Here is a 72,089-nt window from a genome sequence, read left to right as displayed (position 1 = left end):
GCCTCGCAACGGCAAATTGTTGCGAGCGCAAAACAGAATATCGTCGACTGCAATTTTCAAAATTGTACGCCGTTTTTGTATCTACTTTTGTAGGAAAATCAAAAGGGTATGTGGTGTAATAATACAAGTCCTTCTATTATCATGCTTCTTATCATGTCTTCTATAATCATGCTTGGAGGTTGAAAATCAGGTGTATTGACAAAATTACGTTGTGAAGAAGATAATGGAATTTAAACTCAATTCTTTTTTGGCACGTATTTTTGCACGATTTCCCGAAAAAAATGTTTTTTTTTACATTTTGAAATGTTTGGGGTATTCATAGCTAAACTAGTTACGTTTCGCTGGGTTGCAAAAAACATTTCTCGTGCTGAAACTTTGAAAATGTTACAGAACACATTTGGTTACTCAAATATGTCGAGAACACGGGTGTATGAATGGTATAAGGCTTTCACAGACGGTTGAGAAGAGATGAACGATTTGCCACGTCAAGGACGGCCATCCTGACGTTTTAGCCGGACATCGAAAAAATAAAAGGAATTGTGCTAGCAAATCGTCATTTAAGTCTGAGAGTGCTAACCCGTGGAATAAATATTTGGACGTTAAAATTCTGATCCCACGTTCATCCAACGCAAAATTACTGACGCGAGACATGGGTGTGACTTTTTCCTATTCCACAGAATCGTTTCGACAACATAGAGAACATCAAAACGAATTCGTTGCGTGAAACTGAAGGTTATTCCTAAATACAGCTATGAAAAGTGTTTCGATAACTAGAAAGGGCCTAACTTGAAAGTGATAATACAAATTTATAAGATAAATAAAGCGTTTTCTTTAAAAACACAAATTCCTGGTATATATTTGACAGAATGTATATGTAAAGTGGAGCCTGTTATGTGTTAGTCACTTTTAAGGTTTTGTTTTGTAGAAGAAAAAAGCATTTATATAATTGTACTGTTGGGAAAACGATGTTAGAAAACAATAAAAGCGTTCAAATTCAAGCAAGACACACGTGTGATGTTTTGAGAAAAGCTTGTATTTCAGTGATTTAGGTATGTATCGTAGTACTTGTCTGAAGTTATTCTACAATGCAAAGTTACGTTTTTTAATTCAAAACCAACCAATTCAAAAAATGATTGATTTACATTTTACATAGACGTTACATTTCTTGTTAATACGGATATTTCTATTAGTTTCAACATTCAGACAGACACAGAGAATCAATTTAATAACACTTCACTTTCTGTTACTTATCCTGGGTTACTTATACCTCGACGTATATATAGTGTTAGTTTACGCTCGTGGTCTTCTCGTCGGGTATTATAATGAGGAAAAGGCGTTTGTATCGGAGGATTTACCACACGCTGTCGTTGGTATCAAATAAGGCCTAATTATACTGTGTAGCTATTTTAATTGGGATGTGATATCGATATAAATTTGGGAAGAACATCGCATAGTAGATTATCCTTAGAAGATTATCAATAGCAACAACATCAGACCGCAGCATGAATTCCTCAGGAATTTCGTATGATGTGGGCCAATAACGAGTCCAAGATGCGTTCACACACTGAAAACATTAGAAGTAGAATGAAAATGATGGAAAAATTACAATCATATCTATGTGAGCTAGTGCGATGAAAAATTGAATAAAAAAGATGAAAATTTATCTGTGAATGATTTTTTTCAAACTAAAATTAGAGCTACACGTTTTAAAGCTGTATGTGAATACCGGTCAAAAAGAGGTAGCAAAGATTTTCTATTTATAAAATTTTCTTCGCTTGGTGACGCGTGCTACAAACTGTGACTCAATACCAGCGCAATAATTTTAGTTTGTGGGTGTACCAGGGCAAATTTTGTAGCACACACTTGAATGTGTAGCAACGCTTGAAGTTTTCACGACGCGCGCAACGATTGCACTTTTGAACGACGACGGTAAGCTATGCTTTCGGACAAAATTAGCTAAAAATAAAACCGTTCTTCCGTAAGCCACGTTGAACGACCGGAGAGTTGTTCTGCCGCTTGTAGGCTCGTGAATTAATGGATTTCTACGTCGACCAGCCGGAAATGCCGCTTGTGTCGCTGATGTTCTCTTTCGTTCCCTCGATGAGCTTGCCCGAGCGCTCCATACTTCTTTACATTCCATACGCATCAAAGTTCACTATTGAATGCAAGGAAGCATGGAACTTTCAAAGGCTCTCTACACTGCAGAAAATCACTTCATGTTTTGCGAATCTCACTGTTGGCTTAACTGTCCGGTCACACGAACTAATGGTTCTAGAGCTTGAATAAAATCCAAACTTTCACAAACTATTCTGTAGCACAATGTTAAATCTGCGCATATGCAACCTTTTGCGTACGGCAGTCGATGAGTAACTGGTTTAATTGTGAGCTGAAAAGCTGGCTCGGTACAAATCCGATCTTCCATATGGTGATTCAGTCAAAAGAGGACTTCGTACAGACAGTAGAGCAAGGATGAATAATTTATGTAAAGTTTGGAACATTAGGTAAATACTTTTGCCGGGTAATGTTATAATGTCTGTTGGACCTCGCACGCCTTCCAAAAAACAAAACAACATATTAATAGTCTAGAAATGCCATCGTATGTTGATCACATGTTCGGTCGCTATCCGGTGAGTAAATCCCTTTTTCTTTCTCCCATTCCCTGCGCATGTCTGTGAGGACGAATATATATTTTTTATTGCCTCCTCACCAAAAGAAACGGCAAAAAATATGCTAAGAGCCGTTGCAGAACAGACATACTATGCATTCTTCTTATTATGGAATTGTGTGTACGAATGGAAATTAAAACCCGCTGGAGTGTACGCACATGTTCGAAATTCCGTGAAATGATGCATTTTAGAGAAGAAAAAAGAAGAAATACTCATATAGCGATCGTGCATTGGTTGTCATCCTTCCGATTATTGATATTTTTTCTGTATCTACACAAATTTCATCCATTTCGTTGAACACTTTTACACTAAGTATTACGTAACAAATCACTTGGTCGAAGCACACGGAAGTTGTTGCCGCCGGATCGATTCCGCTGATCACACTATTGGTACAAATGTTTGGAGAAACTGTTTAGAAAACTAAATACGTTTGAACTGCGTTCGTGGACTCGGTTCCAAGTTTGGTTACCAGCTACCCCAGTCCGGAATGGTTTATGCGATACTGACGTCCGCTTCAATTTAGTAGTTAACTTTTAAAACTGTTCGCTGCTGGCTGCTGTGGAAAAGGTGATGTGCACCGCTCGAAAACCAAATATAAAATGCACTGGATGCATAAGATTCTACCAGGAATGATCTGTCCTAGAAGGGGTCTCTAAAATTGGCTACACACACCGTACCGTGTAGTAATAACGCGCACATACGAACGCGGAAGATCGCGCGCGGTTCGCTTTGTAAGTAGAACTGCGCGCGCAAGATTCAAGGATCGTACCACTACACTTATATCGGAATAGTGGTGGCCTCCTCGGGTATTATTTCTCCGTAGGCGAAAGTATAAAATTAAATCAAGTGTTCTGTAAAGAAGCAACGAGAAGAAAAACAAGAACTGCGGGAACAGATCAACCACGGAGAAGTGTGCAGCGAGGAAAAATCTCTTCGGGATAACGCAATGCGCTCTTATTGATGGCTGACTAGTGGAGGTTCGTATCTCCCGCAGCTTGAAACCTCCTACGAATCAGCACCGCGCAGTTTCCAGGGGAGGTGAAAAATAGACCAGCGAAGTCGTCACGTGGAACGGGGCATACACCACATTGCCTTTTTTACGATTTATTACATAACCAACAATCAGACCTCTTTGGAGTCGTGTTGGATGAACTAATTCGGAAAATTGACACGATTTCGTGATATCATGAGCTACTGAATTTACGATATAAGTCAAATATCTTGTCATGATCAATGTTTATCCAATTTTTTCAAATGTAGCACATAATAAATATATTTTTATATAATAATCACGGTAACTACTATCATGTTTCGCGTGACGAAATTCCATTCGGAACCCAATAGTTCGAATTGAACACAACTAAACACACAATGTCATATTTTAACGCCGAGAATAATCACAGTTTCCGTTTTTCCTAGTTGTAAACTAATTTCGAATGATCAGACTTGTGCAGAAAATGAAATAGATTCTGGAAAATTTACAAGACCTATCTAACCCCCTTGAAACGTTCGATTCAGAATCAGATTTTCGTTAGTTTCTTTATGCTTGGGCGAATTTCAGTACTGAATGAGATCGAATATTTTTGGTTTTGTTAAATGCTTTTGCTGTCCTGGAACACTTTGATGTCGGATATATTATATATCTAACTAGCTGACCCGGCTAACTTCGTCCCGCCCAAAATTTGTTTTTTGACATCGTTTTTTGACCTGCGATCCTTTTTTTTTTTTTGGAAGATATAGGAGTACGTTTCATCACATTAAAATCCATTTCCAGTTTCGAACAAAGACCAATTTCGCTAGCGCAAACATCAAATGGACTAACAGCACTTGTCACTATGTAATTGAAGAACATATGTGAATTTAATTTTCCGAATTTTCCTTTTTTCCTTCAGAGTTTTTCGAAAATTTTCAATTGTCATGTTTGGAGGGGTGTCATACCATCATAGAAACATTTCTCATACCCAAAAACCCTCACATCCCAAATTGTGCTTGATTAGTTCTCGAGTTATGCAGAAGTTTGTGTTTCGTTTGTATGGCAGCCCCCTTCAGAAAGGGGAGATGAGTGTATTCACCATAGAAACGTTCCGTGCCCCGTAAAACCAGAAATTTATGTTTCATTTGTATGGCAGCCCCCCCACTAAGATAGGGGGGAGGGGTATCTAACCACCATAAAAACATTTATTGCACTCTAATACCTCAATATGCCTAATTTGGTTTCATTTGCTTGAATAATTCTCGAGTAATGCAGAAATTTGTGTTTCATTTGTATAGCAGCCCCCCTTAGGGAGGGGGGTGGATATTCTTACTACCATAGAAACATTTATGGCACCCTAATACCTCAACATGCTCAATTTGGATTCATTTGCTTGAATAATTCTCGAGTAATGCAGAAATGTGTGTTTCATTTGTATAGCAGAGCGCCCCCCCCCTAAGAGAGGGGGGGAGGGGTATATAACCACCATAAAAACATTTGTTGCACTCTAATACCTCAATATGCCCAATTTGGTTTCATTTGCTTGAATAATTCTCGAGTAATGCAGAAATTTGTGTTTCATTTGTATGGCAGCCCCCCTTAGAGAGGGGGGAGGGGTCTCAAACTATCACGAAAACCTTCCCCGGCCCCAAAAACCCCTACATACCAATTTTCATGTTGATCGGTTCAGTAGTTTCCGAGTCCATAAGAATCAGACAGACAGACAGACAGACAGACAGAAATCCATTTTTATATATATAGTTGACAATTATTCATTCGTTTATTCCAACTACGAGCATCTTCGAAGACCACGGAGGGTATTGGCGAAATATAGGAGAATAACGATATAACGTCACTCGATATAACGAACACATTTTCAATGTGTAAAAATTCACTTCAGAATCAATGCTTAGAGTTTCATTTACAATTAATTAAATAATCCTTTCAAACCTAACAGGTTCACAGAGATTATTTAGTGGCCTCGATATAGGTTCCTCAGTTCCAATTAGGGAAGAGATGAACCAGCCTACGGCTGAAAGTCTCTATAATAAAGAATAAAAAAAAAGTTCCAATTAGGGCATTAGAATATTCATAAAAATATTTTTCCTGTTTTCAATGTTTCAAAATATGAGTTAAGATATTCCGAAACAAGTCAATATTTAATACTCGATGTTCTGGATTGCACGCGCGTACGAGTCAGTGCTAGAGTTTCCATCTAATATTTAATATTTAAGTTTCTCTCGTGTTTCATCAGCTCTCATAATGGTTATCAGTTTACTGATATGGCTTGGTGAGTGTTTAGCAGTTGACTATTAAAAATAATTAAGCATAATGAAATTTTTCTTCAAAAAATTACAAAATAAAATGTCCGGAATTTGAATCGAACGTTTTCCCTACGATTCATATTTCGGACATTTGAAATTGGTGATACTACAATGTGAGTTTTTAAGCTTATCATGATGCAAAGTGTAGATTCATATAATGCACCAAAATATTTAGAAATCTTGGATAAATAATACACATGTTTTTCAACTACAGACCAGCAGATAGATATGAGGCACTCTGGATAGTTAGTGGACAATGTGCGATTAGATGAACTTCTAACAGAAGAAACATTGATTCCTCCCTATTGTGCCGTGTATTTTGGCAACTCATCAACTCACCGTAAAAGTAAGCTTCACGTTACTCCTGCAGTGGCCCCAAGCGAGTCCTGGGATATGTTGAATAAAGACGCAGAACCTGCGAAGAAGTTGATTGAAATGACGAAGCGACAAAAACTTGAGGAAAGGAAAAGGAAACTGAGTTCAAATGGATATCCTTGAATTATTTTATTACTTTGAACAATAAATAACTTGAAATCAAATATATAATTATCATTTAAGCAATATAACCCTTACGGTATTTTAAACCATGAAGCTACAACATAAAGAAACATCAATAAACGACAGGCATTTTGGGGGAAAATAGAGGAAGGGGGTAAATGATTGCAATTATCACAAAGAGGATTGTTGAAAATTATTTCAAGTTAAAAAAAACAATTGGTTAAAGTTTTATTACAAGTTTACAAGCCATCAATGGTTGTAGACAATTCCAAGACATTTGTGTGTGCATGGAAGATTGCAGTACATTTTTAGACAGAGCAATTCGTTGTTATTTTGCATGTTTGATGATTTTATTGCATTAGTAATTACTGGAATATAAATTGAGCTTAAAACGACAAGAAACGTTATGGATACAGAGTGTCCGAAATTTGAATTCACTCTGTCCGTAATATCATTTTTTCATAAGTAGTGTCCGAAATTTGATTTGAATTCGCTTCAATTGAAAAACATTTTTATTCGATAATATTTTATGCTTTCAATCAAAAAGGTACCACAATAGAAAGATTGAAAGCATATTGAACTAATTTGATGAAATTATCAACCAAATAATACCTGTGCATAAAGTTTAGATCTGTTTTCTGCATCAAATGCCTTAAGCGTCCGAAATATGATTCAGAACGGTATATTGTGTGTAGAAAAAAGCATGGAGAAAAATCGGGAGGGGGCATCCTCATCTCTATTAATCCCTAATAAATTCAGAACATATTCCAACAACAGAATTCGACGAGTTTGAGCAAGTGTGGGTGAAAGCACATATTGCGGGAGAGATACATATATTTGCATCTATTTACTTCCCCCCCCCCTGAATAACTCGACAATTTATCAAGCAAATGGAATCAAACTTGGCATATAGAGGTTTTAGGGATCGATAAACTTTTATTTGGTGGTTCGACACTCCTCCCCCTCTCTAAGGGGAGGCTGCCATACAAATGAAACACAAATTTCTGCATAACTCGAGAACTAACAAGCAAACGGAACAAAAATTGTATATGTGGTGGTTTCAGAGGGAGGGGGGAGGCTTGTTCGACACACCTATCTCCTCAAGGCAAGGGGGCTGCCATTCAAATGAAACACAAACTTCTGCATAACTCGAGAACTCATCAATCATATGGAGCCAAATTTGGGATGTGAAGGTTTTTGGGTACGAGAAATGTTTCTATGATGGTATGACACAACTGGAATGGAGAGTGTGTAAAAATAATACACATATTTCAACCAAACATGACAATTGAAATTTTTCGGAAAACTCTGCAGGAAATTGAGAAAATTCGGAAGATTCAGTTCGCATATGTTCTACAATTACATATTGACAAGCGTTGTTAGTCCATTTGATGTTTGCGCTAACGAAATTGATCTTCGTTCGAAAGTGGAAATGGATTTTTAATGTAATAAAACGCTCCTATATCGTCTTCTGTCTATATAAATAAAAATCGGGCGCCGAATGTGTTGATAAGAGCAAAACTTGAGAAAAGAATTGTCCGCTTTAGGGCTGTCTTAAATCTATCATACTTTCTGTATCAAACATTTATTCCATGTAACGGAGAAACATGTTATTTGCAAGTAGTTTAAAACATCATGAACCAGAATCGTGTCTGATAATTATCTGATATTATAATGACGAGTTTTGGTAGAAGTACTAGGAATTAGGTAAAAAGGTAATTTCAAAGGGACGATTAGAAGATCAATCAATGAACAGTTCTGCGATTGGACGTGCGCTTAGTAAGAAAACCCGGTTGTCTGAAGATATTGATAACAAAAAAAAATTGAGCGGGACGAAGTTTGTCGGGTCAGCTTGAATATGTATAGAATACAAAATAATAAAAAAATCGTCTCGTTAATATACAGGATTCGGTTATATACAGTGGAAAGAAATCGGAGACTATATATAATCGAGTCCGCCCTGTATATGGAACGTTCAAATTTGTTGTTCTAGCATCTGAGTATCTAAATTATTTTATTTATTTATGAGCTGACCCGGCAAACGTTGTTCTGACAAATAAATTATTTCTAGTGAATATTTTGGTGATTGAATTAACAAAAACTAATATATTGTAAGTATGTTTGAATGGTTTTACGTTTTTGATCCATGCGAAAAAACGAAAGTCTCAACTTCAGGTCCAAAATTTTTTCCAAGGTTTTTCCAAGGCATGCCAAGAAAATTTCCAACCCGGGAAGATCCTTGACTGATTGGGAGTTGAACCCAATAACCAAATATTTCAACTAAGAACATAAAAGAGATCTGCTGCAATCAGAAATGATCGATATATCCATCTGATGAAAGATAATTTACGACAATTCTGAATGAGCTATCCCGATTCCAGTTTCCACTTCAGACCCTACATGAAATTTCATTGAGTGTCAGTTTTCTGCCAGTGTTAATTATTAAAATAAAAAAAAAATTGAAATTAACCCCGTCTAGGAGTTGTCTACCCTTTTTTCTCAGAACCAGTCCACATTGGAAAGGGCGATTCTAGGTTTCCATTTCGAGTAAAATACGGGTAGAAGAGTCCTCCCGAGGTCGGTGGCCGACCCTGAGAAATTATTTAATAAAGAGGTGAGCTAAGCTGGGCGGTTTTGTGGTGTGAGCAACAGATTACTTTCACATTGTAAGTCGTTATCCGGTGGTGGCATTTAGCCCCAAACAACAAAGTAATTTCGAATGCGAATCAATCGCTGAGATCAAACAAAATATCTGTTTACGTCTAATCGAATATGTGAACAGTGGACGACTGATATTTTATCGAAGATATCAGGTCGAATAACTCAAATTTCACGGGAAAATGCGATACGTGCAAAATTACATTTGAATGGCTACCGTGAAAGAAATTTCTGTTTTATTTTTTTTCTCTACATTTCTCTACAGTTTCATGTATAACAGGGTGTCTTAAATAGCTTCATATGTTCTAATAAATCGACAATCAAGAAATATCGATTGGTTTTTATTTGAATTATTTGAATTTGCACCGGATCATTTTACCAACCCTGTTCATTTCATGTGTACCAAAACTAAAAGTCATTTTCTTCGATATTAATGTGTTATTTTATCGATATTCATAATCTCTGTGCTTTGAAGACATCTTGTTTGTAACACGTGAGCGATAGAATTATAAATTTGAAATTTCAAATTGAAATATCTCAAAATAATGTTTTTGGCGCTTGGTTCGTTTTAGCAGAAACCCGACCATATGATCTTGAAAACATCTATCGGGCTCTCAATGTTTGTCAGACTTATAATAACAATATATTGATATTGTCGCATATTTCAATCAAATGCAAAATAGTAGTAAACACGAGGGCGGCCTAATCCATTTTAATTTTTTTAAATAATTTAGTTTATTTCAAACATGTACGGCTCCTCTCCCCATTTCGTCACGTATAATGTGTCCACATCTGTGAGTAGTGAATCATGAATCAATCACCAAAGTTTATAATGTTAAATCAATGACGTATTATTATCTAATATCGTTACAAGGTGTAAAGCCTTGTTAAATCACAATTTAAGCTATTTCCTTTACCTACATTTGTAACACAATGTAATATGTTTTAAGTTGTTACTTTGCGCATAGCTCTACGTTATATTCAATTTATGTTATTTGTCCATACATCTTCTTTTATATCGACTAGAAATCCATTCAATTCAAAACATCTGATGTAATTGTCAGTTCGGAAAAAATTGGCAATCACGGTGCCCGCAAGAGCCGCTGTTGGACATATTTTATTTATAATATCTCGAGCCGTACCTCAGTATCAACTATGCGGGAACCACCAGCGATTGTAATAAAATCAGCGACGGTCTCCGGAAAGCAGAATGTGACCTCTTGGTCAATAATTTTACCAACAACTGGGGCAACCGTCGGAATGAAAACATCGTAAAGTGAAACACCCGATGAAAATATTTCGAAAGTCTTGGTTTTCGCTGTTTTCTTCAATGAAAAGATCAATATACTGTAGCGCAGAGAAGGTAAAAATAAATTTCCAGCACATCCACTGTGTAAAAGTAGTAAACGGCGAGCAGAACCGATCTCGTGCGCTTGGTTTGAATTACTCTGAGGCTAGAGAAATGTGTATGCATGCTTCTAAATCGATGTGTTCAAGCACGAACCCGTGATTCTGGTTATTTTTTTGTAAGGAAATCTTCCCGAAAACAAATAGAAAAACCAACCGACTAGTGCCTTCTGCGCCTGCGAGAATTCCTTCTGTCAGACGAATGAACATATCTCGTTCATATTAGTATTTGTTTCATTTTAGTAGTTTCAACTGGGCAGTGGAGAAACACAAAATCTATTTTTAACACCTTAATGATGGTGTTTCCATTTTACGAATTTCTCTCACTGCTATATGTTTACATATTATATCGTATTTTTTTATATTTTTGTATTGAATCTCTATTATTTATTTATTTTTTGTACTTCAACTGTGTTGAACAGTGTGTGTTATTTATAAATTTTTATGTTATTTTATTATTTATTCTTCCTTAACGTATTTGATCAGATACTACCAATTTTATCCTTTTTTATTTTATTTTTTTTCGAAATCTACAATAAATTTGCAGATGCTTCCTGAGCATCTCAGACTGTTGGTAGTGAAGCAATGATAATTTCTAAATTTGTCAACAAAAAAAAACACCCACAAATTTCTGCTATCCGTTTACGTATTACATGTAGAAGAGCAGTTTAAAATTGCTAAAATTTGTATGAAATATTTTTCTTGGCGATATTTAATTACTTGAAGTACGTTATTTTGACCCTAATTTAAACTATTTTCTATAAATTTTCAAATATTCTCACCAAAACTTACCTAAATAAATGTCGTTGACATTTAATCAAAGAGTATTCACATCGGTATTCTGGATTTGAAACACAGCCATATGGCTTCCTTTATATACACGGACTCACATATGTCTTCATTGCTCTTCATCGAACTGCAGAACTCAACATTAACATTGTTGATATTTTTGAATGGTTATCCGCCATTATCTGAATTTCTTCGTTGTTATTTTGGATATATGCCTACGCTTGCGATCGAGTCGGTGTTGAAATCTTCAGGAAAACGCTTTGTACGTTTTCCATCAGCCATGCGGTAAGAGTTTTAGATCACCGGGCCATTAATTATGGTTGTGTTTGCAATATCGAACAGTCACCAGAAGCTCATTTAAATCAATAAAATTTGAATGAAATAACCCAACTGGACTTGAGTCGAACGGATTACAGAATTCAATATTGCGATCGGTTCAGGTAGTTCTGACTCGATCGGATTTCAGAAAACGGGTGAGTAGTTGATCAACAGATGGATCTGTAGAACAAAGTATTTTTCCATCTCGTGAAACAAGCGATATAGCGCTTTTTTCCTAAGTAGCGTTAGAGTCACCAATTATCATTAGACACAATTTTTGTATGACATTTTTCACCCCTTGCAGGTAAAACTGATTTTCATTTACATAGAGTACTAATTTGATTTGGAAATATAATTTTGAATCTGCTCATGCGACATCTACATTAGAGCCCATAGCCACAAAAGTGATGATGATTGTTTATTCTACGCACTTTCGTTTCGTTTCGAGATTCGTTCGTGATTATTCATTTTATTTCTATTTAGATTCATTTCATCTATTGAATGTTTTCAGTATATGGTAGGAAAGTTAGAGTTATGTATATTTACGATGGTTTCAACACGTGTTTTGACCAAGTAAATCATAGTAAATCTTAGAAAATTTTAAGTTTGATAATGCACATATGTTATTAATACTGTGGCTAATGGCGTTGAAATCGATATCATATTAAGTTGGCTGATATCATTGATTTTGTAGGGGCCGATACAAGAAGGAGTTGCAGTATTTTGAGCGCAACACGTGCTACTCAACGTTTACCTAGTTGAGTAAAAATTAAAGTTGCAACACTTTTACCAATCTATTCTTCATAATATAGATACCACATTGTAAAATGATGATTTTCGAATCTTTTCGGCGTGGAAACAATACTTGAATCGGGTAAATATGAAGAAAAATTCAGATTTTGTAAAATAAATTTCAATGAATTTCATACAAAAAAACAAAACATCATAATTTTACTCGCTGCGCCATCTGTTTGTAAATCTAACGTGAAATTCGTTTAAATTTGTTTTTTTCTGGTATGAAATTCGCCTAAATTTGTTGGAAAACCCGAATTTTCCTTCAAATTTTCCGGGTTTAAGTATTCTTTCTATGATGAGAAGATTATAAAATCATCATTTTACATTGTTCCATTTATAAAATATGCAGAATCACTTGGTATAAGTCTTGTAATTTTTATTTATTTTACTAGGTAAACGATGGGTGGCATATCTTGCGCTTCAAATACTGCAGATCCTTCCCGTATCAGCCGAACGGAATCCCCTGCATAATCAGTAATATCAACCAGCTTAGATGATTTTCAGCTCGCGCAGTCCGAAGACATCGGTCGCAAATTTGTTCGCGTCTATTATAAAGTGGAGATTATACCGTTATCAGTTCGTGGCTGGTGAAGTTATTTCGCCCTAACGGGGTTCTCTTTATTGCGCGAGTGAGGAGAGCAGCAATCACTACCAGCGTGAGGAAGAAGTCCTCCACGGCGGACGCGGTGCGTGTGCCGTATCATCGCTGTGTGTGCTTTAGCATCGTCATCGATTCCATCATCGTGTTGTGGTGCGATATACCGTTGCATCTGTGCCGAGCGATTGCCACGCGGTTCGATTGAGACACCGCTTCATTTCATTCGCATTGGTGTGCGATTTAGGTATAATATATATTAGGTTTAGAAATACAAAAAAAATAAGAATAATATTATTTTATATCTGCCGTAATGGCAGAAGGTCATGTTGACATGGAGATTGAAACTACTGTTTCCTCCTCACTAGCTACAACGGGGGCTGGGAAGTCGCTTAAACGCGTTCCCCCTCAGAAGATGTCTCTTCAGAGAAAGAGGTAATCTACCTTAACAAGCCCTCAAGAAAATTGGCAAACTTTTCCTCTTCGCCCCCTCAATCTCCCGCTCCCGCTTCCGCTCTACTACCGAACTTGCCTCCCAGCCCTACTGATACCGCTCCCGTTCAACAATCGACCTCGTCCTCCCCCTCAGTTGTTTCCTCTCCTCGTGTCAAGGTCTATCCAGACGATGCACTTGGAGCTGGTCCATGGGTTGTTTTTTTCCGGCCTAAACCAAAAGGAAAGGCAATTAATGTCATTCAGGTTTCGAAAGATCTGGCAAGATTATATTCCTCCGTGGTCGAAATCTCTAAGGTTAGACCGAACAAACTGCGTGTTGTCGTGAGTGATCGGAAACACGCCTATAAACACGTCTACGTGCCCTCCCATGACGAAGAAATCTCGGGGGTGGTAACTGAAACTGGTCTGACGTGCGAAATGATAAAAGAAGGAGTTGGTAAATTTAAAAGACTCCCGTTGGTGGGTGTTAAAATTTTGGACAGCCGCCAACTAGGAAAAGTATCCCAAGAAGAGGGAAAAACTAAATTCACGCCGTCAGACTCGTTTCGAGTAACTTTTGCTGGTTCCGCTCTACCTGACTACGTCATGGTGGGCAAATTGAGATTGCCTGTGCGACTCTTCGTGCCAAAGCCCATGACTTGCCAAAAATGCAAGTCAGTTGGTCACACTTCAGATTATTGTGCCAACAAGGAGCGCTGTGCCACTTGCGGAGAGCAACATGAGGGGAAATCCTGCAGTGCGACTGAGCATAAATGTCCATATTGCGGGGGATCCCCACACGAGCTCTCAGTTTGTGAAACTTACAAGAGTCGCTGGGAGAAACAGAAGCGCTCTTTGAAGGAACGCTCGAAACGCACTTTTGCGGATATTTTAAAGGGCGCTTCTCCACTGGCCCAACAACAACAACCAATCAACACACAAAATGTCTTCGCCACGTTGCCCGTTGACGAAATAGAAGCGGACACAGCTAACGGGGGCACACCGTTCATTTTCCAAGGGAATCCCCGGCGCAAAAATGTGACCACTCCCAAAGTTCAAGGACAAGCCCCTCCGGTGATACCCCCTGTTAGCATGCCTAAAAAATCGAGTGCAGCGGACAAGCAAAATCAGGTTCCTCCTGGTTTCCGTGGGAATAATTCACCTTCGAATGGCCCAGCACTCGAGGAGACATCAAAAACCCCAACTGTCCCTGTTTTTCCGTCCAGTTCAACTTCCCAATCGGGATTTATAAAGTTGTCTGACCTTTTGGACCAAATCTTCAAGTGTTTTAATGTTTCCGACTCCATCAGAACCATTGTCATTTCAATGCTTCCAGTATTAAAGACAATTTTGTAACAATTGATGCAAACATGGCCCCTCCTTGCAATGATTATCTCTCTTGATGTCTAATTTAAATAGAGAGGTCGGAGATATCACTGTTTTACAGTGGAATTGTCGTAGTCTTATCCCTAAATTGGATACATTCAAATTTTTAATTCATAAGTTCAATTGTGATGTTTTTGCTCTGTCCGAAACTTGGCTTTCTTCGCGAGATGATCTCTCTTTCCACAATTTTAATATCATACGCTTGGACCGTGATGACAGATACGGAGGGGTGCTATTGGGTATCAATAAGTGCCACTCATTTTTTCGAATTGACCTTCCACCTATTGGAGGGATCGAAGCTGTTGCTTGTCATGCAAACATCAGAGGCAAAGACCTCTGTATTGTCAGCTTGTATTGGCCTCCGAGAGCTGCGGTTAGCCGCAATCAACTTGTTGACATGTGCTCACTCCTTCCTGAGCCACGATTGATCTTGGGAGACTTCAACTCTCACGGGGAACCTGGGGGGAACAGTACGACGACAATCGTTCATTGTTGATATATGACCTTTGTAACAGCTTCAATATGACCGTTTTGAACACTGGGGAAACAACACGTATACCTAAACCTCCTGCTAACCCAAGTGCTCTTGACCTCTCGCTTTGCTCGAATTCACTATCGTTAGATTGCAAGTGGAATGTAAGCCAGGACCCCAACGGCAGTGACCACTTGCCAATCAAAATTTCCATCACCATTGGTTCGAATTCTTCTGAATCTATAAACATGGCATATGACCTCACAAGACACATTGACTGGAAAAAATATTCGGACGCAATTGCTCTAGCCATCAATTCCAGAGATGGTTTGCCTCCATTGGAGGAGTATAACTTCCTTTCTCGTTTGATATATGACAGCGCGGTTCGCGCTGAAACGAAACCCATCCCAGGCTCCACTTTTCGTCAAAGGCCTCCCAATCCATGGTGGGATAGCCAATGTTCCAAGCTTTATCAGGATAAATCGAACGCATTTAAAGCTTTTCGGAAACGTGGAACCATTGAGAATTTTCAAACGTATTTGCACCTTGAAAATCAGTTCAAAAATTTGATCAAAGGGAAAAAACGTGCTTATTGGCGAAATTTCGTGGGAGGTTTGTCACGAGAAACGTCAATGAAAAAATTATGGAAAGTGGCTCGAAACATGAGAAATCGCTCTTCAACGAATGAAAGCGAAGAATATTCACATCGATGGATTTTTAATTTTGCACGGAAGGTTTGTCCCGATTCCGCTCCCGTGCAGAAAATTGTTCGAGATATACCACAAGATAGGTGCGATCTTGATTCTGAGTTTTCGATGGTAGAATTCTCTCTTGCTCTCCTTTCATGTAACAATTCTGCTCCAGGAACGGATAGAATTAAGTTCAACTTGTTAAAAAACCTCCCTGATGTGGCGAAACATCGCTTGTTGAATTTATTCAATCGGTTTCTGGAGCATAATATTGTTCCAGATGATTGGAGACAAGTGCGAATTATAGCTATTCAAAAACCCGGAAAGCCCGCGTCCGACTTCAATTCGTACCGCCCAATAGCAATGCTGTCTTGTATACGGAAATTGTTGGAGAAAATGATCTTGTTTCGCCTTGATCATTGGGTTGAAACGAATGGCTTACTCTCAGATACACAATATGGGTTCCGCAGGGGCAAGGGGACGAATGATTGTCTTGCGTTGCTTTCTTCAGAAATTCAAATGGCTTACGCCGAAAAAAAACAAATGGCTTCAGTATTCTTGGACATAAAGGGGGCCTTTGATTCTGTTTCAATAGAGGTTTTGTCAGACAAATTACACTCTCGGGGTCTGCCGCCTCTGTTGAATAATATGTTATATAACTTGCTTTGTGAGAAACAGTTGAATTTTTCTCACGGGGATTCGACAGTAAATCGGGTCTCCTACATGGGCCTCCCCCAGGGCTCATGTTTAAGCCCCCTTTTGTACAACTTCTATGTAAGCGACATCGACAATTGTCTTACACAAAATTGCAGCCTAAGACAACTTGCAGATGACGGAGTGGTGTCTGTCGTAGGATCAAACGAATCCGACCTGCAAGGACCCTTACAAGATACTTTGAACAATTTTTCAACCTGGGCCATTGGGCTAGGGATCGAATTCTCCACGGAGAAAACAGAGATGGTGGTTTTTTCTAGGAAGCATAGACCAGCAAAACCAAAGCTTCAACTTTTGGGTAAACCAATCACTCATGCTATGTCATTCAAGTATCTTGGGGTCTGGTTCGACTCCAAATGTACTTGGGGGGCCCATATTAGGTATCTGAGTAAAAAATGCCAACAAAGAATAAACTTTCTCCGTACAATTACCGGCACATGGTGGGGAGCCCATCCCGAAGATCTTATAATGTTGTATCGAACAACTATTCTCTCAGTGATGGAGTATGGCAGTTTCTGTTTTCAATCAGCTGCCAAAACACATCTCATTAAACTCGAGCGAATTCAGTATCTTTGTCTCCGTATTGCGTTGGGATGTATGCCCTCAACGCATACTATGAGTCTCGAGGTTTTGGCAGGCGTACTCCCACTAAAAGATCGCTTCAATTTATTATCTCTTCGGTTCCTCATCCGGTGTAAGGTTATGAACCCATTGGTGATCGGAAATTTTGAGCAGCTTATCGAGCTAAATTTTCATTCAGGATTCATGAGCTCATATCATGAATTCATCTCCATGCAGGTTGATCCTTCTTCGTATACTCCCAACCGTGTTTGTTTTCCTGACTACATCAATTCCTCTGTACATTTTGATCTGTTCATGAAGGAGAAAATCCATGGAATTCCAGATTATCATCGATCGGGGATCATTCCTACGATCTTCAATGCAAAGTATGGGCGTGTCAATTGTGATAATATGTACTTTACTGATGGGTCCTCTATGAATGAGTCCACAGAATTTGGAGTGTTCAACGAAATTTTTAGCACCTCCCACAGTCTTCAGAATCCTTGCTCTGTGTATATTGCTGAATTGGCAGCAATACATTGGGCGCTGGACAGCGTCGCCTCACGACCTGTTGAACACTATTACATTGTAACGGATAGTCTTAGCTCTGTCGAAGCTATCCGTTCAGTGAGGCCGGAAAAGCACTCGCCGTACTTCCTTGAGAGAATACGAGAAATTTTGAGTGCTTTATCCAGACGCTGTTATGTCATTACCTTTGTCTGGGTCCCTTCACATTGCTCAATTCCGGGTAACGAGAGGGCTGACTCATTGGCAAAGGTAGGTGCAATTGAAGGCGATATTTATCAGCGTCAAATCGCTTTCAATGAATTTTATTCTTTAGTCCGTAAAAATACCATCGCTAACTGGCAACGTAAATGGAACGAAGATGAATTGGGCCGGTGGTTTCACTCGATTATCCCTAAGGTTAGCCTCAAACCATGGTTCAAAAGTCTGGACTTAAGTCGGGACTTTATTCGCACCTTCTCTCGACTCATGTCCAATCACTGTTCGTTAGACGCGCTACTCTTTCGTTTTAATCTTGCCGATGGCAATATCTGTGCTTGTGGCCAAGGTTACCACGACATCGAACACGTTGTTTGGTCGTGCGAGGAGTATCTTGTTGCCAGATCGAATTTAGAAAACTCTCTTCGGGCTAGAGGAAGGCAGCCCAATGTGCCGGTGAGAGATGTGTTGGCTCGGTTAGACCTTGATTACATGTCCCAAATATATGTCTTCCTAAAAGCTATCGATCTTCGTGTGTGATTGTCCTTATATCCTTCTATTCTCCTTTTCCTTTTCCTTCGCGAGAAATCAAATCCCTTCTTACTAACAATAGAATAAGGTGAAATGTAAATACATGTTAGATATAAGATAGGCTTAAGAATTGAGTATGATGAATGTGAGTGCGAATGTGAGTGTGAACATTGTCAACATATCCTTATATCCCATCCTTTTCCTGAAACAAAATGTCACCCTTCTAAACTCGAGCAAGCCGCGAGTAATCGGTTCTCTACTTCATTAACATTAGAATTAATAAAAAATGTTTATATATACTTGTAACTATACAAATAGGAGTTTGGCTCCTTTAAACTTATGTAACTGAGCCTGTAAAAATAAACGATTTAATAAAAAAAAAAAAAAAATACCAGCTTAGATAGAAATTAATAAAAATAGTCACAACTGAATCGCGTTATCAAATTAAAATCCAACCAAAATGCATCAGCGTCCTCAATTTTTTGAATAATTAGCCATCTACTTGAATGCGCTCTATTGACGAATTTACGCAAAGCTGAATCAGCTCATGCGACATCTACATTAGAGCTCAGAACCACAAAAGTGAGGGTGTATGTTTATTTTACGCACTGAAAAGCAAGATTCGGTGGTGATTATTCATTTTATTTTAATTTAGATTCATTTCAGTCATTGAATGTCGCCAGTATATGGTAAGAAAGTTAGGGCTTTGTATATTTACGATGGTTTCAACACGCGATTTGACCAAAGTCATAGATAATCTTCGAAAATTTTAGGTTTGATAATGCATACCGGTTATTGATACTATGGATAACTGCGATGAAATCGATATCATATCAAATTGGCTGATATCATTGGTTATGTAGGGACCGATACGAGAAGGATTTGCAGTATTTTTAGCACAAAATACCCTATTCATCGTTTACTTAGTTGAAAAAAATTAAAGTTACAATACTTATAACAAGCCATTCCTTGTAATGTACATAGCACATTGTAAAATGATGATTTTCTAACCTTTTCAGCGTGGAAAGAATACATGAAACCGAGAAATTTGAAGATAAATTCAGATTTTTCTAGAAAATTTGAACGAATTTCATACCAAAAAAACCAAACATCCTCATTTTACTCGCTGCGCCATCTAGATAATCAGAATTTATCTTCAAATTTCCCAGTTTCAAGTATCCTTTCTACACTAGAAAGGTTAGAAAATCATCATTTTATAATGTGGTATGTATATTATGAAGAATTGGCGATCTAACGTACAAATCTACACCTAGGCGGCGCTGCGGTGAAAGTGATGATGGTTTTAAATTTTGCTATGTGAGCTTATGAAAGGTTTGTAATTCTTTCCATAAATTACAATGTTATAATCATAAAAGATTATTTGATTGCGATGAGTTTTTAAGAAATTTAATTCTGCGCAATTTTATATATAACATGTTATTTAATTACCTCTTTCAGTAGTAAAAATTGTATAAATGTTGACAATGGTTGAATCAAAAAAGGAAATTCGAAAGCACAATCAAAAACAAATTGAAAAATGCATGGTTCCTGCATGTGAGAACCCAGCAAACATTAAATCGTATAATTTTGCACGTGCCAAGTCTTACAAGAAATCCGAATAAATCATAATCGCATATAATATCAATCAAAGTATGTATCGTGTATATTTGAAATCGTATAAAATGTAAAAACTCGATTTTATATACCATTATCAAATTAAGTCGCAATTCGGTATAATAAACATCAATTTTATGATGCACATTGTCGTAAAATATATTTAATCCGCATCATATGCGTATGTTATGCTGATGCAGTTTGTGTGTCGTATAAGCGTATAATTTAAATCGATTTAGTACTGTAGTAAATCGTGTTGCATGCTGAAGAAAATCATGAAACAGTAAATCATATTAGATCCTAATAAAGAACATATTACATCATATTGAAATGTCAATGAAATTCTGATGCACTCGAAAGTTTTAACCGCTGTTGGATTAAATTTCAGATAGCCGCGCGAGATAGCTGGTGGATGATAATCCAGACGACCGAAGTTCGAACCCACATCGGAGCAGTTTTCACCAAACATCAATCTGTGCCATTTTAAACATTCATATTCCAATCGATTTAAATTATACGCTTATACGACACATAAACTGAATCAGCGTAATATACGCATATGATGCGGATGAAATATATTTTACGACAATAAAAAATCATAAAATTGATGTTTATTATACCGAATTGCGACTTAATTTGATAACGGTATATAAAATCGAGTTTTTACATTTTATGCAATTTCAAGTATACACGATAGATACTTTGATTGATATTATATGCGATTCTGATTTATTCGGATTTCTTGTAAGACTTGGCACGTGCAAAATTATACGATTCAATGTTTGCTGGGATAATCGCTATTATAGTCGGTCAAAGTTGCATATTTATCCAAACAAATTCGGTAAGCATTTGCCATGTATGTATATGGCCTCCACTTTTGCATGCATATGCCAGTTAGGCGCATTATATGCCAACCAAATTTTAGGGCATATGATGTTATATATACGCTTGTTATGAAATTTAATGTTTGCTGGGAACTACCTTGGAAATACCGGAAGTAAAATATACGTGATTTGTTTTTGAGTTTTAGGTTACCTTATCATCATTTTCTTAGTTCAAAAACTAAATCCAGATGTCTCACCGATCGTTTACGTTTTGCGTTAGATCGCCAATAGCTTAGTAGAAGTGTTAAAACTTTATTTTTTTCAACTAGATAAACGATTAGTAGCATGTGTTGTAGTAGCAACCATTGTTAATATTTATACAGTTTTCATTACATAAAGAGGTAAGAAAATAACATGTTATATATAAAATTGCGCAGAATTAAATTTCTGAAAATTCATAGAAAATAGTTTAAATTAGGGTCAGAACAACGTACTTCTAGTAGGAGAATAACGCCAAGAAAAAAAAATTTCATACAAATTTTAGCAATTTAAAATTGTCTTAGGGCCGGCTAATCCGATAGGGAAAGTTGGCCTCACACAAACTAATGTCGTATCCAGATGTCGACACCATTCCGCCGTCAACGCGAATAGTATATGTCAAATCCCACGAGAAGGATTATTAGGTGGAGCAGATGGCAGAATTTAGCTACTTTTCACCTTGTGACGTCAATATTTGTGTTTACATTCAATTGCCTTCCAAATTCATGTGAAAACGCGAGTTTCTTACCAATTAAAAACAGATCTTTCCGTGGAATTCCCACTGAATATGCGTATAATGTGACAGTGTGCAGCGGATATTTCTGAAATGATGTCGAAAAAGATGAACAAAATAGTTTTTTTTGTGTGTCATTTTCACGCTCTCACCTTCATAGAAACAAAGTTTCGTTATTTTCGCGATGATATGATGGTATTTTGAAGGCTCCTAGTACCGGTGTATGCGATTTGAGAAAACTAGTTTACAATTAAGCAACATTTTATTGAAAATTGTGCTATTTCCGAGGACTAGGAATACGACTGCTCTCTGGAGGTTTTGCTCCTTAAATGATGGAAGTAAGTCACAATACAATTATCATCTATTAAAAAACAATCAGTTACAAGATTTCATGAGCATTTGGCCCATGACATCATCAAATTGTGAGCTATCTAAAGATTGTTTTGTAGGTTGTAGGAAGCACGAACCCGCCCAATTCCAGCTTCACCTATCCGGCAAAACGATCCAACACTCTATGTTTTTCAAATACCTGGGTGTATATTTTGATTCTAAGTGTACCTGGGGGAGACACATTGCGTATTTGAAACAGAAATGCCAGCAAAGAATCAATTTTCTCCAAACAATTACCGGAACATGGAGGGGTGCCCATCCAGGAGACCTCATTCAGTTGTACAAAACAACGATATTATCAGTGTTAGAATATGGCAGTTTTTGCTTCCGATCAGCTGCCAGGATTCATATTCTAAAGCTGGAGAGAATACAATATTGTTGCTTGCGTATAGCCATGGGGTGTTTGCATTCGACACATACGATGAGTCTCGAAGTTTTGGCAGGAGTATCCCCGCTTACTCTTCGGTTCATAGAATTATCCTACAGATTTCTCATCCGTTGCAAGATCATGAATCCATTGGTGATTGATAACTTCGAAAATCTACTCCAACTGACTTCTCAGTCAAGTTTTATGTCTTTATACCATGAGTACTTTACCCACGACGTGCACCCTTCACCAGGCATCTCCAACCAAGTTTGCTTCCCATACTTCTGCAATTCCTCTGTCATTTTTGATCTGTCCATGCGACAAAAAATCCATGGAATCCCAGATCACCTACGCTCCGATTCTATTCCGCCGATATTTTCGTCAGAATATGGGAAAGTTAGATCTGATAAAATGTTCTTTACTGACGGTTCATTCATAAACGGGTCCACTGGCTTCGGCATCTTCAATGAAAATTCCAGTGCCTCTTTCAAACTCAAAGATCCTTGTTCCGTGTATGTCGCTGAACTGGGTGCGATATATTACTCATTAGGGATCATTGAAACATTGCCCATCGACCACTATTTTATTTTTTCAGACAGTCTCAGCTCAATAGAGGCAATACGCTCAATGAAAGTTGATAAAGGCTCATCTTATTTCCTATCAAGAATAAGACAGCTATTGAGTGTTTTGGTCGAAAAATTATTCAAGATTATCTTAGCATGGGTTCCCTCTCATTGCTCGATTCCGGGGAATGAGAAAGCGGACTCGCTGGCTAAGGTGGGCGCTTTAGAAGGCACACTTTTTGAAAGGCAAATTGCTTATAATGAATTTTTCCACATTCCTCGTCAGTATACGCTCGTAAGTTGGCAGCGCATGTGGAGTGGTGATGAGTTCGGTCGTTGGTTACACACGATTATCCCTAAGGTCTCGACGAGTGCATGGTTCAAAGGATTGAATGTAGGTCGTGATTTCATTCGCGTGATATCTCGGCTTATATCCAATCACTACAACCTAAACGCGCATCTCTATCGCATTGGGCTCGCAGCAAACAATCTTTGTGATTGTGGCGATGGTTACCACGACATCGAGCATGTTGTTTGGTCGTGTATCCGGTTCCATGCTGCTCGCTCTCAGCTCTCTAGAGCACTAAGAGCACAAGGCAGACAATCGGATATCCCCGTCCGGGATATCTTAGGTAGCCGGGATCCTGATCTTCTGCTTCATCTATACCTGTTCCTCAGAAACGCCGATGTCAACGTTTAATGATGTTTCCTTCGTTGTGTCCCTGTTTCATATCCCTCCTATCCGATCGATAAACTTTTACTTAGTCGCGGCAATACATACACACACTCTTCACAGATGCACGAGCCGAAGGTTGTGCAGTCCACTGATCATTCAACAAGAGCCAAAGGTTGTACCGCTCATGACAACTCTACACGAGCTGGTGATTGCGCCGGCTAGGGACCATTCTATCCTGGATTCATCGAGGCGAGAAAGACGCACCACGCTAGATATGGGGTACAGACTAGGAGGGCGTTGCTGATTAATGGTCAGCTGCATCCCAATAGGAAGTATCCCGTGTCGGGCACACGTACAGAGCATCGAAGACTGCATACCAATTATGAGAACACTTGTAATACTAACCTCGAGCCAACCGCGAATAATCGGTTACATATTACTAACATAGTTGTAAGCAAACATTGTCGAAATATTGAACTCCCGGCCCCGTTAGGCTGACGCCATATGAGCCTTAATAAAAATATATATTTTGGATAAAAAAAAGATTGTTATTGTTATTGTTATTGATTGCTCACATATACATTACATATTGAATGCAAATAATGACGATACCATACTTTGTTTACCAATCCAAATATACTTTGCCTACTGCTCCACCTCATATGTACCTCATTGTGTCAAATCCAGCCGGATGCTATGATTGATGCTAGGATCGTTAGCAAAATCTCAAGCAGAACTGTCAGTGGGATACTCAATTCATGTGGAAACAAAGGGAAAATGGCAGTGGGATACTCGATATGTTGGCTCCTGTCAGTTAAGAAGTTCTCTAAAGACGTCACCGGAATGGTCAAATCGTTCAAATCAAGGCACCTAGAAGTATATCCTAAGGTGAGGCCATTTCGTCACTAAGTTGGGTAGGGGAGCGGTATATGAAAACAGTACGGAAGAAAGCAGAAGGGGAATTATTTGCTTGAAGCGTGAAAGAGAGAGACTGATCAGGAGCGAGCTTCGGCACTAGCGTATTGTGTTTTGTTCACAAACAAAACACAGTAGACTTCCAAGATGGCTGAAGAGTGCTTTTAGCAAGTTGGCCCACCTAACGATATGCTTCTAGGCGCCTTGGTTCAAATCATGTTATACCAGGGACAGACATACAGCTGTACTTGCGTTGTACGTGTACAGCGTTGTACAGGTACCATCGTAGCATGACAGACATACTTTGGTTGTACATTGCACCGCATGTCAAATTGACAATCAGAAATTCGACCAATTTTCACCTCATGTTTCAATGAAAAAGTTTTTTATTTAGCGTCTGAACTATCAAACACAACAAACAAGTTTCCAATCTGAGTTATTAACTCAAGAGAAAGTTAATGAAAAGAATATTTATAAGAAGTGTTTTGATTCAGTTTGTTCATGCTACCCACCACTAACCGTTTGTGGCGCTGCGCACCGTACAGCTGTAGTCATGTACAACGGTGAAACAGGTCGGTACAGATACAGCGATTGTACCGAGTTGCTTGCATGATTCTAGCGCTGTACATGGTGACAGACATACATTTTTCGAAGTACAGCGCAAGTACAGCTGTATGTCTGTCATAAGTATTAGGTAGCTCGGAGCCATGATTGTTCCACCTTTGAACATTATGAGCACTTGAACATATCTACTCCGACAAACGCATTTCGTTCGATTCCGAGGTAATTGTTTTCTATTATTCAAACACAACTGAATAAGTCTGAATATAATAATCAGCAACAATGATTAGGATTTGTACCAATTTATCTTGGACTGGGACTAGATTTACAATTCGGGTTGATGTAATCAACATTCTCCGAAAAAAAATACCGGAAGCAACAAAGCAATCATTGTTCGACCTCGAATTCCATTTTTGTGCCACGTTGCAATGTGATCGTACTTTGAAAATTTTCATTTAGATAGTAAATGTTCTAGAAATCGTGAGCTCCAATACACCATCATGTCAAATGTAGATTTTAATCTGTTGAATGCGAAGCTGCTCAAGCGCTTGCACAATCTTTGTAATTATGATCCAGAAGAAAAATTCAGACTTCTCAAACGCTATATATCGCATTTTGTGAAATTGGTTCAATGCGGAAGACATTTCGAAACCTCGTTTAAAGAACATTTACAGCTAATTTTAGTAGATTTTACATATTAGAATTTTATTACGGACCTCTAAAATTTGTTTTATTTGTTTCAGTCCCACATAAATGACCGCACAAAACCGATAGATGTGGAAGCGCTTGGAGTGATAGTTAAGACCCTCTGTGTTATCTGTTGCATTACTGCCGCTCCTCACCAACTAGTCATCATCGCTGCGCAGGCACTACTCGAAATATTCGAACGAATTTCTTATAAAGAAACGTCCGATATATTGCAATTCTGTGGAAATCATTTGTAAGTATGAAACATATTTCGCATGGTTCCTATTTTGAATAATCGGCATTCCTTCACAGCCTAAAACTTATGTCGCATCTGAGCAAATTTGGCCACTTTAAAATTCAACAGCTTTTCATTGAATTGGTATTCGCGAGTTCACAAATTTTCGGCACACGAACAGAGCGACAAGAATATATTCAGAGAATAAGTAATATTTGCAGTATGTGCTTGGATCCACTACTTGATTGGAATTCATCCCGTATTTCTGCTGTAGGTTTTAATGATTTTATTATGGTAATGATTTTATTATTCATATCTGTTGCTTTTTCAGGAAAGTCGTACACTGCTTATGAATTTGCAGGACAAATCTAATGGGGCAAATGTTTTCTCGTTACCAATAGAGCGCATTCAAGTAGATGGATATTTATTCAAAAAAATTGATGACGCTGATGCATTTTGGTTGGATTTTAATTTTAAACCAGGAACAGTATCGTTCTGTTCATCCGTTGCTGTTTTGAAAGGTGATAATCAACATGAGCTACAAATAAATCTTGAGATTGCGCATCGCGACATAATCCGTATCGAACTAAAACAATGGTGAGTATTTTTTTTTCCATAATACATAGCATTTTTCAAACAAATTTTGTTTTTTTTTAATACAGCTATGTGTTGGAATACAAGAACATTGCAATTGAATCAGGCGTATTAGATATAAGGAAAGAAGGAAAAATTCTTTTCGAAATTCCATCGCACTTAAACTATGGTAAATTCAATCGTGACATCATTCCTCGAGTTCGAAAAAACATTACGATGGAGACGGAAAGATCCCAACAAAGTCTAGTTCGGCTGGAAGACTTGCTTAATGTTTCGATTTTAGAATCGGTAGCGTCAGGGTTTGCTCCTGGAAAAAACTCGAGCAAATTGGACCATTCTCTGAGATTACGAGAGAATCGTAACATAATTGAGCAACATCAAAATATGCGCTGTCGTTTGTTGAGTGATTCAAGCACCGAACGAAGCAATAAGGAAAATGAGAAGCCACATGATTTGATGCGAGATGTTCAGCCCTTGAACGTTTTTGAATCCTTAAACAATGAATCCCTTCAGCAGCAAATTGAAACAAAGCATGCCTCTAAACGAGATTATTCGGAACTGGAAAACATATCACATGAACCAAAATGCAATGAAAAAACATTGAAAAAAAGAAAATTATTTAAGGTCAAAGAAGAGGAGAAAGATGATTTGGATAGCAGCAAAGATTCCCAGATTAAACGGAGCAAATATGTGGAAAAGAAATTGGTAAACACGGTGAAACCTATGAACACATACGAAATGAAGCCTCTGGATGTGTTACAAGAGCCAACAACAGAGGTTGTAAATGAATCATCAACGTCAGAGATAATGTCATCAGAAGAGTTTGATCAGTCATTGCGAGCATACATAAAATATAATGGAATATTTGGCATAAAACAGCAAAAAGTATTAGATAAAAAACTTGAAAAGAACATTCGTAAAATTAACGATATGGTTGATCGTACTACAAAGAAGTTTTTCAAAAGAGAGCCAGAACCAGACAATCCCTATGAATTTAAAGACAAGAGCCGGAAAAGGACCAAGACTAGCTCCGCAAGAAAACGTAATGCAAGACCAAATCGAATGTCGGATGATGACGAATATCTGCCAAATAAGTCTGCCAAAGCTAAGGCAAAGTCCGCAAGTAAAGGGAATACCTCTAATCGCAAGAGAACCATTCAACAATCACAACCAAAGCCAGAAAATGTCCCACCGCGTGTTTCATTACATAGAGTTAAGAAACCCTTGCGTTTCATTGACATAACGTCAGACGGAAGTGATAGGGACGACAGAACCATACAGTCTTCTATCGATGATAAAAACGACATAACATTGAAAGAAACGTTTGAAGATTTGGACAAATCCTCAACCAATGTTCCAGGAAGCTCTGAACAACGAACTGGGTTCGAAAATTTACTACTTGGAAGAAAGCCAACGTCTTCTGCAGTAAAAAATTATGAAATCCAGTTCGAAGATCTTAAGCGACAAGAACAGGAAACGGCTAAAAAATTGTTTAATGAGAAAGAACGATCCGCTGATGTAACCAGACCAGCCTTTCTTTCGGAGATAAATTCTTCCAGTAGTATGATGCCAAGAAACGAGAAAAATCTTTTTCAAAATGATGTGACACCTTTCATAGAGAGAGAAAAACAAACAGGTGAGTATTATGGGATTATGGGTTGATTTTGCCTACCAAGTAAGTAAATCAACCGAACACTTTACAAAGTGCTTTCAAAACATAGAGAAATATTTTAACGTTAAAGCAAAGCTTCTTGGAAAATTTATTTGTGATAAATTGGAATCAATGACTAGTTCTGTTTTATCAATTAATGCGCAACAGAATTCATCTGCAATGAATGGTTCTAAGTACAAAATAGTGATAATGATGTCTTTCAGGATAAGATGAGTATCGCGGATATTGTTGGAGGTTTTAATATTGTTGATAAATACAATCTAACGAGTAATAGTAATAAGCAAGTAAATCGTAAGGTTCCTGCGGTCATTGTGATAAAACCTAGAGTCCAAGCAAACTTGCGAAGAAACTCGTACGCATTTGGAAAAGAAATAAGATCCAAGAACACACAAAATATGCAATTTTAGAAATGGTAGAGATGGCTCCATTATTGTTGAGTTTGCAACTGGAGCAAACTTAAGCGATGTGAACAATGATATCGAAAGCAATCTAGGCAAGTGCATAGTGCTGTTGTTCCCTCATCGGTGCCAAGATTGAAAATTGTGGGCATAAGCGACTACTGGTTCTCATCGACTGGAGAGCCTCAAGCGAACTGAGACTGTCCGAGAAAATAAAGTAATGGTCTGCAGGCAGGTTGAAAATCATACCCAATGCGAAATCGTTTGCTGCCAGCCCTGAAACATAAACGGAGCAAGGTTCCTGTAGTTTATGGAAGGCGCACGAATTTTCATTGAAAACGCCGAAGCCAGTGGATCTATTGAGGCGAGACCCATTAGTGAAGTATCTTTTCATGCAATTGACTTTATGGTACCTTCGATTAAAAATTTGGGGAATGAAAATTGGACGAAGCTGATCTGGAATGCCAAGAGTTGCTTGTTTCATCGTTGAATTGTATTCAATTGAGGAACTGCTGATGGTGAAGTGAGCACGGTCTGGAGTAAACGATGGAAGACAAATATCTGACGAAATACAGTGGTGATAAATTCTCAAAAGCCAAGATTGTATATTCAAATTCGTAATGTGAGTATTCCAAGTGCATTTTGAAGCAAACCAGACCCCAAGGTATTTGAAGGTCAATGTAAAGAAACCCACTGATCTGGCCACATTGTTTGGGGCAAAAGCCGGTCTAGTGGGAATTGACACCGTTGATAGGTAGGAAGAATAGAGTAGAAGGGAGATAAACATAATCAAAACAAAAACAAATCGAATAGCAGGTGAATTGGAAGTGAAAATAAAATTGAGAATAAATTGGTGTATTTTTTCTGGAAATTATCAGTAGTGAGGGCGGCAGTAGTAGAAATATTGTCAATAAATTCAGGAATAATAGCACGGTAACAAAATACAGTGATAATTGTATCAGTAACCTGATCGAACGCAAACTTTCCGAATTTAGGTTACACCGAGCCGAATAAAAAGTGGAAATCAATTCACTAGTAACAATAAACTAGAGAAATAGTAAACTACTAAAAGTTTACTGGTAAGTTGATGTCACTGTTTTGGGTAATAATAATTGACATTATATGCAGGCTAGTGTTTGAGTACGAATTGATCGAATCGTTATAGGAGGAAAAAAGGAGAAACTATCTTTGTAAGTAGGAAACTAGAACGATATTGTTATTAAGTTATGTTATATTGAAACTTAATTACATTTGCAGTTTGAGCTGCTGAAATTTGCTGCTACAAAACGGTAGTGTATTCCCTACAATCCGAACAAACTCAAAAAAGATATGTCGGATATGGAATCCTCAAAAACGGTTGCAAACTTCACGATGACTGCCTGCGCCGCGTGTACGATGACGTCAGACACCGATGAAGGAATGGTCTGTTGCGATGGATGCGACAATTGGTACCATTATCGATGTGTTGGCGTGGAGGAAAAGGATATCCAGAAGCAGGAGAAGTGGTTTTGCCCGACAGAAGAATGCCAGAAGATCGAATTAGAGATGGCAAAAAAGTCGGAAGAGAACCGGAAGAAAGGGTCGAAAGGAAAGAAGACAGTGGCAGTAGACGATGTCTCCGACAAGTCGAGCTGTAGATCAGAACGGCAGTCTGTTACACCGTTCGAAAAGAAGATGAAAGCCCTGGAAAAGGAACAACGGGCAAAGGAGAAGGAAATTGAAGAAGAGTGTCGACTTTGGGAGAAGCGTATGGAGATGGAAAGGATCCTGAGAGAGAAAAGGCTGCAAATGGAAACCGAAATGCGGAAGCGGGAAATGGAGCAAGAGAAAGCGCTTCTAGAGAAATCACTCCGAAAAGAGCAGGAACATATGCAACAAATGGGGCAGATGCGGAATCGCTACCAGGAGATGATGGCGGAAATTAAGAAGAAAACTGCGAAGCCAGAGACAGCAGCTGAGGAGAAAAACAAAGAAGAGAAGTACGTAAAGGAGAATGAATCAAGCGGCTCCGAAGATGAAGAATACGAGTCCGAGGAAGAATATGACACAGAGTGCGAGGAAGAAGATCCCGAAGGGGAAATGGAAAATAATGAGAAAAAGAAAGATAAAAAGCAAATCAGTAAGAAAGTAGAGTCACACGGGCTGGGGCGACAATCTGCAGGGCCTACAAAGGCACAGTTGGCCGCGCGAAATGGTATTTCACGGAAGCTTCCGATATTTTCCGGAAAGCCTGAAGAGTGGCCACTCTTCATAGGAAGTTATGAAGCGTCGAATGAGGCCTGCGGTTACAATGATATTGAAAATCTTGTACGCCTGCAGGAGTGCCTTAAGGGACCCGCATTGGAAAACGTTCGTGGACAGCTGCTGATGCCGAAGTCAGTTCCGAAGGTGATAGAGAAACTGCGACAACTCTACGGCCGGCCGGAACAGCTCCTACAATTCCACCTAAGAAAGGTGAACCGCTTGGAGGCGCCGAAGTCTGATAAGTTGGAAACATTCATTCCATTTGGAAACGCCGTGGAGCAGATGTGTGACCACATTGAAGCGGCGAAGATGAAGGAACATCTGAAAAACCCATTGCTACTGCAAAGTCTGTTGGATAAATTACCGTCACCAGACAAAAGAGAGTGGGTGCGCTTCAAGAGCAGCAAGAAGAAGGTGAACCTGAGGACTTTTTCGGACTTCCTGGCGAGAATCGTCTCGGAGGCTTGCGAAGCAAACGCATGTTACGCGACGCCAGTGAACGAGACGAGAAGCGGAAAAATAGGTAGAGCGGGAATGAAAGAGAAGGGAGCAGTCTACAGCCACAGTACTCTGATGAGTTCAGGAGAAAGCACTCCACTGGGAAAATCGTCGAACGCAAGATTGAAACCTTGCAAAGCTTGCAAACGTACGGATCATCGTCTACGCTTTTGCCAAGACTTTAGGGCTATGTCGTTCGCTGATCGTATGAAAATAGTTGAGCTGGGCAGGTTGTGTAAAGTCTGCCTGAACGATCATGGAGTCGCACCGTGCAAGTTTAAAATTCGATGCGACGTTGAAGAATGCCAAGAACGTCATCATCCACTATTACATCCGGTTCACTCAAGAGTTGTTATGAACACTCATCATCACGTGCAAGGCGAGATAATGTTCCGGATGATTCCCGTGACATTGCATCATGGTAGCAGGGTGGTGAAAACGCTAGCGTTCTTGGATGAAGGAGCATCGATAACATTGGTGGAACGGACGTTGACTGACATGCTTGGGGTAGAAGGTGTTCATGAGCCACTGACGATTACCTGGACAGCTGACGTTACGCGGAATGAAAGAAATTCGACGAAGCTGAACCTGTGGGTATCCTCAACCGGAAGCGAAGGGAAGCTACTCCTGAAGGCAGTGCAGACGGTGAAGCAGCTTCTTCTTCCCAAACAGGCAGTAGACGTGGCCGAAATGAGTGCAGCATACCGGTACCTTCGTGATGTCCCATTATCGTCGTACTCACATCAGCGTCCGGGCATGCTTATTGGGCTGAACAACCTACACGCCATCGCACCGGTTGAAGTTAAAATGGGCCAGCAAGGAGAACCGATAGCCGTTCGCTCTCCACTCGGTTGGGCAGTGTACGGACCAACTAAAAAGTCTAAACAAGCGCGGAATTTCGTCGGGTATCACCAAGCAGTTTTCAACGAAGACCTGCATACCTTGCTGAGGCAACAGTACGCACTGGAGGAATCGGTAGTGGCGGTGTCGCAAGAGTCGAAAGAAGAAAAAAGGGCTCGTGAGATTCTAGAGCGAACCACGGCCCGCATTGGTGACCGTTTCGAAACCGGGATGCTGTTGAAAACTGATGAGTTGCAGTTGCCGAACAGCTACCCGATGGCGGTGCGCCGAATGAAGCAGCTGGAGAAAAGATTGGAACAGACATCAGAGTTGTTTGACAATGTACGAAGACAGATTGTAGAGTATCTGCAGAAGGGATATGCGCATCTAGCGACGCCGGAAGAACTGGCGAAATTTGCTTCGGGGTCATCATGGTTCCTACCAATCAATATTGTGCGGAATCCGAAAAAGCCTGAGAAAGTGCGACTGGTCTGGGATGCAGCAGCGACAGTCGATGGTGTCTCTTTAAATTCGCAGCTGCTCACGGGACCGGATTTACTCACTCCATTACCGAAAGTCATCTGCCGTTTTCGTGAACGGCCTATCGGATTTGGAGGAGATTTAAGAGAAATGTTCCACCAAATAAGGATACGAGAAAGCGATAAAAGGTTGCAGCTGTTTGTGTTCCGGAATTCTCCCAATGATGCCCCCAGCGTGTACGTGATGGATGTTGCCACTTTTGGATCGAAGTGCTCTCCGAGTCAAGCCCAATTCGTGAAGAACCTGAATGCGATGGAGTTCGTCGAGCAGTTACCGGAAGCAGCGGCAGCCATAGTGGAGAGTCATTATGTCGACGATTACTTCGACAGCGTTGATACAATCGAGGAAGCTGTTCGGAGAGCAAAAGAGGTAAAGTTCATCCATTCAAAAGGTGGGTTCGAGATAAGGAACTGGGTTTCAAATTCTGGGATTTTTCTCGATGAACTGGGCGAAATTAAAGCGTTGCAAGCAGTGCATTTTAACCGGGACAATGAAAATGGAACAGAAAGGGTACTGGGAATAGTATGGGATCCGAACCAAGATGAATTCTCGTTTTCGATGGAACACCGGCAGGATGTAAAGCCATATCTTTTAGATGGTGTACGCCCAACGAAACGAATCGTCCTGAGTTGCGTGATGGGGTTTTTCGATCCACTGGGACTACTCACTCCGTTCACGATCCATGGGAAGTTGGTGATTCAGGACTTGTGGCGAACCGGATGTGACTGGGACGAAGTGATAGATGATACCACCTTTGCAAAGTGGGATCGGTGGACTAAACTGTTGCCGATGGTCACTGATATTCGCATACCTAGGTGTTACTTTCCAGAAATCCGTTCGTCTTCTATCGAGTCTTTGGAGTTGCATATTTTTACCGACGCAAGCATGCACGCATACGGCTGCGCAGCATACTTCCGGGCTGTGATCAAGGGAAATGTTCGGTGCTCGTTGATAATGTCTTGGTCGAAAGTGTCTCCACTTAAGCTCCAATCGATTCCGAGGCTGGAATTGATGGCTGCAGTCCTCGGTGCTAGAATGTTACACACGGTCAAGTCCAATCACACGCTGCATATCTCGAGACAGGTTTTGTGGAGCGACTCTCAAACAGTGCTGAGCTGGATCCGCTCCGATCAGCATAAATACAAACAGTTCGTCGCCTTCAGGATCGGTGAGATTGTGGAACTAACGTCTGCAAGCGATTGGAGACATGTTCCGTCAGATAAGAATATTGGAGATGTCGTGACTAAATGGGGCATAGGACCACCATTGGATTCAAACGGACCGTGGTTCAGGGGACCACAGTTCCTGCATGAGCCGGAAAGTATGTGGCCGAGTCAAGGGAAGGTGGAACTCGATGTTCCGGATGAAATGAAGGCATTTGTTCTGTTCCACGGAATATCGTTTACAACTCCGTCGATGAATATCCATGTAGCGGCACGATGGGGAAGGCTGATTCGAATAGCTGCTAGTGTTGTAAGGTTCATCAACAATTGTCAGAGAAAAGCATATGATCATCCTATTTTTATGTCGAAAGCTAGTAGTTCACTAGAAGTATTCGTGAAGAAAACTCCTAAATGTATTTTGCAGCCGCTGCGTCAAGAAGAACTTCGTGCGGGAGAAATAATTTTGTTGAAACAGGCTCAACGCGATGGCTTTCCTGAGGAGGTACGCACGTTGGAAGAGCGGAGAGATTCCAACTCGTGGGTGCTTGTTGAAAAATCTAGCTGGTTGTATCAGTTGCGTCCAATCATCGATACTGATGGAGTAGTTAGAATGAGCGGCAGATTGGCGTTGGCTGAAGAAATTCCCTTCGACCAGAAATTTCCGATTATTCTCCCTAGACGGCACGGTATCACAGAGATGATCATTCAGAGCTATCACGAAAGGTTTGGTCATGCAAATCGGGAAACAGTTTTCAATGAACTCCGTCAACGTTTCTACATTCCAAAACTCCGATCGGTAATAGCAACAGTCGTGAAAGACTGCACCTGGTGCCGTGTCAAGCGGAGTCAACCAAAGAATCCGTTGATGGCACCACTCCCAGTACAACGAGTGACCCGACCATTGCGGCCCTTTTGCTCGGTAGGAGTCGACTATCTTGGTCCTATAGAAGTCTCGGTCGGTCGAAGGTTTGAGAAGAGATGGGTTGCGTTGTTCACGTGCCTCGCAGTGAGAGCAGTGCATCTCGAGGTGGTGCATACCCTAAGCACACAGGCGTGTCTGATGGCAATCAGGCGATTTATTTGCAGAAGAGGTGCACCCGACGAGTTCTTCTCAGACAACAGGGGTGCTAGCAAGGAGATGTCCAACACGGTGAAGAAAATCAACGTGGAGTGTACGGAGAACGTTACCAGTCCGACAATCAAGTGGCATTTCATTCCCCCTGGAACTCCACACATGGGTGGAGCTTGGGAGAGAATGGTACGATCGGTGAAGGAAGCTATGGAGGCGTTCAACGACGGCAGGAAGTTGACGGATGAGATTCTTTTGACCACGTTGAGCGAAGCGGAAGATATGATTAATACTCGTCCGTTGACATATTCTTCGCAAGATTCGGAGCTCGAGGCAATCACGCCCAATCACTTTTTACGATGCGTAGTCAAAGAGGCAGATAGCACGGTCGAACACGTTGATCTGGCGGAATCGTTGCGAAACTTGCACAATCGGTCACAATACTTGGCAGACAGGATGTGGCAGAGGTGTTGCAAGGAGTACTTACCAGGAATCAATCGGCGGACAAAGTGGTACGAGGATCAAAAGACTTTGAAAGTTGGTGATATGAAACCCACTGATCTGGCCACATTGTGCGGGGCAAAAGCCGGTCTAGTGGGAATTGACACCGTTGATAGGTAGGAAGAATAGAGTAGAAGGGAGATAAACAGAATCAAAACAAAAACAAATCGAATAGCAGGTGAATTGGAAGTGAAAATAAAATTGAGAATAAATTGGTGTATTTTTTCTGGAAATTATCAGTAGTGAGGGCGGCAGTAGTAGAAATATTGTCAATAAATTCAGGAATAATAGCACGGTAACAAAATACAGTGATAATTATATCAGTAACCTGATCGAAAGCAAACTTTCCGAATTTAGGTTACACCGAGCCGAATAAAAAGTGGAAATCAATTCACTAGTAACAATAAACTAGAGAAATAGTAAACTACTAAAAGTTTACTGGTAAGTTGATGTCACTTACTTATCACTGTTTTGGGTAATAATAATTGACATTATATGCAGGCTAGTGTTTGAGTACGAATTGATCGAATCGTTGTAGGAGGAAAAAAGGAGAAACTATCTTTGTAAGTAGGAAACTAGAACGATATTGTTATTAAGTTATGTTATATTGAAACTTAATTACATTTGCAGTTTGAGCTGCTGAAATTTGCTGCTACAAAACGGTAGTGTTTCCCTACAATCCGAACAGTCAATGATTGGATAATGTTTTTGCTCAAAAGCTTAAGTTGCAATTGGGCTTTTGAGTAAACTCTACGAATTCCGCATAAATTGGGGGCTACAAAATTGTCGAACTATGTTTACCTCTATCTAGAAATATTAGAAAGGTATATTTCTCATTTCATAAGTACATAAGTTACATAAGGTCGTCAAATAAATCGTAAAAAAATAGCCGCAAATGCAGTGGGATTCCTGTCAAAATTTTCCTGGAAATTGGAAATGAGAACTATGTCTTTATAATGACTTTTCAACACATTTCGGCTGGTTCGTCACTTTTACTTCCACTTTTGGAAGAATGTCGGGAGTGAGATTTGAACTCGTGATCTCTGCGTGAGAGGTATAGATGTTACCACTACGCCAGATCGCCTCCACAGAAATATGCTTGATTTTGAATTTAAATAATTATTTGTTGTTTTTTGAATGTTATCCTGACCCTTACTTTACCATTTGTTAAGTTTCATTGATTCATTTATTCATCAATTATGCCGGCTCAATGCCGTCAACACGAATAGAATAAATGAACATTTAGGATAGTGTTCCGAGATTTTTGACGTGGGACTACGTCTAACCGGAGTATATGGGGGGTAAAATGAAAAACCTAAACACAGAACATGCAGGAAAAAATGAAAGATTCCGAATGCTTATAACTCGAACATTTCTTACTGGATCGGAAAGATGTTTGCATCAATTGATAGGGAATATTTCTACGCTTCTATCACAATTAATTAAATGTTATTTTTCATGAGATAAACAATTGAATAACTGTAAAATGTTAAGCGTTATCTAAACGCCCTTACTGCCTCATTTTGATTGGCCCGATCTACGGTTTCCCTAACCCAGCCATCAAAACCAAGCAGCCTCGGGGAAATCGGCATTGCAAATACGTGAAAGTATGGGGGCTTTTGTTCTTACCGAAATATGTTCCCTAACACAGACTTCAAAACCAAGCAGCGTTGGAGAGATCGGCATTGCAAATACATGAAAGTCGGGGGTATTTTTGTTTCGACTGAAATGTGTTTCCCTAACACAGACTTTAGAACCAAGGTGTCTGAGGAAATTGGCATTACAAATTCATGCAAGTCGGGGGCATTTTTGTTCCGACTGAAATGTGTTTGCCTAACACAGACTTCAAAACCAAGATGTCAGGGGAAATCGGCTCTGCAAATAAATGCAAACTGCGAGTACTTTTGTACTCGCTTGCCTTTGTGCAAACTAAAATATGCTTCCTTAACACGGTCTGCCGGGGGTACTTCTGCACTCGTATGTTTTTTTTTTGCACTCCGAAAAGTGTTTTCCTAACACGGATTACAAAAGCGGGTACGAATACCACGCTTTGGCTCGGTTATTCAAGCTTGCATTGAAGGATATGCCTTCATATCTTCTGCTCTCTGAATTACTACGTATACCATTTGATGATTAGGCAAGATGTTGATAACCAATAGCTGCGATGACGCCTATTGATTAAACAATATGCGTCCGACGTACATGTCAAAATCGAAACTGAGTGCCTGGAGTTCATCAAATCAAGCAAATTCGCGATTCGAGAAGTACATACACTTGAGAGATGCAAACATCAGAAGGAAACGTAAAATAAAATAATCATTTGATAATTCTTCCGTTCACATATTTTGTCCTCGGCATCATACGAAATGTAAAAGGACTCACTAAATTTACTTGTAACGAAGAACATAATCTATCACAACGCATGAATTGACCTTATACATAATTATACAATCTTTTTACTCACAAAGCAAATATATTGAATTCAATTGAATTCGGGAATTGTTTTATTCAACCAAAAATTTAATTAATGCAAACAAATGATTGCTACGCTAAGGTAGTCCCACGTCAACCTTTCGGTTATATCATAGATGTAACCCACTCATTTTTTTTCTCTCACTTCTTGCCTGTGAAGATGTCATCCTTGAAGTAAGAAGTGATAGAAAAAAATGGGTGGGTTATATCTATGATATAACCGCAATGTTTACGTGGGACTACCTTAGCTTAGCAATCATTTGTTTGTATTGATTAAATTGTTGATTGATTGAAACAATTTCCGAATTCAATTGAATTCAATGTATTTGCTTTGTGAGTAAAAAGATTGAATAAATGCCATGTTTCATACATTGTGATAGATTATGTTCTTCATTTCAAGTAAATTTAATGACAGTCCTTTTTCGTTTGGTGTATGAATCAACAATATTCTAGTCTGCACAAAGACAAGCGAGTACAAAAGTACTCGCAGTTTGCATTTATTTGCAAAGCCCATTTCCCCAGGCACCTTGGTTGTGAAGTCTGTGTTGGGGAAACACATTTCAGTCGGAACAAAAATTTCCCTACGCTCCATGGATTTGAAGTCTGTGTTAGGGAAACTCATTTTAGTCGGATCAAAAATACCACCTACTTTCATGTAATTGTAATGTCGATTTCTCCAACACTACTTGGTTTTAAAGTATGTGTTAGGGAACACATTTCGGTGAGAGCAAAAGTCCCCATACCTCAATGCAATGTATTTGCAATGCCGATTTCCCCAATGCTGCCTGATTATGATGGCTGTGTTGGGGAAACCGTAAATCGGACCAATCAAAACGAGGTAGTTAGGGCGTTTAGATAACGCTAACATTTTACAGTTATTCAATTGTTTATCTAATGAAAAATAACATTTTATTAATTGCGATAGATGCGTAGAAATATTCCCTATCAATTGATGCAAACATCTTTCCGATTCAGTATGAAATGTTCGAGTTATAAGCATTCGGAATCTTTCATTTTTTCCTGCATGTTCTGTGTATAGATTTTCATTTTACCCCCCATATTCTCCGGTTAGACGTAGTCCCACGTCAAAAAATTACACAATACTATCTTTGGCAGATATTATATGTATAAAACATAAGTATAAATGATTTAAAAACCGGGTCCTACAAAGTTCCTCATGGGAAAAAACTTCCATCCTATAGACAGAAGAAAAAAAAACCTTCAGGAGCTTTCGACGAAAAAGCAATCATCATTTGGGATGAAAAAAAAACCATGCTGCGTGAAAGATGGCGAATGATTGTGGAACAAAACTGTGAATATAAAATTGGAAACAAAAACAAAAAAGGTTTCTTTTGTTTTCCCAAACATCAGCACGAACTTTCAGGACAATTCAATAATAATTATCCTGATTTCTCCTGATTTTTATTTTCATTATTCCTGATTTTTAAAAACTTTAGTTGGCAACCCTGATTGTAGCACAGTGATCATATCTTCCACTACGTTAGGTGAATTATTCATCGAACTATATGATTGAAGCAACGAGGGGCCATGGAACAGTCAATTGCTTAAGATAAAACTTCAGAGATGGAAGCAAAACAGAAATAAGGCTTCTAATTGAATATCGAGGGTGTTTAATATGAAGTCCACAATGTCCAAAAAAGCTATCAATCCTCGATTGGACGCGAATTTTCTATGAGAAGATCGAGGGGCAGCGTTTTTATTTCTCTCTTCTGGGTAACGGCGTAAAATCCTTACTGCAACCAGGAACTGGCTGATAAGGAGCCTTCGGATTCGTTTTTTCCATTACCCTTGGAATTAAACAATCTTCTGAGGATCATTTTAGCCTTCTTACGGTGCATCATTGGTGAAGAGAGTTTTCTTTTTGGAGAATCATCCTTTGTCGAAGATTCTGAATCAGAGTCCGATTCCTTAAACATTTCTGCATAAGTCCGCTTGGAGTGTCCTGTGATGGAACGCTTCACTTTATCAGAATGCTTTAGGGTAGGGATTCTCGCCATAGTGGATACATTTTTCCACTGTTTGTGTACAAACTCACTGTATTTTTCACTACATTTATCGCTGCGAAATTTGTTGCTGCAATGGCTGGAAGAATGTTCCAGAGTTTTACAAATGGTGCATTTGTAAACCCGCGGTACAAACAAACGCACCGGAAAAAAAACACTACCTACTTTCACATAGTTTGGAAGAACAGAACCAGTCACCTGAAACAAGTGTGAAGCTTTATAGACTTTTTGGTTGTCTTCCAAAGATGCTGCATGTAGTTGCCTAACATCCATGAACTTTACACGCTCTTTTATTAGCGAGTTTTTAAAACAATACGATGCTTTTTTTCAGTTCTTCGACACTGAGGCTCGCATCGGAGACTACGCCTTCTATTTCCACATCTCGAGAAGGGATGTGAATGTGATACTCCCTATTAAAAATCTCGTGGTCAACAATCTTGTTTGCCACATCAAAAGTCGGTGCTTCTACACGCAGTTTATCCGGTCTCTCTTTACGTATCAAGACATCCGGATACTTACGCAGCAAATCTCTTGAAATGTCAAGAGTTCTCAACGATTTCACCTTGGACCGAAAGAAAACAACCCATGGTCCCTTAGAGGACGGTTGATAATAGCGCGTCCGCGCAACAATGGCATAAGCAGATGTCATAACGGTGCGCAATCTGCATACTTTGACATACTTGCGAACCACGGTCCATAACCTTTAATGGCACATTAGAACAATCTGGGCAAGTAAGAGCATCTAAGTTTAAGGATTATTTTGTCGTTAGTATTCCATTGATCAATCAATCCATTGCATTGGTCGATGAACCAGATGAAATGGAACAGCCGATAAATAGTAATTTTAGATTTGGAGATTTCCACCCAATTACTTTAAGTCAGCTAAAAACTATTTACCTCTCATTATAAAAAAACGGCTGGAGTAGACAATATTAACACTAGAGTTATTCAGATCTTGCTGGACCTTATAAATAAATCATTGCAAATTGGTCATGCGCCGCAAGTGTGGAAGAATCTTCAGTTAGTGAATTTTATTTATTATGTCTATGCGAAGATTATGATATGCGAACATTATGATTATGCGAAGATTATGTACATGCGAAGAGTTTTACGATTGTGCGATATTAACCTTTTGCAGATGACACTGTGTTATTCATTACAGCTAAAGATGTATATCAGGCCGTTTTGCACTTGAATGAAGATTTATGTTCTTTAAGTAGATGGTTGAAGTATAAGCAATTGAAATTGAACATAAGTAAAACTGAATATATGATAATCTCGCGAAATCGAATAAATGAAAACGTTTCTATTGTTATTGATGATGAGATTATTGATCGCGTTTGGGAGATTAAATTGTTGACTATTGATGACAAACTTAAGTTCAATACTCACATTGACAATGTCATCAAGAAAATTGCCAAAATTATGGAATCTTATGCTGATTGAAAAACGATTGAACTATTTACAGCAAAATACAGCTATACAAATCAATCATCTATCCTCATTTAGACATTCGTTCTTCTATTTAATTTCTGACCGTCGATGTAATTGTTACAAGCATGGGTTATAAAATCCAACACGATGATTTCAAATAGCTTGGAGATGGCACAAAGACACGCGATTCGTCGAACCGCAATGGAAACATTTTGTGGTACCCCCTAAAACCTTCACATGCCAAATTTGGTTCCATTTGCTTGATTAGTTCTCGAGTTATTCAGTGCGCGGTGCGGATTTTTCGCAAAAGCGAGTCCGTATTAATTCTATAGAGTTTCTCGGAATTTGTCAGTGAGAAGTAGGCACTTGCTCTCTTATTTTGGTCATTGCTCACACATTATCTGACCACTGCCTTACAGATAGACAGTTTAATAATTTCTATATTGATGAATATTTTTATGAAATATCTTTATTTCGTGTTTATACTTTATTCTTAGATTACTTCATGTTTTAAGGATCGTTAACATTTTTGATGTTTTGAGTTACCCGCAAATGTAAACATAAAAAAATCGAACTGTTTGATTTTTTGTTGACTAATTTTCTGAATATTCTCAGAGTGAACATAATAGGAATCATTTGCTCGGTATATAAAAGTATTTCAACATCTTTTGTCTAGGGAACAACTTTGTAGACGTATCTCTGCTGGAAGATAATATGACTGCAGACACATCCATAGAGTTAGATAATTTCGCTCGGCCGATTTCTAACAAAAGGAACACTCCCCTGAGAGGTACGCCAACACTAACCGAATCACTGATTAAAAAGCATTTGTCGAACACCGATAGCTACAACCATATCTCATCATCTCTGGAAGCCAACATAAGTGGCGGAACAGTTATAGCACACAATGCCATACCTGACAGCAGCTATGAAAATTTTGCATCTAGATTCAATCTAGACTACGCAAATAAGAACTACTTGCTGAATAAGTTCATTTCTATAAATGATCCAACGGCTCTGGTTCCTATGTGCAACGAGGATACAAAGGAAGCCAATGAGTCTATCATAAGCAAAGACATGCGTGTCGGTAACATAGAAGGACCTCCTCCATCATCTCTGTATGATTCTAGTGATTTACTATTCGTACCTGAAAACAATCCACCAAAAATATCTGGTCAGCGAGCGGAAGCTAATTGTGAAAATAGAAAAAAGAAAATTGACGATTTGCGCCAAGAAGTACTAACCAAAAGGCGAGATAGAGTGAGTAGTCATCATGATTCATCGAATGATATTTCCCTCGGAAACGAAAGAAAGCAAACTGGTTTGACGTTGCGAAAGATATCGTACGAATCCGGAACTACTCGTTCTGCTGCAAAACCAGCGGAGATTACGTTTTACGACACTATGACCGATCAATTCAAGCTTAAAATCCACCAGGACTTGAATCCATCATTGGAGGAAATGGAAAAGAAATTAAAGAAATTAAAAGATATAGATCGAACAATCGAAAACATTCAGGTGAACATACAAGCTGAGGAGATTGTCCAGAAATGCGATGAGATTAAAATGCTCGAGAGACGAGTCGAGAAGTTGATTAATGATGTTACCGATATGTGCACCACATCGGTGGAGAGGTTTATATTCTGATGTTATTATTTTATAGTTTAAAAACATTTATATTTTATTTTAGGGGTAGTCGTGCGATTGGGCTATCCACCAAGCTAGTGAAATACGATAAAACGAAGCGTCAGATTTACAAACTGCATATACAAGGCGGTCGGCAGGAGGTACCAGTTATTATGGACGAATGTGTCAAGGGTATTTGGAATCAACAAGTACGCGGCAAGCTGGAATCATTTATTTCAAAACTTATGATGTAATTTTTTTATTATAATCATGACTCATGAATTGTACATTTGAATTCTAACAAATATCGAATAAATATGAAGTATTAAATATCAGACATCCCTATATGTTCAAGAAACGCCTTGATGTATATAACCGTCGCATAATCTCGTCAGTCTTATATTTTGGGATGTGAGCCGTTGTTTGGTTCATGATGTAAACAATCCCAGCACTAGCGACAAATAAAAACGGAACAGTAGTGCATAACTCAAACATAATCATAGTATACTTTTTTTGAATCACGATGAATTCCAACGAAAAGCCATTTCCGTGTAAAATCGAGGGCTGCAAGCTGAGTTTCGTTACGGAAGATCGTCTTAATGTGCACCAGAAGAAGCATGACATGTTACTCAACCTAGAGATTCCCAACAAATCCAATCTCTTCGCCGATCAGACCCCAACCCCAACTAGGCTGATTGGGAAATGTGAAGAAGTGGGATTATTCGAGGATCTACAGCATGTTAATCCATTCGATGAGACGTTCCGAAGGGCAGTCGAGGAAAAAAGTACTGGTGTTGTCGAGAAAGAGGGGCAAAATACTCCAGCGGTAGCTGTAGGAAGGGGAGACGATACTCTTCATACTCCACATGTGTTCCCACTATTGGAACGGCGTGAAAGTATAAAGCAAAAAAATAACAATCTTTCTAAACTAGTTATCTCCAGAAGCAGTTCACGGAAGGAGGAAACTTTGGCGTCGGATGGAGATGTAAGAGACGTGACAAGCCAATCGATACAGTCTAATATCCTAGAAACTATACATAAAAGGAAGATACAACAACAGCACCATAGCAGCAAAAGAAAGGGAAATACATTCGTAAAAATCCTTCCGAAGACGGCACCAACTCCACAATCTGTGATAAATCCTCGTACCGAAAGTAACAAACCATCGTTAGATATCAATAATATGAATACAGCGAAAATCAAGTTGAAGGAACATTTAGTAAAAAATGTTGCAGCTACCGGAAGAGCAAACGAAACAGTAACAGTAAAGCCTATGGTTGTTCACGAAACCGAACTAATTTGTCGTGTACCTAAGGAATTGAAGTCTTCAGTCGAAACAAATCAAGTGCAAAATAATGAAAAAGAAAAACTACAAAAGCATGAGAGATGGAAAGCAGCTGCTAAACGTTATAGGTGAGTGTATTAAGCATTATATATCATACGGAGGGCCTTGTTAATTTCTCTATTCATCGTAGAACTCGGGTAAAACAAAGTCAGAACATATTACACCGCAAGAACATTGAGCTGGAAGAGGAAAATCATCGGTTGAAGACGGAAATTTTTCGTTTGAAGAATGCTTTGTCGCTACATAAAGATTGCTCGGTGACGAGGGCTTTGCTATTGCAGAGTAGTTCGCACGTTTCTGGTTCATCCAAAAGTGATAAGAGTCGTATAGTAATTCAAGAGCAACAGCATACTATGTTTGTTAACATTCCCAAGAGACGTCCGGCTACAACAGAAATTGTAGATCGTCATGTGATTGATAGAGGTCCTGTATATATCATAGTGGATGGTACTGGAGTAGTGGAATCGGCCGATACCGGTATACGCTTTGCGAAACATGTTTGACTCAATTGTTCGATTTGTTATGTGCATAATAAACTTGCGTAGTTTTCATTAGTCCGTGCCGAATAGCACGTGTTGGTTGTATATGGTTTGTTTTCGGATGTTTACAAAATGTGACTACTTCCTACTTGCATTTCTAACTATTTTCTATTTATACAATAAGTATTTATGGGGACTCGCACCGACATTGATGTTGTGCAAACGCTCTTGATGCGGGCTGAATGGGAAGTGTAGCAAGAACAATTGGGAGCTCAACGTGTCAAGATATACGTAGTGAACCAGTCTACTATGGTAATTGCAACAATCGTCGTGGTAATTACTATGGTCGGAAGCGGAAGCCTTTCGCAAACAAACCTGTGTTCCTTCGATTGACCGGTTATTTTGAAACATAGGAGACAAATCTTTAGTTAGCTGTTAGTTTCGCACTGAGATGCTTTACGGGTTGGCACTTGGGTTTTTTTTTTGTATCTGCTCGAGTCTTAGCGTAGGAACACACTGGACGGCTCTCCCGCGCGGATTTTGCAATGACAGACCGCCGCGGAGCCTCGATAATGGAATGTGTATGATATAAAATACACAAGGCGGGGCGGGTGTGTACGGTTCCGAAATCACTGTTGTACGGTTCCCCATTCGCTGCGGTGGCTCGATGGAGATGATGCGCCGCAACGGTTTTTTGAGAGTATTAGTGTTTATGCGCTTTTGAAAGGTGAAAATAAAGCAAGCCAATAATAAATGTACTCTCAGGTGAGCCAATACGTGAAATCCACTCTGCGGTCATGTAGCTGCGGATAATCGTATTCCATCCAAATTGACGAGAAATGCAATATTTCAGACGTTTGTGATCAAGTTCTCTCTCCCTCTCGCTCAGGTAAACATCTCCTCTTCCGTTTCCCATCATTCTGTCTTTATATACCGCCCCTCTAACCCGCTTACTGTCCAAACAGTTGTACCTTGTACCATAGCATCGTCTTGCATCCGTCTATAAACATATAATAACGGCAGATAGTGAAACCGTCGAAAGCCGCTGAATGTGTTTTACATCGAGCTCCTGCTGCGACTTGTCATTGTGAAAATCGCGCGGTAGAGCCGTCTAGTGTGTTTCCACGCTTAGTTGTTATGACAGACTCGAAATTGTAAAGGGCTGAGTTGCAGTGACTATATTGCCCTGTTTTTTTTCCCAGTGGGTTCAAACGGATGGGGCTAACTTGTAGCACCTGTTTCAGTCGGGGGTTAGACATCAACAAAGTACGTAGAATAGAAGGTAGTCTCCTCCCTGCTTTGTTCAAGTAGTGGTAGGCAAAGAAAAAAAAGCAAAAAATTGTAATAAACCATCGATTGAATTCATATAAATTCGAACATTTTTGAATTTTTTTAAATTGTAACAAAAGAACTGTTTCAAAATATGTTTCCAGGGGATGAAACAACAGTTAATCATTTTAAAATTAAAAACGGTGAAATTATCGCATCTGTATTATAAAAATAACGCAAAAAACGATGAACAAATGTGTGGAGAGGTTATATCGAAGCAGTGTCGTTCCCGCAATTTGATAATATGATGAAAGATGAACACTGCTGATTTTTTTGTCTTTCATTGAAGCATCCATCATGAATCATCGCGACGCTTTCATTGGTCTCAGTTTGGAGTGTTCAGCCGTAGTGGGGCCACTTAAGGGACCAAATTGGCGTTTCTGGAAAACGAGAAAAACATTTTCTCCATCCCGGATCATCTTCCGAAGTGATTGCAAATAAATATTTTGCACTTTCGCAAGAAGTGAATGTATAAATTTGGAATTTCGTGAGAAACCATTGAAACGGAACGTTTTGGAAGATCCAAGAAGCAAATGCATGGAACAGCTGAAAATTCTCCGATTAGTTTATCTCATCACAATTTATATAAAAAACACACTTACCTCCAGTACGAAGACGTCTTCTTTGCTGATTATAGGTTAAAACAGTATCCCCAAAAGAATCCGACGAAAAATGAAGCGAACAAACAAATATGTTTCGCGTATCGAACGACCTTTGGTATTCGAAAAAGTTTAACCATTTCCGTCTCAACAATTTGTTGGTCGGAAAATGGTGGAAAGTTATCCGATTTTCTTCAAAATTTTTCAGCTCCGGCATCGCGGGACGTTGCACTTCGACATATTGCTGGAGTAAACAAACACTGTTCAGTATGGAATCGATAAAAAATCACATCAAACCTTACCTGCAGTGAAAATGCGGTACACTATCGTGATTATCGTCGGCTCGACCTTTACTTTTTACTTTTTACGATTTTTTGAACTTTTCAAAACAAGAAATATTGCAAAAACTTCCGAACATCGAACAAATTGAGGATTGTTTATTACTATCTTCTTTGTGTGCGCGCTCCGTGTGTATACACAGGTAATATCACTTACCTTCTATTCTATGTACTTTGAGACATCAATTGAATATAGGCTACCTAAAATTAAAATCAATATGGCGTCATTTGTTTATCAACATATCATTTACGAGGATTGAAATCGAAAAATGCGCTGCTTTATTCTAACTGCATGAGCGATTTGCATATTTCGGTTTCACATGGAGGTGTTCACATTTAACATGGAGTTTAAAGTTAGCCACTATTCGACTATATAACCGGACCGAGTTGTAAACAACAGTAATTGATTGAACCAAAATGTCAGTAAACCGCAGCAATATTGGGTACACTGGCAATATGAGGGATTTGACGTTTTAGTCGTACCCCTGGTTTCAGTTCCAGAAATAACAGAATTTTTATATTATTGATGTGTGTCTAACATTTTTACAACTCAGACCTGATATCTTCAAGAAAATCACAAACTTCTATGTACAAATTAACATTTTTTGTTTTAAACAGAGCTATTAAAGAGTTGAACTTGCCATCAAATGAATATTTTGAACGGAGACGATTATGTTCGGGGCAGTGTAATATTACATGTTCGCTAGTTTCAGGTTCATCGCATAGTTCGCAATTTTCGTCGTTAATTATTCTCATTTTCGCTTTCCAGAATTTTGAAAAATTGTGTCCTGATAGCAGTCTATTCAAGGTTCTTGTTTGTTTGTTAGTCAAATCTTTATTGTAAAACCATGGGTTGCTTTCGAATTTGTTTTGAAATTGAAATTTGAAATTGTTTGCCTTTTTCTACAGCGTACTCTTCATACCACAAGTTACCATCATTAATCATTAATTGCTTACATTTCCAGAGAGCATCCTTGAGCAGTATTTTGTTGGATATGGTCACGCTGCTGTTCAAAGCAACTTTCGCTAACTGGTCCGCAATTTCGTTGCCTGTTATGTTTATATGACTTGGTATCCATTGTAACGTTGTTTTCCATCGTATAGCCTTTTGAAGAATTTCCATTACTATCTGGGGTACGTATTTACACTTTTGATGTGATTGCAATATTTCACACGCAGATCTTGAATCTGTGTAGATTACTGCAGATTCAAGATTTTCTTGGTCAATGATATTCAATGCTACACTTATTGCCAATAGTTCAGCTATTGCAATGCAACATTCTGTTTCTAATTTTATTGAATATCTTTGTTTTGAGAATTCATTATATATACCAATTCCGCAATTATCGTTATTTTTCGATGCATCAGTAAAAACCTTTGGTTTGTTTAGATACGTATTGTTCATTAGAAATAAGACGGTCTGTTTTAGTCGTAGGTGATTGGTATTCCTTTTGGCTGGACCAAAAGGTTCTATAGTTGTATTAATTTCTAGCTTGTTGTTACAGTCATGCCAATAAACCATTGGTGAAATTGGTTTAAAAACATGTTGGTTTTCTAAAAATGGTTTTTCCTGATATGTCAATAGTTCATGGTTTATATTTTCAGGTATCGATTTCAAATGATCTGAGATTACGTTGTTGAAATAAATGCTTCTTGCTATTTCTTTCAACGTAATGTATTTGTGTCTAAATATTAAGGGTTGCTGAGCTGATATTGCATGTAAGGTATTTATTGGTGTCGTTCTAGTACATCCTGTTATTTGACGTAGACATTGGTTATTAATTGTCTCTAAAATTTTTCTTTTAGTTTTAGAACAATTGTTGTGTATTGATAAGCCATAATCCATTATACTTCGAAGAATTGCCTTATAAATATGTATTAACGTTTGAGGGTGTCCTCCACTTTTGATGCCGTTTATTACTTTTATCATGTTTAGGCGATCTATAATTTTAGTTTTGAGGTTTTTCAAATGTATTCCGAAATTTAAACATCTATCTAGTGTTACTCCCAGATAGGTATACGAACGAACATTTTCTATTTGTATGTTATTTATTTTAACATTCAACATAGAATTCGATTTATGTAAAAGAATTATCTTCGTTTTATCAGGATTTATTTCAAAATTTATCTCCATCATTCGTTGTACGAATGTATTTAGGAATCCTTGTGTCATGAAATTTAAATTCTCTAAATTTTTTGCCCTCGTGATAATACCGAAATCATCGGCATACTGTACTACAACTATATCCTGGTTATTGTAGTCATGCAGATGCGATGTGTAGATATTGAATAATGTTGGGGATAAAACATCCCCTTGGGGGAGTCCGTCACTGACAAACCTCTCTATTTGCCCTCGTCTGGTCTTAAAGATTATTTTCCTATTCTTCAGTAATTGAGTTATCCAGGAAGAAATTTCAGGAGGGAAGTTAGAATTCTCGAGTTTGTTAATCAAAATGTCTGTTCTTTCTTTCTTTCTTTGTTTTTAAGAGGCTTTAAACTTTGCAGTTCATTCGCCTCTAAAATGTCTGTTTTTATGGCATTGAAGGCATTCGATAAGTCTAAGAAGGTAACAGCACTAATATAGTTTTGCCTTTTATTCTCTTTGATTTTATTAATGATGAAATTTAGGCAGTTTACGGTTGAAGTATTTTTACGAAAACCAAAAGAGGTGTTCGGAATTGTTTTGCGTTCATTACTAAATTCTATGATTTTTTCCAAAACAACTGTATTGGTTATCTTCGTGAGCGTTGGTAATAATGATATTGGACGCTTACCTTCCAAACTGTTTTGGTTTTTCCCTGGTTTAGGGATTGCTACTACTGTAATGGTTTTTCACGACAAAGGTAGATAGCAGTCTTTCCATATCTCGTTTAACTGTCGTACAATATTGTTTTTGGTTTCCTCACTCATTTTTCTTAGAATTTGATATGATATTTTATCCTCCCCTGGGGATGACCTTTTCTTTTTCTTAGTTATAATCTCATTAAATTTGTTTAAATCTAGTAAATTATAGTTAATATTGTAATGAATGTCTGTTAAGACAGATGTATTTTCTGGTCCAAAGTGTTTGTCTAGAAAACTACTAGCTATTTCAACGTTCTCGTATAATATGTTATTGCCCGGATTTTTCCTGTTTTTACCTGTTAACCTGTTGATTTTAGACCATAATTCAGATGAGCTCATCTGTGGATTGATATCTTCTATAAAGTTTTTAAGATTTAGTTTCTTCGCTTGGGTTTTTCAGTCTTGTGAATATTGCGTGTTTTTTTTTAAGTCGATTAGATTCTCTATTGTTGATCTATTTGTATTTGCTTCTGGCTAGTTTCTTTTGTTGCCATGCGGCTTCAACTTCTAAAGTCCACCAATATTTAGGTGTATACTTGTTTCTAATTTTACTCTTTTCAAATATATTTGCAACATTGTTTTGTAATTCTGCTATACTGTTGAACTCTGATGGTAATAAATTTTGTATCTTTTCGTTAATTTTTTTGTAGTTGAAAGTATACCGAGATTTTTTGATATTTTGATTTTTATCCAGAGTTATTTCTATCAAAAGATGATGACTTCCTATACTATTGTCTATAGTTCTCCATTCTGCGTCGGATGAGATATTGGGTGAGCATAATGTGAGGTCTATTACTGTTGCTCTTCTATCAACTTGTAAAGGAATACATGTTTTTGATTTATCATTTAGTAATAACACATTATTGTTGTTTATGTGATCCAAAATTATTTCTCCTTTTCTATCGTGAAAATCGTTACCCCATATTTCATGGTGAGCATTGAAATCGCCGGCTATTATAAGTTTATTGCACGAAACTAAATTATTGAAAATTATGTTCATGTCTAATTCTAATGTATTGGTTGTGATTTGAGGTGCCACATAAATGGATACCAGGACCATATCCAACGGAAATACTTTTATAGCTACAACTTGACTAAAGTCAGATAATCCTGCTATATTTATCTGACTGTAAGAGAAATCTGATCTGAGATATATTGCGCTCCCTCCATAGTTGTCTTTTCGTGATATGAGAAACTTCTGGTATTTAGAAATATTATACTTACTGGTATTTTCAAGTTCTTTTTGTGTCCATGTCTCTGTGAGAAATGCAGCTGAATAACAGCCCTCAATTAGGGTTCTATGTAATTCGTCTTTGTTCTTTGCGATGCTTTGTATATTACACTGTAAAAACTTAATCGTTCCCATTGTTTTGAAATTTTAAACGATAATTTGTGATATTTACTTGAAAACTTCAGGCTATCAATGTTTCCGATTATAAAATAAAATTCTCAAACTTCAGATGTTCTTTTGAACACTGCCTTATTTTTTCTCTCAAAGTTTCTGTTATTTCCGGTAGTTGAAACAATGCTGTATAAAAGCTCATGACTTCTGTTTTCGTTTGGTTTCTTGTATTCTCTTCGGCTTTCTTGGTAGCATTTAGTATGGCTTGTTCCCATATTTGTTGTTCAGTTACCGCGTGAGGATTATCTAACCCCATACCATTGTTCTCTGCGAGTGCATCAACTCGTTTCCTTTTACTGTGTTTCACATTTTCCGAAGAGTGAGTCTCCATTTGGATCGGTTCTTCTACGTTGTACCTTTTTTGTACTGAACTCGCATTTGTGGCAGTTTTCGTTGTTTTCGGTACAGCTCCTGTTAATTTTTTCGCGTAACTATCATAAATCGATGGGAATTCCTCTATCTCTGCGAGCAGATTGAATGAATTTCTCACAGGAGTAGGTGTTACCAGCTCTCTTGCTTTGACGTATGTCAGATTTTTCTTGGACATAACTAGTTTAATTCCAGTTTGTCTATCACGCTCTGGACAGTTCGGATCTGTTGTTCGATGACTACTGTTTCGACAATGGAAACATTTCACATCATTTTACAGTTCGGGAAATTTTCCTCCTCGTTTGTGTGAATTTTGGAACATTGTTCACATCGTTTTTTCCCTTTGCAATTACCGGAATTATGGTTAAAGCGGTGACAAGATGTGCAAAATTCCACTTTTCGTGTAAAGGGGACAACTTTACAATTTGTACTGAATATTCTAATTTTTTCTGGTAACGTTTTAGCTCGGAATGTTATACTTATCCTGTTGCTTGGTGTTTCATTTCCGTCGACATAACGTGAAAGTCGAAAAACTTTTAATATTGGTATCTCAGATTCAATTTCTGAGCAAATTTCTGCGTCAGGAATATTGCATGGAATCCCAGTTATCACTCCGGATATGCTTATGAGGTGTCTTGGAATATACGTTTTGTAGCCAAACTGCTCCAGTTTGCTCTCACGAACCAGAGTGTTAGCTTTGACCATATTGTTGAAGAATATGATTATCTTATTGCGGCCAAGATATTTCATATCTATTATGCCAGTTTTACTATCATCGATTTTTCTGAGGGATGATCCTAGAGAAAATTTAGTGATTTTGTTTGCTTTCTCAATAGTTTCCACGTAAACTCTATACGGTCCTAGGTCTGATGCGCTGTAGAGACATGATTGTTTCTCGATGTTTCCTTCGGCCATTTTCTCGACGCCATTTGTTGCCACATGGCTTCCGCTGGAGGCTCTTTTTCACCACCGCCTTTAAACATTATTAATCAATAATTTTGATTTCTTCCACTACACTTTCAATGTTTTGTGAATATATCGTTTCTAAGAATATACTGCTCCGTTTTTATTAAATCTCCTCCGTTTAAAATCCACTTATTCAAACACTTTTAACGACTGCAAATAACTCGTCCTGTGCGCAAGAACGTTAGACTGTATGGCACTTGGGTTCACCAATACAACTATACGGAACTGTCAAGTTCCGAGTATTGTTTTGGGAAATCTAAAAATAAAGACTATGAAAATGGAAAACCTGCTGCTTTTACTTTTGTATTATTGGAATCGTAATCCAATTCGGATTCTGATTTTAAAGAGTATATTCGTGTAGATGGCATTAAGATTCGTTTGCTTTCATTGGGAGGCGAAAATAATGGTGGATATTCAGGTGGAATAAACATGCCTTCAAAATTAAAATTATAAATGAAAATTTACTTTAACGTATCGAATATTTATTTTATGTGATGAAATAAGAGTTTTTTTTTATCGATATCCCAGAAACATGTTGAACGAAAACTATGTCTAATGATGATTTATATTATAATAGTAATTATTTGTGGAACAAACAGGAAATGCATCGACAAATGGTGAAGTGAATGTCAGGACTACATGTGTTTGGTAATCAAACAATATGAAGTCAAAATTTTCATTCAAAGTTTTTTTTTGTTTTTACACTGCACTTGGCCCTTCTGATCTGATAGAGAATAATTTACCTCCCAAGCACTAATATCGCCACCAGATGTCGACTTTGTACATTTGTCGTCGCAAATATAAACAAACTAGACTATATTACGCACACCAACAAACCACCGCATTCGTGAAACTGAAAACGTTTTTTTTTATTACAGAGTTATAGAGGCGAATGAACTGCAAAGTTTAAAGCCTCTTAAAAACAAAGAAAGAAAGAATTACAGAGTCAGTTGGGCACTAACTCAGTTTTAAAAACGAATTCGCTATTAGGCAATGTCCTCATTGCAGCGGAGCGTCAACGTGGCGTGAGCGGGCGTGTTCACTTCTCGCCACGATCTTTCAATTCACTCACATTTCACCGTGCCAACGGCGTGTTTTTTTCTAAAACTTGTCAATGAGTGTTTTGAATGAAAGAATTCAAATTGATTTATTTTAAAATATTCCAACATTGTTGGACGTATCCGGGTCAAAACTCGGACGGTGATAAACGCAAAAAATAAAATTATGTCACTACTACAAACACACATATGCAAGAGAGAAGCGTGGAAGTTCAAATATCGCCGGCGTGAAATGTTTTCGTTTGCAGCAACACGCCAAAACCACGCTCATGACACGTCAGCCTGGTGCGAACACATCGGTAAGAACACACCCACGATTAATCGTAAGCGTCACACGCCTCGCCTATGCCACGCTGACGCCCCGTTGCAGTGAGAGCAAGGCCTTAAGGTGGCCCTACACTGTTTGACCGAAGGTCAAACATTCAACACTTTTTGACAGATAAAGTCTGGTTTGAAATTTGTACAAACACCGTTTCGTTTGTCACTCTTCAATTATCAACAGTGGCAAACAACGTCAAACATCGATCATGTAAAAAAATCGACTGAAATACTTAAGGTAACCTAACCATGTACCGACAGGTTCGAAGAATAAACCGAAAAAATTTAGAAATTTTTTAGTTTCAAATTTTTTGTTTCGAGATGTAATACTGGAATATTTCTATCTTGTTGTGTGTAGGTGTAGTGGATAATGAAATTGGAAAGAAAAAAATTGTTTTCTTTCTGTTTTTAAAAGATTTTGTAGATTAACACTTTGACGGCCATGAGTGCCGTGATGCACTCGAAAATTATTCCGCTGGGGCCATGAGTGCAGCACTGCACACGCGAAATTTTCCAAAGTTCCATATGTGTGCGCTACATCACACTTTGTACGTTAAAACTAAGGTGTTTTTCGTTTTCTACTGGCCTCAATACATAGTAGGATACTTCGATCTCATAGTTTAGCATCACTGCTTGTATTATTATACCAATTACAATTTATTACAGCCCGAAATGCTCAGAAAAGTGTTTATGTCTGGATTGTTTTTATAGAAGACATTTTACGAGTTTGAAATAATGTCATAAAAAATGTAATTTCGAAAAAAAATTGTTTTATAATGATTTTTTCGATATTTTACTCGTTTAACTCGAGTTGGGGCCGCGTGTGCTTTAACTCTTATGTGGCGGGTAGCTTTAACTCTTATGTGGCAGATGGGGATGAAATTTTTTGTTAGATGGGTTCTTGGCACCATACTTAGTATATTTGGTCAAAACCCCATTTGAAGAGCGAACAATTCCATTCTAGTCACTTGGAAGGCTGAACAGAATCGGTAGAATGGTGAATGGTAGAGATATAGTAATGCATCGAAATCCGGAAATCCGGACACTTAAGCGCTTACGGCTTACGATAATAACTTCAACTACTAAAAAATATTGACATATCATAGCATGAAAAATTACCGTTCCTATAGAACTAGAAGTCATCCATGTAATTTATGAATCACGGAATTCCACAAAATCATGTCATATTTGTTTAAAATTTGAATTTTGTTTCATTGTGTCTTGATTTTGAATCCGACAAAAAAAATTAAACACTTTTTCAATCATGATTTGAATTCCGGAAACTTTTGCTTTTAATTCCGGACACATGTTGTCAGCAGCATTTTGTGACTGTTCGTGGAGGTGAACGTGTGACACACGCGAAATTAGCGCGTTTTAGTTCGTGAATTTAAAAAAATAGCATCGGGATAAAACTAAGTGCGAGGTGGTGTGAATTTTCACCGCTTCACGCCTCACTTGTACCGCCGCGACTTGGTACACTATCCTTAATCGGAGATGCCAACACGCACTACTAGATTCGTAACTTGAGTAAAGTACCGAAGGGGTATGACTGGGTCAAGAGGTTGATTGAAAAGATATAAAGGGTACTTCAAAAGAAACCTTTGGGCTGGACGGTCGACATTAGAGGAGAACGAAAAAGGCTTCAATAATCAACACTCACTGATTTAATTTACAGATTATATAAACCACGTTTATTTCTACAACCATTCGAATCTATGGTACAAAACTGAGTCCCCGAACATCACCATTCCCAAGCTACCCTATTTTTTCGACGTAGGACTTTCATTTCTATACCGGGGTGTAAAATCAAAGTTTCGAAAACGAAAGCGTTACGCCGGAGACCGAGATTTTGAGCGTTAATAGCTCCTAAACAACTGAAAGAAATGGTATGATAAACACTTCATTCGAAAGATAAAATGTCTACGCGTTCTATACTTGTTACTTTTTGATCCAAAAACTTGTTTCAATAGTCTTAAAATTGCTTTCAAAACAGGCTATTGAAATCACCAATCGGTATATAAGCGAGCGCCGTTCGGAAATCCACTCAGCAACTTAAAGATGTAGAACCCTAGGTTGATCACTTGAAATGTAGTATTATATTATAATGTAAACCAAATTAAGAAATAAAAAGAATTTAAGTGAAAAAAAAAGAAATCCACTCAGTTCTAATTGAACAGCGATTGGAGCATGTTGTGGCTGTTGTGGTGAAGCTCTTCGTTTATCATGAAAGCGCGGATGAACGGTGTCACCAAGAGCCTGTTTGTGCACTTTAGGCCAGAAGGGAATCCATCAGGAGGAGAGTGATGCAGCCGCTACACACACACACACATACACGCGCAGAATTCTTTCCGTTTGGATGCCATTCAGCATTGAGAAAGATCCGGAAAATAATCGGCCAGTTCCTCTGGGAATTTAAAAATATATTCATGTGAAAGAGTTTATTTGAATGTTTTCTATCCATGTAACACTGTGACCAAATATGTTTCAATCAAGTGCTATGGTTATCGAGTTAGCATAAACCACTGGTGGGCTTCCAGTATCGAGGAAAATGTGGAAATATCTAATCGTTGCTGGAAAATAATCTGCCAGATCCCCTTGGAATTGAAAATTACATTCAAGCGATAGAGTTTATTTTAATTTTTTCTATCCATAAAATATCCATATAATACATTTGGGTTTGTGATTTGTCAATCGAGTGCAGTTAGCAGTAAAGCTTCTGAAGATTATTCTTCAGAACAAGGTTTTTCGTATCCTATATTGGATGCATAAAACCTTGTGCCTCCAACGTAACGCTCTCGTTTTCGAAGTCCCCCAAATATTCATTTATTCATTCATTCAGAATGGATTTAGATTCAACTTCAAACAAATGATCTCTAAATCAACGATAGTCCTACGTCACCCTTGCGGTTATACCATAGATATAACCCACTTCCTGTTTTCTCTCATCTTTTCATACTCCAAAATTCAGTCGCTCTCCCTCACTCTCTCATTAAGAATCTCTACAGGAAGAATCGATACAGGTTTTGAAGAAGAGTGAAAGTAAAAAGTGGGATCGTGCGTTAATCGCGAGTGGGGGGTCTTCGTAGCCACTTGGTTACGCGTTCGCTTACTAAGCGATCGGTCGTGAGTTCAAACTCAGGACCCTCAATTGACCATCTTTGTGTTGTTATAGAATAACTACGTCCACGCAAACATCATCAGCGATGGAGATCGATCCACGGTCGAAATTAGATCGATTCATCCATACAACTGCTCTACTCTGCAAGAAACATCGGGCTGCTGTTCTATAAATAACCCAACAATGATCAATATCAACTGTCTCCGCTGTCCGGTCTGCTGAACAATGAAATAACAGAAAGAATACCCTTTCGCCGAAATGGCTACTACTGTGAAATTTACCATAATGTAATGGAACAGAAAACTTAAAAACGCCTAAATGGCTACTACTAACTACTGTGTAATCTACAGTTTATAGAAACATTAAACATATGTACATGTACACGATTAAAACCCGGCTCTGTTACAGCTAAAATGCTAATGAGCCTAATAAATAAATAAATGGGATTAAAAAAAAAGTCGCGAAAACAGGAAAAGTTAGAAATCGCGAGTAGATTTCCAGGAAGACGGCCAACGAGGTCTGGAAAACCATCCCTCCTACAACCGGAACAACAGGACGTCGCAACCCAGCTTCAAGGTGAGTGTAGGCTAAGGAAGTGAGTGGTAAGGCAACATAGCCAAACGCGAGGTTTTCCCCTTAGTAGTCAGTATAGCGTATGCCGAACTGAGGCATTTTTAAAAGGAGTTTCGTGCGTGCCACCGAGCTTCGAAACCCTCAGTGATAATTTCTTTGAGAAAAATTATTGATTATTGTAAAACTTATTAACATAAGTAGCGGTAAATGGAAATACGTTTGTTTTTTTATAAATTCAATTATTTATTGCATTTTCACAGGATGGCAACTACAAGATGGGGCAATATATATATTTTTTCAAAATGTTATCAATACGGGTATCAGATGAAAGGGCTTGATTAGTAGAATACAGTTATTAATGAAAAATACAATTCCAAAATGGCCGCCACCACAAAATACCCCATCAATATGGGTCTCGCAAGAAGGGCTTGACTAATAGAACACAGTTATTGATGTAAAATGTAAATGTAAAAATGGCAGATTACATATTTTCTCAGAAAAATACACAAAATACCCCATCAATATGGGTCTCGCAAGAAAGGGCTTGACTAATAGAACACAGTTATTGATGTAAAATGTAAATGTCAAAATGGCAGATTACATATTTTCTCAGAACCCCTTCAATATGGGTATCAAATAAAAGTCAACTAGTAGAACACAGTAGATCATGAAAAATGAAAACCCAAGATGGCCGCAGTCTCAAAATTATCAAATAAGCAGGAACTTTTTGATCAACGTATTATACTAATGATACAGATAATGTACTATAAACAAGAAAATAAAATAATTAAAAAAAACTTTTTAAGTTAAACGGTTGAACTTTTTGTGATTAAACATAATAATAATACAGTTATTGAAGTTACATATTCCAAAACAATTCTCCCACGGCCCATAGTATGTGGTTAACTCTCCGAAAACACACTGCGAGAGAGCGGAATCTCTCATGTTATTTCTGAAGCATCACCATGCTGCAGCCATAGTTAACTCTGAAAATCCGGTGAATCCACACAGATAGTTCCATACGCGCCAAGTCATAATCATTAACGCAACGGCACTTCGCCCCTTCGCTGTGACGCTGTATATAAATAAATTATTGGAATTACTGCGACGTTTTCACGCACACAATTTCTAGGTAAGTATAGTGAATTAGGGCAACTAATTATGCTATGAATACATGTCGAAGCGACTGTTTTTTGCAATAATTTATATTGGAAAAACAAGAGAATATCATATAGAATTTTCAAATAGCCAACGATTGAGGAAGCGTTGCAATATATTCAAATAATCAAGCCTCCACCATCTCGTGATCTAATGTGAATAGTGATCTTTCGAAACGCCTGATCTTTCCAGAACACCTGTCACCATATGTTTTCATCCCATGACTATTTTTATCAACATAAAGCGGGAAAAATACTTTTACAAGAATTTCCTCTCTCATGGGACTCGAACATTAGTTTTACTGGAGGTTTGCGCAGAGTGAGTATAATGCAAACCGCGCATGAGTTTCTTGTTCCAGTTCAGAGCAAGTGCAACAACCCAATGGTCCGTGTAATTTGGAAATTTGGCAAACTTGGAGAGTGTTGTATTCAAGCACAGCGCTAAGTGAAACAAACAAACAATTAACCACGCGCCTGGAAACACCATTGTGCGAGCTGTAATCTTCCGCTCTTCGTAATAGATGCAAACGCGCTGTGCAATATGAGTGTTTTTTTAATGGTGAGTGGAAATAAAGTTATTGAAGTTAGGAATACTGTTTAAAAATGAAACAATGATTGATTCACAATTTTAAATATTAGATTGATTAATGCTAGAGTTATTTTTTATCATATTAAGTTTGTGGAATGATCCAACATCAATGTTTCCATAAGGAACTGAGGAACTCAGAAAACATAATCCACGAGTATCATGAACGCACAACGTATCAAAGCAATTTGATAAATGGGAAAGACAATCCATGATTGCACTTGATTAGCACTTACTTCGCACAAAATCTGGAAGTGTGGGCCTCAAAATCATATTCTTTATTGTAGATTATATCGAGAGCAGAAAGTGAGACAAACCATCGGCTTCTGATCTCTTTTTTCAATATGAAACACACGCATGCCCACACCATACACAAAATATTGGAACGCTTCTGCATTCGCTACCGACGAAGAGTTTGGCACGTTCTTGCCGTTCGGTAGTGAGACTGAAATAATCTCTAGCGGTTTTGAGATAAACATAAACACATCGTTTATTTCGATATGTTCAGTACGCATCACCGTAGCGGGCAAATCAGCTGGAGATTTTCATGAATCAAACGTTAACGAGATGTTTAGTTTGAAACTGTTTTGCTGTAGTACTCACGCAGAGCGTGATGTATGTGTCACAGCACGATCAGAGGATCTTTAAGACTTTAAACAACGTTTCTTCAACTTGTACCAAGTTTTCTACATGTGATCTAGAAATTCTGCGAATGAATAAGATACGTGATGTGCAGTACAATTATCAGAACTAAACATCGTTATCACTTGTATAGTAATATTGTAATTGTGAATGGCACTAGAGTATCATAGCTTTGCATGAAAAAAGGAAAATTTTCGGATGGCGATGAAAAAAACTAGAAGTGGGTAATATTTGTGATATAACCGTAAGGTGGGACTACCTTTGGCTCAGCAATCAACAAGTAACAAGCGTAAAGCTCTAAGATTTCATATTTCGAATAAAGTGACTATCATACAACTTGGTTTAGCCGAAAAATAAATATTAACGCTCAAAGGAGAAATCGATTCCTCTTCGGAAATACTCAGCGCAAATAATACGCCCTTCTCCAACCCCCGACAATTGAAATCATCGGTCTATAGCGGCATTCGTGAGAATTCGATAATAGAACTGCTGCTTTCGCCAAAAAATACGGCTCCGTCCGGCGGCAGAAAAGAAATGAGATTGAAAGAGAAGAGCGTAGCAAACATCGAACGACTTTCTTGAAATGGATTTCCGAACGGGTAACAGCTTATGTACAGATTTTAATGATTTCAATAGCCTGTTTTCGAAACAATTTTTAATCTATTGAGACAAGTTTTCGGGTCAATAATTAATATGCACATAACCAGTGGTGTCGAGTGGAGCTTCCGCATCCAGATTTGTGTGATTTCAATGGCCTGTTATAAAAGCAATTTTTAAGCTATTGAAACACTTGTTTGTTTCGGATCAATAATTCATAAGCACATAATGCGTGGACGTTTTATCTTTCGAATGAAGTGGCTATCATACTATTTCGTTCAGCCGTCAAAGAGGTTTTAGCCCTTTCACGTACAACGTTGAGTCTCACTCGATCTGAAATGATTGTGCCAAAACTTACAACATCGAGTCCCTCTCGTGGTGCGCTTGCATATCACAAGACGCTAAGACGCTCAGCAGAGTAGTGAAATTATTCGATGCGTGACCCATCGACGCGTTTGCATTTGGTCCGCTCTTTTGCAAATTAAATCGTACGCGAAGGGGTTAACGCTCAAAATCTTGTTTTTTTTTACCCTGGTATATAAATGAAAGACATAGTCCTACGTCAAAACTACAAAAGATGATTTAAGGGGTTATAGATTACAGCCATGAAGACACTAATAAATATTTTGAAAAAAATGTATATCAGTGTTCAACAATATATGAAAACTATTCTGCATTTCCAAGAAATTTATCCGTATACTAGCAGATCCGGCAGACGTGAGACCAAGACGGTGTTGAGGAGGACTACACCGGTGCACTGAACAACGACGACGTACCACACCCGACGATGGGTGAAGTTAAGGAGGCCATTAATCAGCTCAAGAACCACAAAGCAGCTGGTAAGGATGGCCCCGTAGCGGAGCTCTTCAAGGGAGGTCCGGGAAAACTTGAAGTATATACGCATCTGTTGATAGTTAGGATCTGGGACATAGAACAGCTACCGGAGGTGTGGAAGGACGGGGTAATGTGCCCCATATATAAAAAAGGTGACAAGCTGGATTGTGGGAACTATCGTGCCATCACAATTCTGAATGGTGCCTACAAAATTCTGTCTCAGATCATCTTCCGCCGTCTATCGCCATCAGTAAGTAGATTTGTGGGAAGTTATCAGGCTGGATTCATGCCCAGATTTTTACACTGCGGCAGATCCTCTAAAAGTGCCGCGAGTATCAGGTCCCTACGCACCACATCTTCGTTGACTTCAAGGCCGCATATGATACAATCGACCGACGACAGCTATGGAGTATCATGGACGACCACGGGTTGATTGGGCTTAGGATCAATGTGTCTAAGACTAAATACATGCTAGCAAGAGGGACTGATCGTAACAGAGTTCTTCTTGGTAGTAGTGTTGTGATCAACGGCGACGCTTGTGGTGGTAGAGGAATTTGTCTACCTTGGCTCGTTGATAACAACTGACAACAACAACAGCTGTGAAATTCGAAGACGCATAGTCAATGGAAGTCGTGCCTACTATGGGCTCCGCAAATTCTTGAGGTCCATCAAACTCCGACCCCGTACGAAGTGTACCATGTACAAATCCCCAATCCGACTGGTTGTTCTCTATAGGCACGAAGATGGACGATGCTTGAAGAGGGCTCAAAAGCACTTGGTGTTTTCAAACGCCGAGTGCTCAGAACAATATACGGTGGTGTACAGGAAAACGGAGTATGGAGAAGGAGAACGAACCACGAACTGGCGCAATTCTACGGCGAACTCAACATCCAGAATGTCTTCAAGGTTGGACGAGTGCAATGGGCAGAGCATATTGCAAGATTGCCGGACAGCAGCCCTGCAAAGATGGTGTTCGCATCGAATCCGGTGGGAACAAGAAGGAGAGGAGCCCAGCGAGCGAGGTGGTTGGACCAGGTGGTGCGGGACTTGACAAGAATCGGGGCAGTCACATTATTTCTAGAGAATATACGAATTCTGGTGAACATTTTTGAACATCCATTCATGGACTAGGGAACCAAAAATACTCCAGACAACTTCATTGAAGTTGATGTACCTGCTGATTTTGCAGATTGATATGAACATTGAATGTTTTTCTCAGCTGAGGCGAATAAGGTACCACCCAGTGATTGTCAATGTCGATGTTTCGTTGTTGACATTTGTGAATGATTGGCCGCCAGTATATGAATTTCATCGCTGATATATAAGATATCCGCCTACACTTGTGATCGTGTTGTTGGTGAAATCTTTAGGAAACCACTTGGTACATTTTCCATCTACCAAGCATGCCGATAAAAGTTCCAGATCACCATGTTTGTTACAACATAATCGAACAATAACTTATATTCGGAATACGATAGGTTTGAAACTCGTTCGAATTTCATCGACTCGATCGACTTTTGCATTATGAAATCAATATTACTCGATGTTATTTGAATACTTAGAAGACATAGTCCTGACCCTAACTTAACTATTTTTCTACAAATTTCCTTGCATTACCGCCAAAACTTTATCCGTAATATAAAGTCATTATGAGACATAATTATCTTTCAAGGTGTTTACACACCTTAATACGGTAGGGCTAATTTACATTTAAAAATGTTGTTTTGAAAGCGTGTTTATTCATCCAAAAAAATCATTACAATTTTCGCTTCACATAAATGGAACACGGTTTAGAGCTTGGCACTCAGAATACATTCAATGCGTTTTATCTGGAATAGAAATCATTACTAAGTGCTAAAAAAAGACGCAAGTAATTCTACGTTGAGACGGCGAAGTTTTTCGCTGAACGTTAGTTTCATCAAATGAAATAGAATACGAAGCTCGTAGTCGTCTTGTGTGAATTTGGACATTGGTTTGGTTTGAATTGCGTGGCTAGGTTATCACATTTGCACAATTTGATTGGATTTGAGTCGTATGGATTACAGAATGCAAAATTCCAATCCGTTCGGGTAATCCATAATCGATCATATTTGAGAATTTGGGTGAGTAGACGGATCTAGAATTTCCGACGAAATTTCACTATCGATTTTCTCAGGGCATAACTTGTCGAGTGACCAAACTATAATGTATGTGTATGAGATAATTTTCGATTTTTTCATTCTACCGAATATACGAGGTCTGTTCAAAAAGTATTGCGACTTTCGAATTTACGCGGGTTACGTATATTCGATTCTAGATTTTTTTATGGCATTATATTGGTACTCATGTCTCTCATTTATGCTGACAAGTGTGTGCCGATGAGCGTCCGTGGGAAAATCAGAAGCCGCCCAAAGCCGAACGATGACTGCCTGCTGATAAGACGTCGGAAGATGTGCCGGGTGCCTAGCCCACTTGATCGTTAAACTGACGATGTCCGTGTTACCAGAACTGGGTATGTCACACATCTTCTCTCTTCTCCGAAAAAAAGGATTGAATAGAAAAAAGACGAAAAAAACAAATACATGTGGATTTCGTTTCAGTGCGGATTGGTTGTACCTTTCCGCACTCTTATCATTTCAATTTTTTTATACGATCGTCCCGAACCATTTTTAAACAGCACGGTCGTCCCGATCCGCACTCTTATCATTTTTATTTTTTTCATACCATCGTCCCGAACCGTAAATATTTTTTCTTCCATTTTTAAGCAACACGGTCATCCCGATTCGCACTCTTATCATTTCCATTTTTTATATGATCGTCCCGAACCACACATATTTTCACTTCCATTTTTAAGCAGCACGGTCGTCCCGATCCGTACTCTTATCATTTTTATTTTTTCATACCATCGTCCCGAACCGTAAATATTTTTACTTCCATTTTCAAGCAACACGGTCGTCCCAATCCGCACTCTTATCATTTCCATTTTTTATATGATCGTTCCGAACCACAAATATTTTTACTTTCATTTTTAAGCAGCACGGTCGTCCCGATCCGCACTCTTATCATTTTAATTTTTTCATACGATCGTCCCGAACCGCAAATATTTTTACTTCCATTTTTGAACAGCATGGTCGTCCTGATCCGCACTCTCATCATTTTATATTTTTTTATACGATCGTCCCGAACCACAAATATTTTTACTTCCATTTTTAAGCAGCACGTTCGGCCCGATTCGCACTCTTATCATTTTCATTTTTTCATACGGTCGTCCCGATCCGCAAATATTTTTACTTCCATTTTTGAACAGCATGGTCGTCCCGATCCGCACTCTTATCATTTTCATTTTTTCGTACGATCGTCCCGAACCACAAATATTTTTACTTCCATTTTTAAGCAGCACGGTCGTCCCGATCCGCACTCTTATCATTTTCATTTTTTCATACGATCGTCCCGATCCGCAAATATTTTTACTTCCATTTTTAAGCAGCACGGTCGTCCCGATCCGCATTCTTATCATTTCCATTTTTTCATACGGTCGTCCCGATCCGTACATTGATCTAGTTTTCCCTTCCTACATTCAAAAAAAGTGGCACATATCGGTGTTAATAATTTGTTCATTTTCATTGTGCATCTTTAGAATAACGCTCATTATTAAAATGTGATCCGTAATCTTGAGTTCCAATGCGTTACTGCGAAGTAAAAAAATATAGGAGGTTGTATCCAAGATACGATCGCATTGTTGACGTAGAAATACGCTGTTATTTTATATAAGTCACTTGTTTATAACTTCGGATATTATTTTATAATGCTGCGAAATTTTAGAATCAACTGTTTAGTAGGAGGGGTTTGATCGCCCTGAAATGTTTTTTTAATTGTAAAATCAATTGATAGTAATTGATTGATGATTCATTCTCGTCCTCGCAGAACAATACACTAGCATTGAAAATGTATCTCCAACGCTATTCCAGTGGCCTTTTTCGCAATTGACATAGACTCGGCTGCAGTCGATTACATGCTTGTTGCACCAGCACCATTATTCCACATCTCATAACTACATCAATATATCTTTGGCACTGCATGGAAACAACAACAATGACAATACTTGCAAGTATCGAATATCACTGGTCACTGGCTACATGTTATTTAGTATTGCCTCAGTGGAATCGCACCTATAGACATCGTTCGTAACGGGTGTTAAATAAAAAACTAGATTTTTTTCAATACCTTTCAGTAACTCAAATAAAGAGCGTAAAATTTTCTTTCTCCAAGAAAATTGCTCTTAGGGCTCCCTAGAAACAGATGGCGTGTTTGGTTTTGCTAGTTTGAATTTAGTCAAAGCAAAAATGGTGTCGAAACAGCACGTTCTCCGCGAACGCATTGTACGGTTCTACGAAACGCATTTCCAGCAAGGAAAAAAGTTCACGATGGCACATTTTAAGGAAGAAAATGTACCTGTCAGTATGGTATATCGTATTCTGGGTTCCCTGAACGTAGAGCGGAAGGTCGGAAGTGGTCGTCCGGTGACGATAATGACGTAGCAGAGGAAGACATCGTTAAAGAAGCTGTTTGACAACAAGGACGCAACCAGCCTGCGTGACGCCGGTCGGAAATATGGCTGCTCCCACGTATTGATCCATCGGACCCTCAAGATGGAAGGAATCGTCTGCAGGAAGAAGACGAGGTCGCCGGAGTACACGGAGGAGCAGATTGAGACGGTTAAATTACAGTGTCGGTGGATGACCAAAAAATACCGCGGGACGTCTTTCGTTCTGGACGACGAAAGCTATTTTCCGCTGTCCAAAACGCATATTCCAGGAAATGATAATTACTACTCCAGCGACAAGTCATCCACACCGCCATAAGTGAAATACAAGTTCAAGCACAAGTTTGAAAAAAAGGTTATGTTGTACATCGCCATTTCCGACCGGGGCATTTCAAAGCCTTGGTTTAAGCCGAGCGATCTACCAATCAACCAACAAATCTATCGAGAAGAGTGCCTCGATAAAATCCTGCTGCCGTTCCTGAACGAGCATCACGCGGATGGGAAGTACGTCTTCTGGTCGGACACAGCGTTTTCCCGTTACGCCAAGAAGACGCTGGCGTATCTTGAGGAGAAAAAGATACCGTTCGTGCCGAAAGATCGTAACCCAACAAGCTTGCCCCAGTGCCGCCCAATAGAGGATTTCTTTGGCTCACTCAGTGCCCTAGTGTATAAAACCAATTGGAGGGCCAAGGTCACGAAGCAACTGACTACAAGAATCCGGAATTGTATCCGGAAAATGGACGTAAGTGCCGTACAACGTTCTTGTGAGAGCATCGCGACAAAGTTGCGTCGAACAGCAGACCACGGCCCTTACTCAAACATTCACTGACATTTTTTGAAGAAAATACATTATGTTATTAATAAAAAATACTGAAATCGATGAAAAAAAAAACTATTTTTTTTATATGTGATTGAAAAAATTCTCATTTTTTTAACACCCGTTATAATGTAAACCAAGCGCCAAACAAGCGTTCGCCATAGCATGCATACAGAACCATACATTGGTGGCTTAAAGCTAATAAAAATAAAAACACTTCTCATAATTTTGCGCTATTCTCAAATGAAACGCTTCTGTTAATATTACTGGCCTCGAAAAAATTTGCATTACTTTCTCATGCTCAAGATAAGCGCAGCTATCATCCTTAGTGGAGAAAGTTTTGCTACTGGCGAGCGAAACCAAATCATATACAAAATTCCAAAACGACAAGCACGCACGTACGCACCCAAAAATTCATATATCGATGGCTTGAAGCATCTAAATATACACAAACTTATCTCCATTTTGCGCTCTTCTCAACAGAAGCCATTTCTGTTAATATTGCTTGTCTAGATTAGCATAGCTGTCATCCTAGCTGGAGAGACTTTTGCTACCGTCATGCGAAATCAAAAATCAACTCAAAAGACCTGTGGAAAATTCTACTTTTTCCTCATAGTACTCCTCCACCCCTATTGCCTTGAGAAAGGCACTCGATCCCTCGCCGTCTAGCTCTCCCAGCAACGGTGCTGTCTAGTCGGTGTCCCCACGAAGAATGAAAGTTTGCCTCAGCGTGATCCACTGTTTATACTCTAGGCAAATATTCCTCTTCGTTCTTCTTCTATTCCTTCGTTCACGGAGACTTTATATCTTACGATTTCCCCTTCGTTGGTGGTCGATAAGTTGCTCGTTATTGACGGCATGGGTAGAAAAGCTCACAAATCAGCAGAAAAAATGTATGGGAAAATGGAAACACTTATAGTTTTCATGAATTTTAACCATTTACACACCAAGGAATTGTTATGTAGAAATATCAAACGAATCTTAGGGAATTTCCGATTCGTTTGGTATGTAAATCGCCAAAATCCGTTCGCGGCAAAAAAAGTTATTAACGTTAACTTTATTTCATAAAAACGTGACCTGTATTCTGATTTGGCGCCCTTAATGAAAGACGTAGTTCTAAGTCAAAAGTATTAATGCAATCGATTTACGAGACTGTTGTGCATCAGTACCTATTTTTTCAATATCGCCTACTAAACATAGAAACATAATTAATTTTGTGTTGTTATTCTATAACAATCAAAGTACTGACCTGCATTATTTAAAAAATCGAAGGATTGTATCCGAGTATCCTTTTTTTACGTAGGGCAACGTCTTACATTAAGTGTGCCAAATCAGAAAACAGGTCACGTTTTTATGAAATATAGTTAATTTTTTTTTTTATCTTCGCTTATTTTTCGTCGGCCTATTTCCGCCACTTTAGTGCCAATCACCGACATCAGGGAGGCGACTCCACCTGTTCCTACCTATCAGACTCAACAACTCATGAGCCGGGCCAACTTCTTTTACTTCCGCTCCGAAGGAAGACGTAACCAGAGATTTTTCGCCTCAGAAAATCCCAACGACGCCAGCTGGGATTGAACCCAGGCCGATCGGATTGTGAGGCTGTTACGCTAACCATACAACCACTGGCGCCGTCTAAATATAGTTAATGTCAATAACAATTTTTGCTGCGAACGGATTAAAGATTGATATGCAAATCGAATCGGAAAATTTCTAAGATTTGTTTGATATGTTATACATTACAACCAACAAATTTCAAAAAAAAGATTACGTAAAGGGTGTGTCACATCAAATTGCATCACGGAAAAAACGCTGTAGAAATTTAATTTTTAGGAATTATATCTTCAGCTTTTGCTTATAATCAGATAAGAGTGTATAGATCACGTTGGCCATGCTTCACTGTCAATTTTTCGTAAATTTGGAAAAATGTCGTCGAACGAAAAAGAGCGTCGTGAATTAATCCTGTGCACTCATTTCGAGAATCCGGAGTTGTCACATCGGGACATCGGTAAGATGCTGGGAATCATCCAATCCACGGTCAGCAGAGTACTAAAACGATACTTCGAGTACCTAACCATCGACCGTAAGGTGAAGAACGGCAAAAATGGATGCTCCGTCAGTGAAAAAGATCACAAGCGCGTAGTTAAGCAGTTTAGACGTGATCCGAGAAGTTCGGTCCGGGATGTCGCCAATAAGCTGAATTTGTCAAGTTCATTCGTCCAGCGGACCAAGCAGAGGGAGGGCCTGCGTACATACAAGGTTCAGAAGGCTCCTAACCGCGACGAAAGGCAAAACATGGTGGGTAAGACGCGAGCCCGGAAGCTGTACACCGAAATGCTGACGAAGCCGCATTGCCTGGTAATGGACGACAAAACTCACGTCAAAGCGGACTTTCGTCAGCTGCCGGGACTGTTGTTCTTCTCCGCAGAGGACAAATTCAGCGTTCCGGAGGAGATTCGCAAGCAGAAACTATCCAAGTTTGCCAAAAAGTACATGGTGTGGCAAGTGATCTGCTCTTGCGGAAAGCGGAACGCCCCCTTCGTGATGACCGGCACGGTAAACGGGCAGGTTTACCTTAAGGAGTGCCTACAGAAGCGCTTACTACCACTATTGAAGCAGCACGAGGGCCCGACCATCTTCTGGCCGGATCTCGCTTCGTGCCACTATTCAAAGGACGTGTTGGAGTGGTACGAAGCCAACGGGGTCACCTTCGTGCCAAAGGAAATTAACCCGCCCAACGCGCCGGAGATTCGCCCAATAGAGAAATATTGGGCGATTATGAAGCAGGCCCTCCGGAAGAACCCAAAAGTTGTCAAATCGGAGGCGGACTTCAAGAGAAAATGGATTTCTGTTCAAAAAAAACTACAACCTGACGTTGTACAGAACCTTATGGACGGGGTAAAGAGGAAGGTGCGAGCATACGGGCTTGGGCTCGAAGTATGAATAAAAAGAAAATGCCAAAAGTTGTTTAATAGTTTTTATTTTACTGTCTAAAATTTTCAAAAGGATCGGTCTACTGGGCGAATTTCTACAGCGTTTTTTCCGTGATGCAATTTGATGTGACACACCCTTTAGTCCTACGTCTTAAGCGGCCGTGTCTCGGATACAACCCCTCAATTTTTTTTAAATTTGTTGGTTTATTATTTCGGATATTATTTGCGAATACATCGAAATTTCATAAATAACTCTTTAGTAAAAAGTTTCGGCTTGCTATTCTTTCTTGTCTTTGCGAGAACAATATACTAATTGGTCATATATCGCAATTTGTTTCTTTATATCAATTCACGCATTGCACTGAGTATTTAACAGGAGCATCTTCCGTGCATCGCCATTCAACAAGCATCAAACACACGTCTAACAGATGTACACAGATGCAGCGATAAAAATGAAACATCGCGAGAATGACCGTTTATGAAAAAACGTTTCTCGACTCAAAACCAAAACCGTCAACAAAGCTAGTAGCTTGTTGAATCAGAACAGAACCGATGCGCACGAGAGCAAATACATGTACAGGAAATGAACAAGTTCTATGTTTCGCGCAACGATAACAAGCGACACACACAAAGCCAAACACTGATGGCTATATTCGCTAGCGTTTACAGCTCGAGGGGAAACATAAAACACAAAACCAGCAGAATAAACGACCTTTGTTGTTTCGGGCACCGAAAGATTATGAGAATTTTCCTCAGAGGAGATTCAATACTTATACGCTAGCGACAGCTTACTTATTATGCAAGAGTGGAGTTTACTCCGGGAATAATCTCTTTTACTTATTATGCAAGAGTGGAGTTTATTCCGGGAATAATCTCTTTTCGCTGTCCCCCTTCGTTGTTTCTATTCTAATGGCTGCATAAGTTCCCCGTTATTGACAGTTCTGTTCGGGAAAGCACACAAATGAACAGAACAAATGTATGGGGAAATGGGAATGCTTCCAATTTTCATCAATTTAAACCATATACAGAAAATTTCCGATTCGATTGGTATGTAAATCGTTAAAATCCGTTCGCAGCAAAAATAGTTACTAACGTTAATTTTATTTAATAAAAACGTGACCTGTTTTCTGATTTAGCACCCTTAATGTAAGACGTAGTCCTACTTCAAAATAAACCGTGGTTTCTGGCAACAAGTTCAATTTTTTCTATTCATGTTTCTTCACTTGAAAAAATCCCCGGTAGCAAATGATTGATGATTGGTAGCATTTACCAAAAAAAAAATCGTTACATTTACTAATTATTTATAATAATTATATTCTAATTATATTTCCCTCAGTGTGCAGTTTAACATAGAACATTAGTATTTCGGTTGGTAGAAATACGGCAATGCGGCTAATTTATACCTTTTCAAATGTATTATTCACTTACTAACAATCTTCATGCCTCCCATGATAAGACAGTTCTGTTATTTGGAGTCTTCCGTTAACGAGTTCCGGGCTGACTATTCATGACTTCGTCGCAGCGGGAAAATTTCGCTGCTCGCAATTTCGTGTTGTTCCTCAAAAGGTTCCACTGCCCCAAATGACCTTGGGAATCGTGCAACTTTTGTCACACCTAACTCTCACGCAGAGCGTCTGAAGGATCACTTCTCAAAACATGGGCGGTCTCCAATTATCCCGTTGAATCCTCGCTTCTGGCAAGATCGCCAGAATAAGTGCTCATGAGCGTCCGCGGGATAATCGGAGACCGCCCGATGCCGAACGATGACTGCCTGCTGATAAAATGGTGGAAGATGTGCCGGGTGCCCAGCCCACTTGATCGCTAAACTGACGATGCCCATGTTAGCAGAACTGGGCATGCCATACAACAAGTACGGCTATTTTGAATGTTCAGTCAATTTTGACAACTGTTTTTCTTACACGTGTTTTGATTCATCTTCACGCGGTAACCCGCGTATATTCGTGTAATGTTGTAATGAAACTCATTATTCATCCTTTGTTTGGACACACGTGCTGTAATATCATGACAATGCATTTCGTTTTGGCTTGGC

The 72,089-nt window shown here is 38.8% G+C and overlaps 3 protein-coding genes and 2 long non-coding RNA genes across 7 annotated transcripts in view; all 5 read left to right on the top strand.

Moving 5' to 3' along the window:
- Positions 1–25,644: 25,644 nt before the first annotated feature.
- LOC129778154 (uncharacterized) lies at positions 25,645–43,520 on the top strand. Its single transcript, XM_055784888.1, has 7 exons — positions 25,645–25,899; positions 25,960–26,156; positions 26,216–26,408; positions 26,470–26,735; positions 26,801–28,368; positions 42,264–43,221; positions 43,278–43,520. Exons 1-7 carry the CDS (start codon positions 25,717–25,719, stop codon positions 43,465–43,467), a joined length of 3,555 nt encoding a protein of 1,184 aa, XP_055640863.1. The 5' UTR covers positions 25,645–25,716; the 3' UTR covers positions 43,468–43,520.
- LOC129778156 (uncharacterized) lies at positions 29,545–29,964 on the top strand. Its single transcript, XR_008743384.1, has 3 exons — positions 29,545–29,735; positions 29,798–29,881; positions 29,931–29,964. It is a non-coding gene; the product is annotated as an uncharacterized LOC129778156 (long non-coding RNA).
- On the top strand, positions 35,792–36,536 carry LOC129778155 (uncharacterized). Its single transcript, XR_008743383.1, has 4 exons — positions 35,792–35,952; positions 36,015–36,098; positions 36,159–36,220; positions 36,288–36,536. It is a non-coding gene; the product is annotated as an uncharacterized LOC129778155 (long non-coding RNA).
- Positions 43,521–43,656: 136 nt separating the features above from the next.
- LOC129777807 (cyclic AMP-dependent transcription factor ATF-2) lies at positions 43,657–45,142 on the top strand. Its single transcript, XM_055784297.1, has 2 exons — positions 43,657–44,626; positions 44,689–45,142. Exons 1-2 carry the CDS (start codon positions 43,737–43,739, stop codon positions 45,059–45,061), a joined length of 1,263 nt encoding a protein of 420 aa, XP_055640272.1. The 5' UTR covers positions 43,657–43,736; the 3' UTR covers positions 45,062–45,142.
- A 13,801-nt stretch (positions 45,143–58,943) lies between these two features.
- Positions 58,944–72,089, top strand: part of LOC129777982 (uncharacterized) — a 16,652-nt gene continuing 3,506 nt past the window's right edge. Inside the window, exons 1-2 of one of the 3 annotated variants that reach the window (XM_055784597.1) lie at positions 58,944–59,083; positions 59,302–59,667. In XM_055784597.1, the coding sequence (XP_055640572.1) occupies positions 59,650–59,667 (18 nt within the window). In that variant the 5' untranslated portion in view covers positions 58,944–59,083; positions 59,302–59,649. The remainder of the gene's footprint in view (positions 59,084–59,301; positions 59,668–72,089) is intronic. The other 2 variants (XM_055784598.1, XM_055784600.1) reach the window with 2 other exon arrangements.

Source organism: Toxorhynchites rutilus, chromosome 3 (genome assembly GCF_029784135.1).
Source record: "Toxorhynchites rutilus septentrionalis strain SRP chromosome 3, ASM2978413v1, whole genome shotgun sequence".
Taxonomy (NCBI): domain Eukaryota; kingdom Metazoa; phylum Arthropoda; class Insecta; order Diptera; family Culicidae; genus Toxorhynchites; species Toxorhynchites rutilus.
The sequence above is the reverse complement of the archived record's forward strand: the minus strand, read 5'-3'. Positions and strand labels throughout refer to the sequence as shown.

What these genes read in the sequence shown, in the direction of transcription:
- LOC129778154 (XM_055784888.1), top strand. Translation starts at nt 25,717, where the DNA reads ATGTCAAATGTAGATTTTAATCTGTTGAATGCGAAGCTGCTCAAGCGC. An exon ending in CAATTCTGTGGAAATCATTT is followed by an intron (nt 26,157 to 26,215) that starts GTAAGTATGAAA and finishes ATTCCTTCACAG; the next exon opens with CCTAAAACTTATGTCGCATC. An exon ending in TGCACCACATCGGTGGAGAG is followed by an intron (nt 43,222 to 43,277) that starts GTTTATATTCTG and finishes ATTTTATTTTAG; the next exon opens with GGGTAGTCGTGCGATTGGGC.
- LOC129777807 (XM_055784297.1), top strand. Translation starts at nt 43,737, where the DNA reads ATGAATTCCAACGAAAAGCCATTTCCGTGTAAAATCGAGGGCTGCAAG. An exon ending in GCAGCTGCTAAACGTTATAG is followed by an intron (nt 44,627 to 44,688) that starts GTGAGTGTATTA and finishes TATTCATCGTAG; the next exon opens with AACTCGGGTAAAACAAAGTC.